We start from the raw sequence: 71877 nt of genomic DNA on the forward strand, positions 1-71877 counted from the left end.
GGAGCAAGTGGATTGCTCTTATCACGCAGCGCGCCCGTATTAGTAAACTGAACCGCCCTGGGATTTTGGAAATAATTACAAACTGGCCTGAAGGTGAAAATTTTGGTCTCACAGATGAAGAACAAGAGGAAGTAACAAGAGCTGAAGAAGCTCCACCATATAACCAGCTTCCAGCAAAAAAAACACGCTATGCTCTTTTCACTGATGGTTCCTGTCGCATCGTAAGGATGAACCGGAAGTAGAAAGCAACTGTATAGAGCCCCACACGACAGGTCGCAGAGGCCACTGAAGGAGAAGGTGAATCAAGTCAACTTGCTGAACTCAAAGCTGTCCAACTGGCCCTGGACATTGCTGAAAGAGAGAAGTGGCCAAAGCTCTACCTCTACACTAATTCATGGATGGTGGCCAATGCTCTGTGGAGATGGCTGGAGAGGTGGAAAGAAGCTGATTGGCAGCGTAGAGGAAAACCAATTTGGGCTGCTAAAGAGTGGAAAGATGTTGCTACCAGGGTAGGGAGACTACCAGTGAAAGTCCACCATGTAGATGCCCATGTCCCCAGGAGTAGAGCTAATGAAGAACACCAAAATAATAAGCAGGTAGATCAGGCTGCAAAAATACAAGTGTCAAAAATAGATTTGGATTGGGAACATAAGGGAGAGTTGTTCCTAGCCCGATGAGCTCATGATGCCTCAGGTCATCAGGGTAGAGATGCCACCTATAAGTGGGCACGAGACCGAGGGGTGGACCTATCCATAGACAGTATTTCTCAGGTTATCCATAACTGTGAGACATGTGCTGCAATCAAACAGGCCAAGCGGTTGAAGCCCCTCTGGTACGGTGGGCAGTAGTCCAGATAGAAGTATGGAGAGGCCTGGCAAATTAACTACATCACACTGCCCCAAACCCGCCAAGGCAAGCGCTACGTGCTCACGATGGTAGAAGCCACCACAGGATGGTTGGAAACCTACCCTGTGCCTCATGCCACTGCCCGGAACACCATCCTGGGACTTGAAAAGCAGGTCCTTTGGAGGCATGGCACCCCTGAGAGGATTGAGTCAGACAATGAGACTCATTTCAAGAACAGCCTTATAAACAGCTGGGCTAGGGAACATGGCATTGAGTGGGTGTACCATATCCCCTACCATGCACCTGCTGCTGGGAAAGTGGAGAGGTACAATGGACTATTAAAAATCACCTTAAAGGCACTGGGTGGAGGATCTTTTAAAAACTGGGAGCAACATCTAGCAAAGGCCACCTGGTTAGTCAACACCAGAGGTTCCACCAACTGGGCAGGTCCTGCCCAGTCTGAGTCTTTGTATGTAGTAGACGGAGACAAAGTCCCAGTGGTACATGTCAGAGGTCTGCTAGGGAAGACAGTTTAGGTCAATTCTACCTCGAGCACAGACAAACCCATTCGTGGGGTTGTCTTTGCTCAAAGACCAAGTTGTACATGGTAGATAATGCAGAGAGAACAACACGATGTGTACCTCAGGGAGACCTGACCATTGAGTAAAAAGTTACTGCCATTGTCTGTACATTAAACCACGCAGACATGAAATAGAAGAAAAGTATGAGCAGGTGAAGATGTGTGCAGAGTTGGAATGTTAGTTTTGGCAGTAAGTTGACGATATGGGGATAAGGGGTGGAATGTCCTGGGTTGATTATGATGTTAAATTGTATCCCCATTCGTCCACCTAACCCAGAGACAAGTTTTATATTCTTAAAATTCCATCTAAGACTAAAAGTGAGTGGAAAAGAAGCACCGAGTCTGTTATCAGAGACTGTACTTGCTCCCCCCGCATCGAGAGTTTTGACTACAGCACAGACAGACAACAAGACACAGATCGCCTTAGCTTTCCAACTAGCTGGAGCAGAGAGGTCTTCCTAGACTGTTTTCTTTCCCTTTTTCTGAAACAAATCGAACCTGCTCTGGACTGGGGACTCGGGGGAGCACCGGGAGCTTGCACCCGTGGACTACCGGGAGCCCAGCCTGGGCAGCGGCATTTTCCAGCACCAGAAGGACTGATAACAGAGCAAACATCCACAAGAAAGAGACCCTCTGAAGTTTGTCATCTCTTCTGAAGGGCGAGAAGTTTTGTAACTTGATATCATTCATTCTTGTGCTGGGTAGTGCTGTGCCTGTGAAATAAACAGGTTTTTTCCACTTCTCTCAGAGAAATCTCTTCCCGAACCGGTTGGGAGGTGGGGGAAAAGGGCCACGTAGGTTTGCTTCCCGGAAGGGAGCCCCACTGGAAGTTTTCTCCTAAATTTACCCTAAACCAAGACACAAGGGTTGCAGCAGCAACAGCTGGGAGCCAGAGGAAAAGGACAATTTGCAAAAGAACAAAATGGCACCAGAGAAATCAAGGCCCACCCAGGCGAGATCAGTGTACTAACGACACAGTGATTCGCACCTGATATCAGACTGATCTGATTCTCCCGGACCATGCATCTCAATACTCAGTTCCCATAACTCCCTCGGAACTTTGTTCACAAACCAAACAGAAAATATCTCCGGATCATGCTTCTCAAAAACTCAGTTCCCATAAAGCCACTCAAACCCTTTCCTCCCTTCTCGGAAATCTAGTTAACAAACTTACAATTGTTGTGAATTCATGTTGTAAATATTGGCTTTTTGCAAGTATTATGATAAATGTTATATGCTATATGCTTTTGCTATATTCTTCTCTCTCTTAGCTAGTTATAGGCTTAGATAGGAATTCTGAATAGTAAGGATATGTTTCATCCGGACAAGGCAAGATAACTCCAACAGGCAGGACAATGGGAGGACCAAGCTGTTTTCCAACAGAAGGACAGTGGAAACCAGGCTGCTATCAGCAGCAGGAAATGGAGGCCAAACTGTTATCAGAAGCCAGGACCAGGCCGTTGGCAACAGGGAAAAGATATGAAGCCCCGCTGCCCTCAAAGGAAGGATGAGGGGCCCGGACTGTTATCAACACTGACCATTTGCAGAAGAAAGGAAACCAAACTCCAAATAATGCTGACCAGCTAGAATAATGCTGACCAGCAAAAAAAAATGCTGACCAGCAGAAATAAAAACCGTACAAGAGCATGTTCTAAGAAGGTGGAACCAGGGAGGGGACATGCTTTGAATATGCATTAAACCCTCACAGCAGGATGGGATAAAAAGGGTATTCCCAAGATACCAGGTGTGCTCTTGACAGCGTGCCAAGGCACCTGGCCGTAACTCTTTGCTTTATTTTATGTCTCTTATTGTCTTTATTAAACCATTTTAAAATTTTACAGGAGTGAACTTCATTTTTCACACAATAAATATGAATATGCAACAGACTCGGAGAGGAAGAACTGTGCAGACTCAGTCTATAGAAACTGTATAAAAACCCACTCCTACAGAAGACTGACGGCGAATTTGGGGGAATCAGGGCAGTAGAGACTGATTCAAAGTTCACCCAGCGTCAACCCTGGGCTCGATGCTTTAACCTTAACTGTGATTGTGGTTGTTCCTTTTTCTGACAAATTTTCACAAATTTTAATAAATTTATTATTAATAAATTTGGCTCTATTTAATTTATAACATTTTGATTATGTTTTCTGTATTGCAATGTTGGTGTATTACCACCACCACCAAGTTAACCTCTCCTGCACCCCAGATAAATGCTGTGGAATTCCCAAATCTTAGAAAACCCCAAACCCCTTCCCCTTCGTTTGAAGAGATAAAACTGAGTTCCCTTCCTTCTTTTAGAAAAAATTAGGGGGAGATGTTACAGTAAGAGTTGTTAGAATATTATTAAGTTAGTTTATTTAGTAGTTGATAGCTTGGAATGTACTCTTCCCCCTCTCCAAGTCGCGGCTTTTCCCTTCCCCCCCCGCCTCTTCTGTGAGCTCACTCCTACACCTCTGTAGGCATCTGAAGAAGTCTGTCTGTTCTTATCTTAGCGTGTTTAACCTTGATTTGTAGAAAGTTTGTAAATGTGCTAGCTGTGAAAAACGAGGTTCACATAATTTTTATAGAATTTAAAAGTTTAATAAAAAAAGACAATTACGAGAAAAAAATAAAGTATACAGATACGGCCAGGTGTCTCTGCATTCAGCCAAGAGAGCACACCTTACTAACAAGGGATTGTCCCTTAAAAACAGAACCCTACTACATATCCATAAATTCTCATACATATTCATACATTCTTCTTAGGATCTCTGGTGTTCTTCTGTTTAGTTTTCTCTTGCCCCCTTCCCAATAGATCAGTCTTCTTGGCGCCATCAAGATTTACATTCCCTGATACCAGAAATGCAATAAATTCCTCCCCCCAGAGTTCTGGTCACTGCTGTCTTCATCTGGATAAGATAGTTTACAAAAGAGAAAAAGGGTCTCCAGTATCTTTTTCAGTCTTTGGGTTATACAGACAAAAGTAGTTTTTGTTTTAATGCTATGTCATAGCTTAACATATATGTATTATACCACTATTTCTAACAGAAATAAAGGAAACTATGTTAATACAACAAAATTTCCCATTATTATACACATAACATTCATTTTAATATTTGCAAAAAGCCAACAATATAATATGTAACTATAACACTAGCTGTGAAAAATAATTGGTTCTCTCTGATGTTCCCTCTCTCCGAAGAAACCCTGTTTAAAAGAAACCCCCAGACCCCAAACCCTTTGTCTTGCTCTCTGGATTTCCCTTCACAGAAATAAACTGTGGAATATAATTCAGCAGAGTTCACCCCTTATTTCTTTACTCGTTTGAGAGACTTGAATTCCAGAAGTGGATCGGTGAGCCCCAAATCCAATCCTCTGCTGGCTTGGAGCCAGAGTGATCACTGAGCTAGCTGAAATACTCTGGGGGTTCGAGTCAGACAATAACAAATATTGTTTAATCTGGTGTGGTCTCTCAAACAAGTCAAATTGCTAATGCAAAACAATAACTCAGAAATTCAGCCAGCTTGTTCAACTTTCTTGTGAAGTTCTTTTGAAGGGTAGACAACCTGGTTATGAGAGCGTAACCCTTTTAAGAGATGACTGACAAGAGACACAACCGGTGTTGTGGGAACAGGATTGGGAGTTTTGAATAGAATTGATTCAGAAGTGCTGCTGAATAAATTGTCTACCACAACTGGGGATTTAACCAAATTGCAGCAACCATTGCAGTCATCCTTATCGGCTTTGTGAACCCAATAGTGGTTGTATCAAACATATTACCAAATTGGGAAAAGGTAAATGCAAATGATCACAAATTAATAATTGACACACTCAGTGCTACACAAAATAACATCTCTCTGGCTCTTAGATGAATTCAGGCTCAATTGTGGATGCAGTCAGTTACTGCCTCAATTATCAGAGAGGGCGAAGAAGGCACCTTTCCCACTGAGATTTTGAAAATAGTTTGGGACAGTGACAATGATTTTGAAAGTGAATTTCAATCTTGGTGGAATTTGGTGAATTTCACCTATGACCCCACCAGAAACACAGCCATAGCTTTTGTGCTGACAATACGTAATGCTTCAGTACATTCAATTTTTCCTATTATTGCATTGGGGCTGAATCATGACGGAGCTATTCTCTATCCTTTAGAGCATAGGGAATCAGCCCGTCAAACCGGTGAGAAATGGCAAACTGTTGGTTTAGAAAATTGTATTGTCCGGGAACAACAAGGGTTTATCTGTGAAAGTAATGTAATCAAAACTCAAGACATTTGTCTAGACACAGAACAAAATATCTGTCATTTTGAAATCCATCCTAATGAGACTTCTGAAACAGTGCTTTTGTATATAGGCAATGGATGTGTATGCTTGAGAACTGCTTGTGATAGTACGCTTGTGGAAAGCATAATAGTAGATACTAAGAATCATTCAAATTTTTGTGTATGCAATTTTACTGAGATTATAGGATGTGATTTTTCTTATTTAGCTCCAGTTACTTCGTACTATTTTTTGCAGTTTAATTATACTTTGATTCATCATTTAGTGCCTGCTCCAATTGGAATGAACCTCACTCTGGTAAGGCAATTGTTGCTTCACCAGGATTTAATCAAAATTTTGGAAAAGATCAAAAAGGATGGACAAAAGACCTTAGTTGCAGTTCATCACAATGTAAAAGAAATACATAGTGTCTTGGAAAGAGTATGGAAAGATGCTGAACATAAGTGGTGGGACACTCTTTTTGGGTGGTCACCGACTGCTACAGGTGTTTTGAACAAATTGTGTCATCCCATCATCGTCCTCTTGGTTTTGGTTTTACTTGGTTTTGTTCTATCAGCAATCTTATACATCATGAATTGGAGGATGATGAGGCGGTTGACACAATTGACTTCCATAATGAGTGCACACATTATGGTTGGTGCTTTACATGTTGTCGATACCCTTAATGTTATTGATACTTGACAAACTACGCAGGCACTACAATAAGTAATTGGCCATTGTGACCATGAAGTTAATAATTTTTATTGTGTTGTATTTTAAAATGAAATTGATTGTTTTATGATAAGAAAACAGTGTGCAAGCCTTAATTGAAAATATATATATTGTTTAGTTTTTCTTTTTAAATTGTTTTGTTTTCTTTTTCTTTTCCCTTTTCCTGTCCCTTATCTTTCCCTACTGCTTCTGTTTTTTCCAGGATATACTACCAACTGTAACAAGTCCTGAAGACTTCAAAAGAATACTGTAGAGGAATTTCGCAGCAGCACTACGACATCGTGCAGAAAGACCTTGCTTGACGATGATCATGAGCCACGGGGTGGTGTAAGAGACGGTCCGAAGATTCCCTCATCTGTCTCATGACCGTCTCAAGGACACTAAGACCTACTATTTTCAGGTCCTTCACTATAACTGGCAGGATAGGAGTGTTATAGGGGGACATACATGGTTTCAAAAGACTCACCTTTAATTCAGCATCAGGCTGCAACCCCTTCCTTCCTTCCTTCCTGCCTTCCTTCCCTTGAAAGAGGGTATTGCTTTTTAAACACCAGTTGTCCAGGTCTCCTCAAAGTAATGTGGAAAGGCTCCATATCCAGTTTTCCATATTCCCCTGGGACTTCCCACACCTCTGGGTTCACTCCAGCATTCACACAGTGTTAGCCTCCCCATTACTCCCACAACAGCAACTTGCATTTTCAACTCCAGCTATCAAATCCCCTCCCAGCAAATCACAGTCACAACTAGGAATAATCAGAAACTCATGCTTTTCAAACCCATCTCACACATTCAGCAAACTCTCATGGGTGTCCCCGTGTTACTTTTATTTGCCGACAAAACTCAACACACACATCTTTCCCACTTATGAAAAGAACATTTGAACAACTGTTCCCCCTTTGGCATAAAATTCAAATTACGATAGCAGATCCCAAAACAATTTGATCTGACTTTGCCACAAGCATGGGATGTAGTGAATACTTGCTCACAATGTGTAGTGGTTTAGATTTGTCAATTCTGTTTCCTGGCCAATGCACCAAATAAATGTCGTGGTTTTAAAGCAGTAACTAAAAAATTACTAGAAAACTTACGTATTTCTTGCTGTGAGATATGGATTAGAACAAGATCAAAACAGGCTTAAAACTTAAAAGGAATAAAGAAAGTTTATTAACAAAACTACAAGAATAAGAACACGAGAATAAACTTCTAGAAAACTTTTTTATTCTCCACTACTCAACTATTCTCTTGTTCACATGACAACATAAAGACAAAAAACTTTGGAACTTTGGTGTTTAAAACAGTCCCAATTCTTGCTAGAGTCTTTTCATCAGTCTTTGTAGAGAAACAGAAGGCTGCTTCTGCTAATCTATGGAGTTTCTCACAAGAAAACTATTTCTGTTATAGCTTTCTATTTCTCTGATGCCAGCTGCCCGGAAATCTGTTGTCAGATTTTCTCTTCCCATTTCACATCACTCTGAGGTGTGTTATGGGCCATGAGTCTAGGGATGTCATTTTTAAGGATGAGTTATTCAAAGGCAAAAGTTCTTTTCATCTGTCTCTGTGAGCTCCCCTGGAAAACAGAAGTTTTCTCTTTGCCTCAAGTGGCCCCAAATCTTCAACTATTACTTCTCTCCTTCTGTTCCAGCACCTCACTGTATCACAATTACTCCACCTTTTGCTCAAAATCCAAACTTTGAACACTCTATTCCTCCCAATATACTCTGTCATGAATTAAAGGAGTTTTTTTCAGAACATTATTGTCCATCTCCATAGCTTTAACAGAAAAATATTTCAGATTAATTAAAGCATCTCCTTATTCTCTACCTTTTCTGAAGCTTAATTCTTTTCTTTACTGTCTCTGATAGTTTATAAAGTCTCCTTACATATTGATTACTCTCTTTTTCTTTCTCTGGAAAAAAGGATTAACCTGCAAGTCTCATCTGGGTAATGAAAGGGTTAAAATCTTGCCCAGGCTTTGTAGATAGTTCTGTGATCTCTGCCGGAGCAGCAGCTGGAGTTGTCTGCGATGGAAGATTGTTCATGGCTGCTCTGGAGAATGTGGCCACTGTCTCAGCCCGCCGCAGGTCAAGAGCTTTTTTTCTTTCCTTACTCGGCAGTCTCTGGTGAATTCAGTCACAGCAAAAACTGCAGCCGAGCCAGGGACTGGCCTGGCCTGGCCAGAGCCCGGGGGAAGCCACGCAGGCCCCATCTCCTGGCCGGGAGCTGCGGCAGGCCCAGCCCAGTCCCTGCCCGGGCCGCATGGCCTGGGCAGGGGACAGGAAGCCAGCTAAAGCTCAGTTACCTTTCACAGCCAGGAAAAAAAGAGACCAAGAAATTCCCAGGCTTAGGTCTTAAGGTGGTGTTCACAGGTTGATCTCACTTTTCAATGGTTAAAACTGCTGTCAATTCTTAGAAATGGCCAGCTGTTGGCTAGGAGAAAAACTCCCATCAGCCTCCAGCGATTTTAACTTCCTTAGGTGTTTCTATTTGTTTTCTTAAATGCCAATCTATCGCACAATGTCAGCAGACTCTTTCTTTGCCACAAACATTAGGTACAAACCCATGAGAACAGGAAAGGCACCCTGTTTGTTCGAAGCCTGAAACCTTGAGGAAACTGACAAACTGTCAGGTTGATGGATTTATTACAGGCCTGCAACCGGGTTGTGTGAGAAGGACTGAACAAAGATTCTCATACTAAGTGTATAAGTACTATCTTAACTCTGCAATAAACAGATTCATTTTGCTCTCAGCTTGTGAGTCTCGCATTCATATGCCACAATCCTTCCTTTGCTTCCAGTGGCTCAACTGCTGCCAGGGAAACTCTTTTCCAACAGAGGAGTTGGAGATCATTAAGAAGAGTGGGGCAGAGGAAAGAGGGGATAATTGGTTCACAAAGGGTGGTAAACAATGTATAGCAAAAGCTTTGGCCTTGTAAATATTAAAACAACTCCATGAAAAGAGTCATTTGGGTTCTCGAGGATTAGCAAAGGCCTTTCTCAAGATATACTTTGCTTTGGGTTTTTGTGTTCTTGTCAGGCAAATGAATCCATTATGTCAGAGGTTTATGTCCAAAACGGAGACAGAGCAGTCCTGTAACTTTATTCGAATAAAGGGAGAGGCCATGGGGCATTTCCCATGGGGGTGTCTCAAATTGCTAGAGGATGCAGCCTCCTTTTTATTCCAATTTCCTGGCTGCATTTCCCTCTCTCTTTCCCCACTGGCTGAGGTACTTGAGAGGTACAGACTCCCCAAATCGCCTAATACAGATCCCCTTCTTATGTGCATCCCCCCCCCCCCCCCCCCCCCCCCCGCTCCTTTCTTTTTCCCTGTGTCTCTGTTCTTTTTCGCTAAATCCAGGAATTTAGCATGGCCGTGGATGAGCAACAATCTGTCAATTAGTGGAATTCCTATGCAATTTATGGTTCCTCTCATTGCTTCTTTCATCTATCAGTATCTGGCTTTATCTACCAGCAGGACCACTGTTTGTAAAGATACTTCCCTTTCATTCTTTCCATTCTGGCAAAACAAGCTGGTGAGGGGTGCCTAGTTTGTGCTAAAGTGAATAGCTGGACTACAGGGGAGATTGCAAGGTGGGAGGGGGCGACCTTGGGCTGCACTTCCTTTCCAACGATGCCAGGTGGATTTTACTGAAATGCCCCAAGCAGGAAGGCTTAAATATATTCTGGTAATAGTATGTCAGTTAACAGGGTGGCGAGAAGCATTCCCGACTGTTTCAGCAACTGCTGGATTGGTTATTAAGGTATTTTTAGAACAAATAATTCCAATATATGGGATTGTGGAAGCAATAGACTCAGGGGAGCTAATTTTACAGGACAGCTCCTTTAAGGGGTTATGGATACTTTAGGAATACAATGTGTGAAAAACGACGTTCACTTTCCTGGTAAATTTTAATAAGTCTAATAAAAAAAAGACAATAGGAGACAAAGACAAAGCAAATGGTTAAAATGGCCGGGTGTTTGGCACTGTGCCAAGAGCACACCTGGTGTTTTGGAAACACCCTTTAGATACCATTTCTATTGCATCAACTTGATGCATATTCATAAGACTTTATGCATATTCAAACTTTTCAATTAACTAGTTTACATTTTCCAGGAACTTTTTAGCATGACCACTCCTTGGGTCCATCTTTTTAGAGCATGCGTGTTTCTTGGCTTCTGGTTTTAATTATCTTCTTATCACCTTTCAATTTGGGCATTGTCTCTTTCTTTCCACAGATGGTGAGTGTTGATAATCAGCAGGGTCCCCATCATCTGTTCATTGAATGTTATCCTAACTAAGCAGACAGTTCAAACATACTATATCGACTATTACAGCAAAGCCACTTTAACATTATACATATAGCATTCATCTTAATACTTGCAAAAAGCCAATATTATACTATGTATCTATGACAAATGTGTGAGGAAAGATGTGTGCTAATGTCTCTACAAACAATTTGATGGGCGTTAACATCTTTGAAATGGGTCTTAATGTCTCTACTGACTTTGGACAGCAGGTTTGTTACAGAGCCCAGATAGCTTGGCTCCTGAAACAGACAGGGATCTGCACAAGCCTGAACTTCTGAACTTTGGGGTAAAATAGTAGGTTCAGAAGGCGGTTCAGAAAGGCTGTACCTTCCTAGTACGTCAGCCAATGGGGAAAGGAAGAGGGCAACATGCGGCCGGGAGTTTAGGATCAAAGGAGGCTGGGTCCTCCAAAACTTCAAGAAAGAAAACCCCTGTGGGCGTGTGCCCCAGTGAACTCTCTCCCTTTATTCGAATAAAGTTGCAAGACTCCTCTGTCTCCTTTATGGACACTGACTTTTCATAGTGTGATTTTCCGTACAACAGTAAGAAAACCAATACTGTGCTGCACATGACATTCCTTTTACCCGTTTCCAGAGCACAGGCGAGATGGCAGCACTTCTCTACCACACTTTTCTTCTACTACCCAGCTGCTACATTGAGACAGGGGCGGCCAAGAGTGCAAGCACCCACAGCTCCAAGAAAGTGGTGGTGGGGTCACTCCCCCAACTACCCCCTGCCCCACAGCCCCTCACATTCCTGCCCTATGTCCATGCTTCTGTCTCATAATCCACACATCCTAACTTCGTGCACCTCGCAACGGCCCCCGTCTTTCTCAGGTTCTCATGTCCCCAGTCTAGTCTAGTTTAGTCTAGTCTAGTTCCACCCCGCCGCTACTCTCCGCCTTTTCCGCCCGGCGAGGGACATTTCAACAGTACATATATATATATATATATATATATATATATATATATAAAAGTATGCATCTGTTCCCCCATGCGCTCAGAGGCGCTGGAGGTGGAAGGCGCCAGGACGCTAAAGAAAACCGGCGGCGCAAGCAATTCCCTTCCCTTCCTATCGCATCGTCCCACCCCGCCCTGCCCTGCCTCCTGGGCGCGGCCTTGTCGTAATAAGAGGTGGAGCGAGCTACCGCCATTTCTGCGAGGTAGTGTTGGGCTGGTATTTGTCGTCTATCTGCTACAGTTTTCTCTGAAGGAGCCGTTGCCGCCATCGTCATGTTCTTCGCCCGCCTGGCTGCCTCTCTCGTCCGCCCTCTGCCACGACAAGCTGGCTTGGTGAGCACGCTCTCCCCTCCCTGCAGCGAGCGGAGGTGGCGGGCGGGAGGTGGCCGCCGCCGCCGCCATCTTGGGGACCGCGGTGACATTGAGAAGCTGAGGCCTCCCGCTCTCGGGAGTTTGAGATGGGGGGCTCACCTTAGCGTCGGGTGTCAGCGGGGCCAGACCTACTGATGAGAGAGTCAGGGTGCCCTCATTTGGTAGGTGGAGGACGGCCTGTCCATCCCCGGTGATGGTGCTTGGCGCTGTTGGGGTTCAGGTTAATGTCTGAAAGCTGCCCGATCCAAATCAAGGTGAGGGATTTGCCCTGCAAAGCTTTGCCAGGTGGTGTTTTCTTTCCCCCCCCCCCCCCCATCTTGGTGAGAAGAGCTGGGGATGTGAAGATCTGTTCCCGCTGGTGTCCCTTGTGAAGGTGAACGGAGGAGAGGCCTGCCCAGGCGTTCAGAGAAATAGCATTAACGGTGCCTGGAGCTGCACTGGGAGCTTTACTTAGGACATAGGAGTATAACATTTTATTGCATTCATTATCACAAATTTTTTTTTGTTGTTGTTTTTGCTCTCGTCTATGTTCTAGCCATACCAGATATTTTGCAGATTTTTTTTTTTAAGAGGGTCATCCCTTAGAATACAACATAATTTCTCCCTTGTGGAGAACCGTGAGGGTTGTGGTGATTTCTTTCTGCCACAAGCATTTGACGTTCAGCACAAAGGTGGCAGGCGAGAGGAGATGTTGCTTTGGGATCTGCTGCGGTACTGTTGTGGTTGACAGCACTGCAACACAGAAAAATGCAGCAAATAATTTTGAGCAATCTCTTTTACCAGCTGTCCTTGTGATTGGAGTGCTGTGGGACTAAACTCAAAACTGAGACACGTTAAATTTATAAATTCATGATCAAAAATATTACTGTTACCTCTCAACCTTTTTTTTTAATGAATGAGGAAATTTCACTGTTACTGAAACAATTACTTGTTCTAGATTTCCAGAAACACCCTGGGTGCAGCGTTTGTTGCTGCAAGAAACCTCCATGCCTCCAAAACATGCTTTCAGAAAACTGGTGAGTCTGAGGAAGGTCTTCATATAACAGTGTGGTCTAAGAACTTATTCTATCAGACAAAAGGGAATTTGAATATGGTGTGTGTATCAGTCGACAGAATGCTTAAGGATGTTTATATAGTGACAGTATTTAACTTAAGTTTTGCACAGTCACATCTAGCAGACTTTGCTTTAATAACTATTCAGATTATGCCCAAACCAAGGAGTGGTCACATCAGTTTATGCAGTTTATCTGCTTTGTGAGGATTCCATTCAGAATTATCTCATTCTGATAGTCAGAACTCTTGCAGTCCCCTCTTATTTTGGGGAAAAAAAAAAGCAGCCTCAAATTCTAATTTTTTATCTTGTTTGTAACAGTATGAAGGAACAGATGACTCCCAGGCCTGCCAGTGTTTTGTCCTTGAGCATAACTTTTTGCTGCCAGCATTTTGGTGTTTAGAGAAAACAGTGTCCCTGCGTAACTGTGTTTTTGATAGTGGTTCATATACAATTTTCAAAGTGGCTTGGGGTTATTAAATGTATTAGAAAATAAAAATTTCACAATTTTATTTACTGTTTCCTGGCTGGGGAAATAAAGGGTTTTTGGAGGTACGCTGCCAAACAAATTTAAGGAATATGGAGTACACATTTTTACGGCTTATATTGAACAACTTCTTAAATGTATCAAGTTTCTTTAAATATATTTGGATCTTGGATTGCAAATCACAGGATGTTTTGATGCCTCCAGTTTAAGTAACCTCTCTGCAAGTGGAGTGAGAATGTCTGTTCTTAGCCTAATTATTTAATCTAATTTTTTTCTAGAGGGAGAGATTGTTAATAGTGTAAGACATAATGAAGGAAACTGGTAACTAAACAGTCATCAATGTTTTAATTGAAGCTGTCTTGTAATGATGTGTTGAATCTGCTTTTCTTAGCTGGGAATACAGAAGCTGTTGTTTATCTTGTGCATCTAGCATGTTGCTTGCTAGACCTCGTGGCATACCAGAGAGGGCACCTTGGCCTGTAAATTCAAGACAAGCTTACTAAATTCATATCTTGTTTTAATGTGCTAAGTCAGGTGTGAAATGTCTCTTTCCAGGTACTGCTGAGGTATCCTCTATTCTTGAGGAACGTATTTTGGGAGCTGATACCTCTGCTGAACTTGAGGAGACTGGTCGTGTGCTCTCAATTGGTGATGGTATTGCCCGTGTGTATGGCCTAAGAAATGTCCAAGCAGAGGAAATGGTTGAATTCTCTTCTGGACTGAAGGTAAACTTTCACTAAAGCAGTTTGTTTAGTCTAGAAATATATTTTTTACAATTAGGACTTTTAAAGGAGAATGAGACTGTTCTTGGTGGTACCTGTGTGAACCTCTTGCAAACTTCATTTCAACTTTAATAAGTATTAGCTAGCTAATATAATACTATAAAAAGCATATATTTGAATTCATAACACTTTGCTTTCAGTGTCTAGTTCTTGGCTAGCATTTGAATTTTGTGTCTTCAACTAGGAGGTAGAAGATCTAATCTGCTATTGGATTTTGTTTTCTTTGGTTTCATGCTGGCTTTTTTGTTTACTGTTGAATCACAGCCTCATTCTACATTAAAATAAAAAAAAGCTGTCTGACTGTTCTGAGAGTACTGCAACAGCTCTTCCAATATTTTTAATAACCTAACTCACCTTGGCCAGAGAATAAGTTAGTGCTTTTTCCTTATACAAATCTTAGGCAAAAGATAAATGTTGTATTTGAATCCTGCTTATTCTTTCTGCTCTTTTTAGAGAGATAAATGGCAATGCTAGACTGCTGCAGTATAATTATGTGGTAAGTTGAAGGCTTAGGCAGGCAGGTTCTCTAACCAATATGGACATAGATGCATTGTTCATAAAAGCAGAACATTGACTATTGTTATAAATAAGATTGAGATAAATTATGTGGCACCTTATACTGTAGAATGATCACATTGGTATTAAACTGTGACAGTTTTTGTAGATGTTGGTATGGGTTTTCTCAGGATAATGTGATCTTTGTCCTAGGGTATGTCCTTGAATTTGGAGCCCGACAATGTTGGTGTTGTTGTGTTTGGTAATGACAGACTGATCAAAGAGGGGGATGTTGTGAAGAGGACTGGTGCAATTGTGGATGTTCCAGTTGGGGAAGAGCTGCTGGGCCGTGTTGTAGATGCCCTGGGTAATCCAATTGATGGGAAGGTAAGTGTAACTTGGTGCTTACTACCTCTGCTTGTATCTATGTGATACAGACTGCAACAGTTTCTTTTCTTTTTTTAAGGGTTCTATTGCATCTAAGACACGTAGGAGAGTTGGCTTAAAGGCCCCTGGGATCATTCCCAGAATCTCTGTGCGCGAACCTATGCAGACTGGGATTAAGGCTGTAGACAGCTTGGTGCCAATTGGTCGTGGCCAGCGTGAACTGATAATTGGTGACCGGCAGACCGGGTAAGTTAATTGCCCAAGCCAAAAATGTTTCCTTTAACAGAGACTTGAGTGCAGTGTGCACCAATGTACAGAACTGAGCACAAAACTGTGTAGAGGTTGGGAGAACTGCAGGCAGCTTAACTTATCAACCTGTGTTACCCAGGAAAACTTCAATTGCAATTGACACAATAATCAACCAGAAACGATTCAATGATGGCACAGATGAGAAGAAGAAGCTGTATTGTATCTATGTTGCAATTGGCCAGAAGAGATCTACTGTTGCTCAGCTGGTGAAGAGGCTCACTGATGCAGGTACAGATTTTTTAAGATGGTTGAGCCTGGTAACTAGTGCCATCCTGTTCTCATAATGCTGAATACTGCTGTGACCTCTCCTAGCTGCAAGTATAGACAGAATTTTTTTTTTTTATTAAATGGATGAACTACTTTTGTGGACAAGAAATCTTTCTAGGTATCTGGGGGAAAACAACCCCTTAATTTTGCTACATTGCATTAGAAGACTCTTTTGAAGTCCCAAAACTGCTGAATTTCTTCTGGAAAAGTCAGCCTATTTTTTTTTTCCTAGCAGAGTTGAGAGGTTCCTCTTGGCAGGCCTGGTGACAAGCTATGGCCTACAAGTATTTATATGGACTTTGTGTTTCATATGCATGTAAGTGTGAATGACCGGTAAAAATTTAAGTGGAGAGTCTTGACTGCCCGAACGTAAGGGATTAAATTATAGCATCTTTTCAGGAACAGTTGACCAAGGCAGCATATGTAACAGAGCTTGCAAGAGAATCAGGTACCTTACCTCTTATCTGCTGGTCAAGCAGTCATAAGTAGCAGGAAAAGAACCCCACATTTTAGGACAGTAATTTGTTTGGGACTGTGAAACAAATGATAGTATTGCCTTGCAACAGCCAGGAAACTATGGACTTTCAGGCTGAGTTACTTCTAGAACAAAAGTGTGTCTTGGTTCAAGTTTAAGTTTAATTTTAAATGAAAAAGAAGCCTGCAAGTGTTAGGTGGCTGTGAACTTGCTCTTGAAACTTGAGCTAGTTGAGCTAACAGACATGTTCATCTAGTACAGTAGGCTTTCCTGTAACAATGTAGTGATGCTGCCTGGGCTTGCTTTAGCAACTTAGTACTTCACATGTGCATTGTATTTGCTGATTACAGGCATGGTGAGGTAATCTACTCAGTGGTGTGTTTCTCCAATTTTTTCCAGATGCCATGAAGTACACTATTGTGGTGTCTGCCACAGCATCTGATGCAGCACCCCTTCAGTATCTGGCTCCCTATTCTGGCTGCTCCATGGGTGAATACTTCAGAGACAATGGAAAACACGCGTTAATCATCTATGATGACTTGTCCAAGCAGGTCAGGAAACGTTGTTTATAGGGCTCATAGTCTAACATTGGTGTTTGTAGCTGTAAGATCACCTCAAGTTTAGAAATCCAAAATGTTAAATGAGCTTCTGAAATCTGAAAGCTTTCTTTATATGATGTAGGCTGTTGCTTATCGTCAGATGTCTCTGCTGCTGCGTCGTCCACCTGGCCGTGAAGCCTACCCAGGTGATGTGTTCTACCTGCACTCTCGCCTGCTGGAGAGAGCAGCCAAAATGAATGACTCCTTTGGAGGTGGCTCTCTGACTGCCTTGCCTGTCATTGAAACTCAGGCTGGTGATGTGTCTGCTTACATTCCAACCAATGTCATCTCCATCACTGATGGACAGGTAGGACTTCACATCCCAGTGTACATCTGTGTTATTTACTGTCAGGTCTCTGAGGAAGCTTTCAAGCTTCTGACCAAGATAATAATTCTCTCTTACAGATTTTCTTGGAAACTGAGTTGTTCTACAAAGGTATCCGTCCAGCCATCAATGTTGGTCTGTCTGTGTCCCGTGTAGGTTCTGCTGCTCAGACCAGGGCTATGAAGCAGGTAAGCATGAAACTGCTGCTCCTCTTGCTAGAGATGAGTAGTGTGTAGGCCTTCCAACCTATTTCACTCGAAAGAGCTGTGAATAGAGAGGGAATAAAGCTTTGGATTTCTTAGTGTTATGAAACTATAAAAGAACAAACTTTTTATATCTCTTTGATATTTTTATTACTTGTTGAGCGAGGCGGGAGAGAAAGGAAAATTGTATCTGCATAAAGATATAAGATTATGTTTCAGTATGCTGAGCTGGGTACTGATCTAACTAGAAATAGAGAATACTCTCTTAACCCTATGCTTTTAGTCCATATATGTAATTAGAGGTTTAATATTAATGATCACTGTTTTAGGGAGGCATGCTTATATTAAAAGGTGGGATATTTAGAAATGCAAATAATCATCTGTCAGGATCTTGGGATTCAGTTTTCTGGTATGGAAAGCAAAGCCGACTTGTGACAGCTGTCATCTGAAGATAACCTGCAAACTCCTAGATACATTTAAAAGGTGATCAAACTCAGTCTGATCTGTATATTGTGTTGTAGGTGGCAGGTACCATGAAGCTGGAATTGGCTCAGTATCGTGAAGTAGCTGCCTTTGCCCAGTTTGGCTCTGATCTGGATGCTGCTACACAACAGCTGCTGAACCGTGGTGTACGTCTGACAGAGCTACTCAAACAAGGACAATATGGTGAGTGTCTTGAACTTAAAAAGTCTGCATTTCACATTAGTCACTTGTGCTAACAAAATTGGTCTTTGTGGCAGCATTTACCATGTCCATTCTGTGCATATGGTAAATGCAGACTTGCTTTTGAACCATGTTGTGTATGTGCAGTTGATCTTCAAAGAAAGGACTGCATAGTACTGATGTGTCCTGATGTGAGAGTTACTGATGCCATGAGTGCTCTCTTCTGCAGTTCCCATGGCTATTGAAGAACAGGTTGCAGTCATCTATGCTGGTGTAAGAGGTCACTTGGACAAGCTGGAGCCCAGCAAAATTACTAAATTTGAGAGTGCTTTCCTAGCTCATGTACTGAGTCAGCACCAGGCTCTCCTCTCCACAATCAGGTATGATGATTTATCCTGCTTCATCCCAAGGGTATTGATTTGATGGCTGGAGTACAGATAATGGTCACTGAACTGTTAATTTAGTGTAGCCCAGAACACCAGGCCTTAAGCTGCCTGTACCAGAACTGGAAATTAAATCAGCCTTCCAGTTGTCCAGAGCTCAGCTTTCATGACTTTAGTTCTTAGGAAATCCAGTTGATGCTTAAAATGGAGAAAGGGGTGTTATGTTAGTAGTACAAATTCATGTATCAAACATAAATGTTTTAATTCATCTACTAATTTTGTTAGAAATGGGAAGGTTTGCTGTGAAGCCTTTGTCTTAGGGATTGACCATCTATCTATTTCTGTGTTGGAAGTTTAACTAAACTCTTTCAACAGGACTGAAGGGAAGATCTCTGACCAGACAGAAGCTAAGTTGAAGGAAATAGTCACAAGTTTCCTGGCTACTTTTGAGGCATAAACTTAAAACTGTTCAAACAGACCAGGCTCTTGTGATCCAGTGCTCCAGTTCCATCAAAGATTTAAAAGTGTGCAACTTGAATGTACAGATCTCAATGAGAATAAAAGTTCCTATGTAAAAAGGCTTGTATATTCTGATTGCCTTCTAGCTAGCTGCTTTCACCTTTAAAACTGTGGAGGAGTCCCTCTGACACGTGCTTGCTTAAAGGAACTCTGAATAATTGGGGGTATCTTAACTCCCCAGCTGGATCAAACTCCACTTACATGAATGAGGAGGTGTAGCAGTTAGTTTCTGGAGCTGTGACCACAGTTCCCATTGTGACAGAGCTGAGTGTTGTTCTTGGAGTCTTCATACTTTTTGCCAGGCAGCTGATATCTGAGAAAAAGGCATTCAGCTGGGGAAACAGTTTATGTTGTCTTGGGTGGTAACTAGTTGGACCTCACAGGAATCTCAAACAGCCTGATACTGTGGCAGAGTATTTCTTAGAATTGCTGTCTAACCTATCCTGGGGCCTGGCTTTTGGAAGATAGGTTCTCTCGGAACTGAGGTCCTTGTGTCTTGGGACAACTGTAGTTGACTAATTCTGTCAATAAACTGTCAGCAATTGTTAGTGGGTGGGATGGAGGAAGGTTATATACCAGAACATTGCTTTCATTTCCCAACTTCTGCATGCCATGTGAGGCGTGAGATCCCAGTGTTAGACCTATCTAGGATGTAGGAAAGTTAAAAGTTGCTCTACTTTGTGTGGTGTATTCAACTTTACCTGGTGCACTGGAGTGTGGACCTGATTTTCTCTGAGCCTGAGGGAATTGCAGGCTGTCAGTGGCAGATCTGTTCCCACGGGAAAGTTTCTTGGGAAATCTCACACTCAAGGACAACATTTGTAAATCATCTTGCTTTCTCAAAACAGTTCTGCATAACTGTCGATAGCATGTTTTTCTCTTGTCCCACCAATGGGACAAGAGGTGGTGTTCCCTTACCCAATCATGTTAACCCTGTAGCCTAAGACCCTATAAAAGCTGAAAAGTTTGGAGAATAAAGGCTCATCTTCCTAGCAACTTGGCTGGTGTGTGCTGTGAACCCGCTCTTCTACATCGTGTCCAACAGTGACACTGGAGCTTGGTCCTTAATCCTTGGTGAGCTATTGTACTGCAGTTACCTGTGATCAGGACTGCTCTTGAGGCTGCTCACTCTGTTCCCAGTTAATTTCCTTCACAGGACTATCTTGCCTCCCAGTTTGAACCTGCTGTGTTACAGGCAGCTAGATGCATTTTGACAGTTCCAGGCTAACAAGCTGCTCTGGTGTACTGGGTCTGATTAAGGTAAAGTTCACAGCCTTCACAGTGCTGTGCTTTACATTAGTAGCTAGAAGGGTGCTTATAATAGACCAGTGTTTTGGCTACTGCTGAGCAGTGCTGTCCCTCTGACATTCCTTCCCCCATCAAAGGGATGGAAGAGGACAGAACCAGGCCAGCTGACCCAAATTAGCCAAAAGGACATTCCATACTGATGCCTTTTGGGACTACCTAAAAACAGGCCAGACAAAATTAAGGGAATAAAAAGCAGTTATTGAAGGGCCTTCAGGTACATTTTGGGCAAATGAAGGCCCCCCCCCCCCCCCCCCCCCCCGGGGCTACACCCAAAAAAATGGATGATGGGTCACAGATTTTCATACTTTTATAAGTTTGGTCCATTTGCATATTGGGGGTTAATCTTCCAATTACAGCTTCAGGTAATGAAGGCATTTACCCCAAGTTTGTTCACCTCTCAACTCACTTTAGTTTACATTTCTTGGGGCCTGAGACAGTAAGGTGTCCTTGATTCCCAGGCCTAGAGAGGAATTGTTTTGTCTGACCAAAATGGGAAAACAGTAGCTAACACTATATGGAGTTCAGTTATACACTAAAGAATTGCAGGATTACAAATATATGAAAAATAGCTAAGATCCTAAGGCATCAATACTATATGATGTCAGCTCAGATATATAAATCTAAGGGAGAGAAAAGAGGGGTGTTTGTGATTCTTCAGTTTTCCTTCCAGAGGAACCATTATGTGTGCTGTGAAAAATGAGATTCACACTTTTTTATATAAAATTGAAAGAGTTTAATAGAAAATTAGGAGACAGAAATAAAGCAAAATGAACAAATATGGCTGGGTGCCTCAGCATTCAGCCAAGAGCATGCCTTGCTAACAAAGGATTGTCCCTTAAAAACACAAATCTATTACATATTCATAAATTATAAATTCTTATACATTATTCAAACATTCCTCTTAAGTTTTAGATGTTCCTTTGTTTAGCTTCAACTCCCCTTCTCTCCAATAGATCAGTCATCTCGGCTCTGTTGAGTCACACTCCCCAATAACAGAGGTTCAGTAAATTCCTCCCTTGGAGCTCTGCTCACTGCTGTCTTCACCTGGATAAGATAATCTAAGAATGCAGGGGGGTTCTGACTATCTTTTCAGTCTCTAGGTTATATGAACAAAAGCAGTCTTTATTTTAATACCATGCTACAGCCTAACATATATATATATGTATTACATGATCATTTCTAAGTTTTATCAATAACAGAAATAAAAGGAATTATATTAGTACAGCAAAGTTTTCCAACATTATACATATAACATTTGTTTTAATATTTGTGAAAAGCCAATAATATAATATGCAATTATATGCTGAAGCCCTACTTCCCAGGAAATGTCTGAACATCGTTGTTAATGGGAAGTAGAGATTGACATTCCTTTTTAGCTTATGCATACACAGAATCTCATTTATTTCTTTCCTTTCACTGTAATAAAACTGCCTTATCTCACCCACTGGTTGTTCTCAATCTTATTCTTGCCCCTGTCCCATTAAGAAAGGCAGTAATAGAGCAGCTTAGTGGGCATTTGGCACCCAGCCAAGGTCAACCTGCTACATTTGTTAATGGCCTGAGTGTTTGGAGTGTGAGCTCTGCAGTACAGGAAACAAATGAACACTTATTTTTAGCCCAAGAGTGTCAGACATCTTTCTTGGGAGAGCTGACATGTTAGAGTAGGGAGGCCTGGGAAAGTCAGCTGTTGTAGCCCCTTTAGGCCATGATAGTGTGGATTTGTAATGATGGCTTGTGCCCTCTTGGGAGTGTGGACAGGGTTTGTCTGGTTTAAGTCAGCCTCAGGTTACAATTAAGCAGACTGGTTTCAGTAAGTGGAATATGCTTTTTTTTTAAACATTACTGTTTTAGCTATCCACATGTTAAAGCAGGCAGCAGGTCAGAGCAGCAGGTGTGATTCAGGCTTTCCAGCAGTGTCCTATCTCAGCTGCTTTCATCTTTAAGCACTGCTCAGAGGTTTGTTTACCTGGCATCTCCTCTTGGTCAGTGGCCCATAATAAGCTATAAATAAGAGTAGGATGTGTATTGTGAAGGAGGGTTGTGTCTTATGAGAAGCAGCTGAGGGTGTTTAACCTGGAGAAAAGGAGGCTCAGTGTCCACCTTTTTGTGTTCTACAACCCCCTGAAAGGAGGTTGTAGCAAGGTGGGAGTTGGTCACTTCTCCTAAGTAACAAGTGATAGGACAAGAGGAAATGGCCTCCAGGTGTACCAGGGAAGGTTTAGATTGTATATTAGAGAAATTTATTCACTGAAAAGATGGTCAGGCATTGGAACGGGCTGCCCAGAGAAGTGGTGGAGTCACCATCCCTGGAGGGATTTAAAAGATGCGTAGATGTGGCACTTGAGGACATGGTTTAGTGGTGGGCTTGGCAATGCTGGTTTAATGGTTAGACTCAATGATCTTGGAGATCTTTTTCAACCTAAGCAATTCTGCAATTCTATGAAACCTTTCCAAAATACTCTGGCAACCCCATGCCAAGCTATCTGGGAAAAGCACTGCAGATTGTATGGGTGTGGCCATGCAGCAGCTGGCTCTGTTGCTCACCCTCTGCTCCACATTTCCTTTGGGAAACCGTGTGGGTTAATTGTGTTTGGCTATCACTAGTGGGTTTTTCCCATGGCATGCCAATGCCGGTACCTCGTGTTCCCTTGATCTCACCCATCTGCAGCAGTGCACCTTGTTCTGTTGCACTATATTAGGAATGGTGAGGAGTACGACACTGACTCCCTTAGCTTCATTGTCCAAGAAAGCAAAGTTTATTATTCTTAATCTTCTTTTATACACGTTTGAGAAGGTCCGAGAGGTAAAACTCTCATTGGTCATTAAAGCAACACATCACCATAAGCGGAACACCACCCCTTGACTAAGCAACACCTGCAGATTGTTGTCCTTTACCAAGGACTGTTTGGATTCTTTCTCATGCTTTCTTAGGCCAGAGTGAGAAGCTTGTGTGACTTAGTTTCACACAGGCTCTGTTCCCTGCTTGCTTTTTGCATGTCCTAGTTTAGGGCAAATTAGGGAGGAAAACTCCAAATGGGGATTTCTCCAGGGAAATGCCCCCTCCCCACCAACTGGTCCAGGAAAGGGAAAAAAAAATTCCTTGGAGAGAAGTGGAAAAAGCTGTTTATTTAACAGAAAATTGAATAATATTAAATAATAAAACCTCTTGCTGTTCGATGGGATGGCAAGTCTAGGAAGAAAAGTCCTTTTCATGTGGTGTAGCTCGGCTCGCTCAGGTTCTTATCAGTCCCTCTGGCGCTGGAAAGTGCCGAGGCCCAGGCCCCGGTGGGCCACAGGCGTGAGCTCCTGGGGTTTGGCTGGGTGTTCAGTCCAGAGCAGGCTTGCACAGATCCAAGAAAAAAGGAAAAAAACAAAGGTCCAGGGAACTCCTCTGCCTCAGCTAGCTAAAACTAACTAAAAACCAGAGAGAAGCTCTGTCCCTCTGTCTGTCAGTGCTGCAGACACCACAGTCCAGGAGCAAGGTGTGGGAGTGATGTTTTTCTTTAACACAAACTGCGCGCTTCTTCTTCCCCCTCTCTTGCTCTCAAAGCCGGTCTTAAAGGTGCAGAACTTAATATATAACATAAACCAGACGATTGGGGATACCAGTATCATAAAGTCACCCCAGGACAAGTATCCACATTGTTCCCCCAACCCATGGAAACCCAGGAACGAACAGTGAAGGCCCACATGGCAAGTGGGGAAAATGTAACCATGTGTGAGTGGGGACACTGTGCCCCAGAGTTGGACTTGCTGGGCAAGCTGATGGTGGAGTGCAGTGGCAGGATGTGGGAGGCATGGTTCAGGGCCCACTTCTGAGTGAGTGGGTGTACAGTGGGATGAGGGTAGTGGGATTAGAGCTAGCAAGAGATGGGGGTCACCCCTCTCTGCTCAGAGCTGGCTCCAAAGTTGCCTACAATTGTGGTCCTGGGGTGCCATTGCTGAACTCTCTAAGCATCCTGTGATGGTGAAATGCTGGCACAAAGTTGCTCAGAGAGGTGGTGGATGTTCCATCCCTGGAAATATTCAAGATTGGGTTGGGCAGGGCTCTGAGCAAACTGATCTAGTTGAAGATGTCCCTGCTCATTGCAGGGGAGTTGGACTAGATGGTGTTTCAAGGTCTTTTCCAACTCAAATCCTTCTATGATTCTATGATGCCCTGGCAGGCACTACCCCTCCACACATCTTGAGAGCTGTGACTTTACAACCTGCCCTATGCAGCCAAAATACATTCTAGCAAGTGACTGCTGCTGTGCTGGAGAAAGTGCCAGGTTGAAGGTTTAATAATATTAATTGACCACTGGTGAACTACTTGGAGATACCATGGCCAAAAGGGTCTTTTGATGTTGTTACGAATGGGTTAAAAGAGAAGAACAAGGAAAGTTAAGTCTCTGTGAATAAAATGGATCAAATCGAGAAAGGTTTGAAATATACCCCTGAAAGGAATGAGGAACTTGTCTTTACAAACAAACTGTGGATTTGCTGGTAAATAAATCTAGATACTGAGAGATAAACAAAACAATGGGAAGGATTCCACTGATTGATAAATGGAATGAGAGATTTGTCTTTATAAACAAACTGTAGGTCTGATGATAAATAAAATTGAATACTGAGAGATGAAAGAAACAATTGGAAGAACTACAAATTCCATAAGGAATTCCACTAATTGACACTGTGAAAAACGATGTTCACTGTTCTGGCAAATTTTAAAAGGTTTAATAAAATGAAGACAATAGGAGACAAAGACAATAAAGCAGAGGGTTAAAATGGCTGGGTGCTTGGCACTCTGCCAAGAGCACACCTGATGTTTTGGAAACACCCTTTAGATACCATTTCTATCGCATCAACTTGATGCATATTCATAGAGTTTATGCATATTCAGACTTTTCTATTAACTAGTTTACATTTTCCAGGAACTATTTTGCATGGCCACTCCTTGGATCCACCTTTTTAGAGCATGCGTGTTTCTTGGCTTGTGGTTTTAATCCTCTTCTTATCAACTTTTAATTTGGGCTTTAGCTCCTTCTTTCCACAGATGGTGAGTGTTGATAGCAGCCAGGTCCCCATCATCTGTTCACTGGATGTTATTCTAACCAGGCAGGCAGTTCAAACATACTATATCAACTATTACCTAAATTTTACTAATAGCAGGAGAAAAAACTACATTCACACAGCAAAGACATTTTAATGTTATACATATAACATTCATCTTAATACTTGCAAAAAGCCAATATTATAATATGCATTTACAAGAAAAGGAAAAGACAAAGGGGTGGGTTATACAGTAGAAGGGGGTTTTGGTATTAGGTGTTTCAGAAAGTCTGTATCTCTCAAGTACCTCAGCCAATGGGGAAAGAGAGAGGGACATGCAGTTGGGAAATTAGGATAAAAAGGAGGCTGTGTCCTCCAAAAAATTGAGAGACCCCAGGGAAATGCCCCATGGCCTCTCCCTTTATTCGAATAAAGTTACGTGACTCCTCTGTCTTCCTTTTTGGACATAAACCTCTGGTGTTTGTGGATTAATTTTCCTGACATCCCAAACTTGATTAAAACCAAATGAGGTTAGATGTTGTGCCAAAAAAGTTGATATATTTTACTTAATAGTAAAGGAAGCAAAGAGAAAGAAAGAGAGAGGGAAAGGAAAGGAAAGGAAAGGAAAGGAAAGGAAAGGAAAGGAAAGGAAAGGAAAGGAAAGGAAAGGAAAGGAAAGGAAAGGAAAGGAAAGGAAAGGAAAGGAAAGGAAAGGAAAGGAAAGGAAAGGAAAGGAAAGGAAAGGAAAGGAAAGGAAAGGGAGACGGAAGGAAGGAAGGAAGGAAGGAAGGAAGGAAGGAAGGAAGGAAGGGAAGGAAGGAAGGAAGGAAGGAAGGAAGGAAGGAAGGAAGGAAGGAAGGAAGGAAGGAAGGAAGGAAGGAAGGAAGGAAGGAAGGAAGGAAGGAAGGAAGGAAGGAAGGAAGGAAGGAAGGAAGGAAGGAAGGAAGGAAGAAAACAAGGAGTTGGGGGGGACAGGGAGAGAGTGACAGGAGTTAGGTAGAAACATATCACCCTTCCAAGGAGGGTCCCAACAACATCTCACTGCTCCCCTCCTGTTGCCGCTGAAGATGAATAGATCACACGGACACAGGTCGAGGTGTGGTGAAAAGAAGAGAGAGTTTATTTTTCCTCCCAGGATTTATAGGCTTCTGACCATGGCCAGGGATTGGATGGTCAGGATAACACTTTCTCACTGCACTGGCCATGAGAGATGCCCATCACAAGACGTGTAACAGAAAGAATGTACACATATCTATGTTTACAGTTACTGTCCTGGGAAAGTCTTTAGAAAACTATGTTAGCAAGCTCAGAAGCTGAGTTTTCAGGGCGACACCCTCCATCTAGTCTTCTTGGTGGTGAGGATCCTCCACCACGGAAATGTATAGAATCTAATGGATTAATATATGTTCGAGCCAGGTGGGAATACCCACATGCCTCCCCTGGGGAGGGCTAGTTTGATACTATCCCTTGCAACACTGTGGTTTTGTTGCATCATGTTGCAGTGCTCTGGTGCAGGGTCTGGGGACTCCTTTGGGGTTGGGGCCTTTGATCAGCCATGACATCCCCTCTGCTGTCCTTCATGTAGATGCAGCTTTTCCCAGGGTGAAGGGGCCCCTGCAGCTGGGCCAGTCTGCACAGTGGAGGATGGGCATTTACTGCCTTGAACCAGAGGCTTTTCACTACACACCTAAAACCTCTCTTTTTCCTCCTCCCCTTTGGTGTAGGGGTCTGTTCGAACCTGACAAAAGATAAGTCTGGGGCTGTGGTCTCCACTCTGAAGTGCTAGGCTTGATCCTCCTGTGAATTTAGTCTTCTCCCCCAGCCCAGACCTGAGTCATTTTGTCTTGTCTCTATCAACTTGCATTCCAGGGCCTCAGTCAGGAGGCCCATCCAGGGTGTGGTGGTCTTCCATGCAGCTTTTATTATACAGTTTTACTATAATAGGCAAAAATCTTTCATTAAGATGTTTAAGCTGTAATAGACAGAAACTCTTTTGTTCGCCTAAATATATAGATATGATATGATGCTTTGCAAAATTGTGCTTTGTGTGTAAAATCGGGAGGAGGTTGAAGGCCGCTAAATCGCTGAGGCTCGCATAATAATTAACAGCCTGGCAGAGATTTCTGGAATGCCAGGACAAGATAAGCCTTAAAGGGAAAACAGTGAGAAAAGGTCAGCAGAGTAAGATTGAGGAAGACTTGGAGCCTTCGTCCCACGACCACCAGAGAGCAGAAAAGACCCCCTAGTAACTAGAGACGCATGCGCAGAGACGCCGGAGAAAGGACACGTAACCCGGAAGCCGAGTCATTTAAAAGGAGAAACACGGAAGCAGAAAATTTTTCTTCTCTCCTGTCGCCCGGCGCTGACTTTTGCTTATTGCTGGATTGCTGTAATTAATAAAACCTTTCTTAGATTAAACCGTATATCTCTCTCTCGAGTGCATTCATAACATAAGCCGTAAACTATAACATTTCAGTCTCCAACACATACGTCTCAATAAGCAGAGTCAGAGCATTTTTGCCTTCGAATGGGAAAATCCCCTAACTGGCTGGAAGACAGCTTACCTGTACTGTATTACAAGGATTTAAAAAAAGTCCAAGAATTTTTGGGAATCAACTGGCAAAATAATTAAAGAATTGGAAAAAGAGAGAATCCTGAAGGGCTGGTCCTGCAGTATGTTGATGACCTCTTACTAGCAATTGAAACCAATGAAAAGTGCATGGAATAGACTATAAGCCTTCTAAATTTCCTAGGCCAAGGAGGCTACAAAATATCTTGGGAAAAAGCTCAAATCATGAAGCAGCAAGTTACCTACTGTGAAAAACAAGGATCACTCTCCTGGTAAAATTTAAAAGTTTAATAGAAGACAATAAGAGACAAAGATAATAAAGCAAAGATTAACGGCTGGGTGCTTGGTGTTCTGCCAAGAGCACACCTGCCATTTTGGAAACACCCTTTATGTACCATTTCCATATGCCTGTTGCATATTTGTAAACAACTACACATATTCAAACTTTTCGAAGAACCGTTTTGCATGGCCACTCCTTGGGTCCACCTTTTTAGAGCATGCATGTTTCTTGGCTGTGGTTTTAATCTATCTTCATTATCACCTTCAGTTTGGGCCTTCATCCATTCTCTCCAAAGATGGTAGGTGTTGATAATTGGCATGTCAGCAGCAGGGTCCCCATCATATGTTCACTGGATGTTTTCTCAGCCAAGCAGACAGTTCAAGCATAACTATCAGCTATTCCACTGTCGCACTACATTAAGAATGGCAAAAGTATGACACAGACTCTCCGGCTGGGTTGCACAAGAGAGCAAGTTTTATTCTTCCATATCTTCTTTTATAGACAGTTACGAGGTCTGAAAAGGTAAAACTTTCATTGGTCATTAAACCAACACATCACCATCACTGGACAATTAGGCACACCACCCCTTGACCGTTTCTTGCAAGAAAACAACAAGGATCCAAACAACACCTGCAAAGGTTGTCTTCCTTCTCTAAGGACTGTTTGGATTCCTCCTTATGATTTCTCAGGCTCAGGCCAGAGTGAGAAAGTTTTGTGACTTAGTTTCACACAGGCTCAAGCTAATGACTGAAGCCTAAAAATCTCCTATTTGACCATTGTCAGTTCCCACAATTTCACTACTATGCCTAAGTTTAGTTAAAATAAAAACTATTGTAAAACTACTTTAACTATATAAATATATATATATATATATATAACATTCATTCCAATATTTTGCAAAAACCCAACATTATAGTATGTATTTATAACACCTACCTAAGGTTTGAAATAATTCCAGGACAGTGGAAATTAGGAATGGACAGAAAAGAGGCCATCTGCCAGGTTTCCCAAGATGCAACTGCCCGAGATTTAAGAGCATTCTTGTGAGGGATGGTGTAGATTGTGGGTCTTGAATTATGGACTTTTAGTTAAACCATTATATGAGCTTTTAAAGGAAGCCCTGGAAGGACCTTTGATTTGGACTCCTGAGAGTGAACATGCGTTCTGTAAATTAAAGATAGCCCTGATGTCTGCCCCTGCCATAGGACTTCCATATTTAACAAAGCCCTTTGAACTTTTTGTGCACGAACAACCAGCACCCCGCCCTTGGAGTTCTGGCTCAGAAGGCAGGAGACTTTGAGAGTCCTTGAGGCACTTTTCAGAACAACTTGACAGTGTCAGCCAAGGATAGCCTGGATGCCTGCGAGCTGTAGCAGCAACTGTTCTCCTCATCCAAGAAGCCATGAAATTGACTTTGGGTCAAAAGATAGTAGTGTGCACTCCACATACTGTAACCACTGTACTAGGCCAAAAGCTGGGGCGGGGGGGGGGGGGGGGTGGGGGTGGGCGGGCATTGGCTTTCCCTGAGCTGTATGCTGAAATTTCAGACTGTTCTAATGGAGCAAGAAGATGTAGAGTTGAAAGTAACCACAGCAGTAAATCTGGCTCAATTTCAGAATACCCTGATGCAAGAAGAGTAGTTAACCCATGATTGCTTACAGATGATTGAGCAAGTATATGCAAGCCGAACAGACCTACATGATGCACCCACTGAAGATCCAGAGATAGAGTTCTTTACAAACAGAATAGCTTGGTGCAAGATGGAAAATAAAGAACTGGGTATGACATAGTCACAACAATCAAGGTAATAGAAGCTGCACTGCTACCCACAGACACCTCAGAAGAAAGGGAAGAGCTCATGGAGCTTTTAAAAGCCATGGAACTGCCAGCAGGAAAAAGAGCAAACATATGTGTTAGAATCCTCATAATTATGGAGGAGTAAAGAGAGCTCTTTGTGAATTGCGGAAAGAACTTCAGGTTCAAATATTCCCCGAAACAAGTTTAAAACTCAAACAAAGTTATATGTTGATACAAAAAAACTGGTATTTTCATTTTATTAACTCTATAAGAGGCAAAGAGAAAGAAAGGGAAGTTGGGAAAAGCTAAGATTAATGCATGCGATAGTTTATCACCACACTGCTACTTTTCCTCTGAGATGGGGGGAGGGGCGTGAAGTAGTTTTTGCCTTTTTTTTCTCTGCTTCTTGAAGTAGCTTATCTGTGTTTTCCAGTCTTGGAGGTTAACAGCTTAGCTGGAATGCAGATGCAGTGTGTGGTTCCTGCAGCTGACTCCGGTCCACTTGCGTTGATCACACCAGAGGATGCAAGAGTGGGGTGGGGTGGGTTTCCACAACTCACACATGTATCACAGTAGGTTTCTGTTTTTGCCAGTGTGCTGGTTTAAAAGTAAACCAGCGGGAGAAATTAACCCCACACAAATACCTTGCGAGAGATTTCAAGTCAGAGTTACAATTTAATAGAAAGATTACAATAAATGATACAGAAAAACTGGCTTAAAACCACAAAGTCAGAGTACAACTTGACACCCTGTTGGTTAGGGGGTTGGTCGCAGTCCAATTAAGCAGTGGTTGCAGTGCTGTTGAAATTATGGTTGCGTTCTTGTCAAAAACGGTGATCCTGTAGAAGGTCTGGTCCCCCTCCAGATGTCCAGTGGTGGTGTCCCAAGCCCCAGGTTATATACAGGTAGGAATGTTTAGTACCTCTGCCAGGGTGGGGAGTTTCACAATGGAATGATGTAATCCTTTGAGTCACAGGATATTTTGGGGATTCCTTGATGGCCCATTGTCAGACATGATCCCTCTTAGGCTGGGTGTAGTTATCACATGAAGACAAAAAAAACACTACACCCAGCTCATAGGTGGGGTATGCACTGGACAGCTGTTGAAAATGACCCACTATTACCAGTTCATCAGGAATAATGTAGATGGGTGTGGAATACATAGTTTGGCTACACCCATGTTGACACTCTTTCTTCTGTAACCATGACACCCAGGCTGGTGTCATCTCAGCTCCTGGAGACTTCAGGTTGTTTTCGTAGCTGTAAAAGGCTTAGCAGGCCACAGTGAGGTGGAGGGGAGGTGAAGGCTAGAGTTTTCGTCCTTCATTCTCCCTCCTCCTAATTTCACAGTCCTTTTTATGGACCTCAAGGCGGATGCTCATGGTCCATCCCGCATGTAGTGTTCAAGTGTTCAAAGAGATTATGATAAGTAGACAAAATGACAAAGCAATTTTTTAGGCATTTTTCTTATTATCAGGTCCTAACAATATGGACTGACTTGAAATATGCTTTTAGCATTGTTCATGCCCATGGAGCTATATGGAAAGAGAGAAGTCTATTAAGAGCACAGGGATCTCTGATTAAATACAAACAAAAAATACTCTCCCTCCTTGACGCTATCCAACTGCCCAAAGAAGTGGCTATGCTACACTGCAAAACATACCACTGTGGGGATTCCCAAATTCATGTAGGAAATAAACTTGCAGATAAAGATGCACAGAGGTTGCTCAAGCAGGCATCTTATTGTTAATACCTGAAAAAGCTATTTCACTTCCAGAAGTTAGTCCTGGATATAGTCAAGCAGATTTAAATTTAGCTACTTACCTAAAAGCCCAGAATAAAGAGGGTGAATGGCTAGTAACTCCCAACAAGTAGGTCATAGTCTCACCACAGGTGATATTACAAACTGTAAAAGACAAACACCAGCAAACATACTGGGAAATCAATGCTACAGTGATGAGTCTATGGGCTCAGATATTTAGTGTCTGTATGACAGAACTGGTCAATTCTGCTACAGAAAAATGTCTTAAAAATAATCATTTGAATTATAAAAGCTAGCTGTTGCATTGTGTTAAGATACATGGTGTTGCCCTGAGAATCAAGCCTTCAATATGGTTTTTCTACAAGTTCTAGTCACTTTCCCAGGAAAGTAACTATAAACATAGGTGTTAATACATTCCATTAAAGATATGCCTTTTGATGGACATCTCTCACGGCCAGTGCGGTTGGGAAGGTGTTAACCTGACTATCCAATCCCTGGTCGTGGTCAGAAACCTATAAATACTGAAAGAATAAATAAACGATTCTCTTTCTTTCACCACACCTTGAGCTGCATCCGTGGGACTCATTTCGTGTCCAACAGTGACATCTGGTGATCGTGACGTGTATTGCAGGTGATGGTTGCAGGGCCCATGGCTGCCTTTGGGTTTTCTCCTACAGAAGACTTGGTTGTGGGGGTTTGGCGTGCTATTTTTGATCAGAAACAGATTGATGTTTCAGATGGTGACTTTGAGAGGTTGTATGCTTATGGGAGAGCTGAAGGTTTTTTTCTTGTGGTTGAGGTGGTTTTTTCGAAGCCGGCTTGGGATGCGTTAGGCAATTCCCTGATCTGGGCGATGTCTGTAGCATACGATCCCCACCTGGCCCAGCTTCTGCTGATCTAGCAGCAGTGTGACTGCGCTCTGAACAGCTGCGTGTCCTCTTCTGCCAAATCAGTAGCCACTTTCTCTGACCTGGATAAGAGGGACGGCTCTGACTCCAGTTGTGGGAGCAGGGCGGAGCTCTCCCTCTCCCCCGGTAACACGGAGCCAGGGGGCAGCTCCCCCGGGGTTGCTGAGGCCCCCGGCGGGTTGGGTCCCAGCCAGCAGGCCATCAGGGGTGCCGCAGAGCTGGTGGGCATGACCCTGCCTCTCCCGGCACCCCGGCGGCATAAGCATGGGGCGGCGTTGCCTCCTTAGTGTGTCTTCCCAGTGCAGGCCGATGGAGAGCTACCTGAACGGGGGGCGGCGTCGAGGATAGTCCTATGTCCCCGTTGCAGCTTGGCTGTGCCCTACCTCGCGGTGGGAGACGGGACAGGCCCAGGCTTCGCGCTGGCGGCAGCGCATGCACACCCTGTTCCAATGGAAAAGGGCCCAGCGCCGCTCTGCATGGAGCAGCTGGCACCGATCCTTGGGTTTTGCGCCCCTGAGGAGACGCTGTTAGGGGTGATTCCAAGAGCTGCTCCTCCCGCGCCGGATTTGTGGGGCGTGGGGATGGGTCCTGCGGGTGATGCGGACGCCAGGCCGGCTTCTGCCTGCTCCGTGGTGCAAGTTTCCCCTCCTGCGAGCCCGGGACGCCCCCTGGCAGTGGAGCGGGATGGTGCCACTGCTCCACGGGCCGTGCCTCTCTCTGTGCCTCGGCCCTCTCCCGCACTGGAGGCGGGCCGTGCCGAGCTGGCTCCACCCTGCCCCGCCTCAGGTTCCTCAGCCTCGCCCGAGCCTGCGGCTGGAGAGGGAATGCCCCTGCCACCTCCTGCGGCCGCGACGGATCGGGGTCCTGCGTTGTTTACTATTGGCTCAGGTAGTGATGCCGCGGGGGCTAAGCCAGTGGCCCCCACGGGCAAAGGGTCCCAGGCTGCTGGAATTCTTAGGCTGGACTGTGGACTTTGCCCCCCTGCCAGATGACTGTGCGGCCGCGGAATCAGGCACGATTTTGGGGCACTGTGAAGGCTAAGGTTGATGAGGTCGCTGGCTGTGATTCTAAACGCAGCCCCCTAGACTGCAGGAATGGCTCCTCCGGTTCTGCTGGTGTTACAACGGCTGTGGCACGAGACTCTGTTGTGGTGTTTTCCGGCCAGGTGCCTGGCCCTGTCTTGGGGAACTCTGTGAAACAGGATGTAGCAGGCGAGGCTGCTCCTCCGGATGGGTATCAGGCATTCCCTGTGCTTCATGATGCGGCTCAGAGGACGCATCACCCGTTATCCTGGAAGACCTTGGCAGATCTCTGGAAGATAGCTGAAAAACATGGGTTAGGGCTGAATGAGGTTATGCAGGCTCTTTGGGGCCTTGTGGGTGGTGTCCTGGTACCTTATGATATCCAGAGTATAGCCCGTGTTCTTTTTCAGCTGGTGGAGAACGGCATTTTTGAGGTAGAATGGGCTCAGATAGCCTGTCAAGTGGTGCAGCAGAATACTGCCTTGGGTCAGTGGGATCCCAGGCGGGTGATCGGCTCTGATGCTCTGCTGGGTAAGAACGGCTTTGCTGACATTGGTAGGCAGGTTGGCCTTGACCGTATTGTGCTTGAGCAATGCAAGGAGACGGGCATGGAAGTGTTAGTGTGGGCCATAAAATAGGACGCCCCAAAAGAGTCTTTTGCAACTGTTGTCCAGTGAGCTGACGAGTCTTTTCTGCGATTTTCGAATCGGCTGACTGCTTCTGTGGAGCGGCAGCTGCAAGATAGTGTGGCGAGGCAGCTTGTGCTCAAGAACCTCATGAGGTCTAATTGTAATGTCATGTGTCGGAGGGTCATTGGGCTGCTTCCTGGTGATCCCTCACTGCCGCAGATGGCACAGGCTTGTGTAGAGGCAGGTGTCACTGCTGAGGGACTGCCTACCATGGCTGCCGTTCTGCGGCCGACTTGGGTGAAGTCGCATGGTGGGCAGCAGCAACAGGGGACTGTTCAGGTCAGCGAGAACAGAAAAAGAAAGTGCAGGGGGTCTCGACTCCCTTGTTTTTCTGCGCCCGGTGTGGTAGGCCGAATCGTGGGGCGAATGTGTGCAAGGCGGCAGTCCTTGCCAATGGTCAGCCTCTGTCGGGCTCGGGAAATGAGAAGCTGAGCGCTACGGGGAGACAAGCTTCTCTTCACACCCCAGAGCCGATGGAGGTCTGCTCGGCCAGCTCATAGCCAGCACCTGCAGCTCAGCAGGCCTTGATGTCTGCACAGTGGACATGATTGTCTTGGACTCTTGCAGGATGTACAGGGTTCCTTTGGATGCTTTTGGTCCGGTGGGTGAGGGCATGAGTGCTCTTCTTGTGGGGAGGTCAAGTACCACTGCTCAGGGCATCGTTGTGCACCTAGGAATCTAGGAATCATTGATTCGGGCTTTCATGGGGTGGATTTATGCCATGGTTTCCATGCTCACCCCCCCCCGTTACTATCCCTGAGGGAACCAGGCTTGCTCAACTTGTGCCTTTTAAGTCTTGTGTTTCCAGAGCTGAGGACCGGCTGCAAGGAGATGGTGGCTTCAAGTCCACTGGGCCGCCTCAGGTTCACTGGACTGCTGTTCTGACGGCCAAGGTTAGTCCTGAACGGGTCTGCACCCTGTCCATCCCACTGCCAGAGGTTAGTCTCCACGGGCTTCTTGACACTGGCGTGGATGTCATAATAGTCAGGTTTGCCGACTGCCCCCCCCCGAATGGCCCTTGGGACCGGTGAGGATGTCTGTCACGGGGTTGGCAGGAGCAGCGCAGTGCTATGTGAGCCAGAGGCCCGTGTTCGTGACGACCCCTGAGGGAGACACAGCCATGGTTTGGCCGTACGTTAGGATGGACTCACGGATAACTCTCTGGGGGAGGGATGTTCTGGCTGCATGGGGTGTGCGTATTGGGATGGATTTTTGATAGGGGCCGTTGTGTTGGAGGGTGCAGACTGTCCTATGCCTCGCACACACTGGCTGGTGGAAAAACTCATTTAGAAGAATCAGTGGCCCCTCCCTCATGATAAACTAGTCGCCCTCCGTGAAATGGTGCAAGAACAGTTGGACTAGGGTCATCTGGAGCCTTCAACCATCCCTGGGCCACTCCTGTTTTCTGTATCAAGAAAAAGTCTGGGAAGTGGAGGTTGCTGCAAGACCTCTGGAAGGTTAACGCTGTGATGGAAAGCATGGGGACGTTGCAGGTTGGCATGCTGTCACCCACCATGCTTCCCGCTGATTGGCCAGTTCTCATCATGGATCTGAAGGATTGTTTCTTTACAATTCCTTTGCATCCCAATGACAGACCAAAATTTGCCTTCTCAGTGCCACCTGTCAATAATGCTGAGCCCGCACAGAGATATCAATGGAAGGTTTTGCCACAAGGCATGCGGAATTTGCCTGCCATTTCCCAGTGGTATGTGGCTCGAGCCCTGTCTGGAGTTCACAAGCAGTTTCCTGATGCTCATCTCTATCCTTATATGGATGACATCTTGGTGTCTGCGCCCACCCAGGATGAACTGCAGTGGATACAGCTTCAGCTGCTCACTGCCTTGCACTCTCATGGGCTGCAAGTGGCTCCAGAAAAGGTTTAGCGCCAGCCTCCTTGGAAGTATTTGGGGGTCAAAATTTTGGAGCCAACAGTCCAACATCAAGAGGTGCAGCTTATGCTTTCAGTGAGGACACTGAATGATGTCCAAAAATTGGTGGGTGTCATCACTTGGTTGCATCCCTATTTGGGACTGACCACAGCACAGCTGTCTCCCTTTATTCTGTTGATGGGGGACTCTGATTTGAAGTTGCCTCAGACACCGGCACTGAAGGCACAGCAGGTGCTGGAGGAGATTCAGCGGGCAGTTTCTGCTCGTCAGGTTTATCGCATTGATCCTTCCATTGATGTCACTGTTTTCATTACGACTCCAGATTTGCATCTCACAGGTATCTTTGGCCACTGGAATGATGAATGGTCCAATCCCTTGCATGTCCTGGAATGGGTCTTTCTGTCCCATCAGCCGCAGAAAACGGCAACTGCATTGTTTGAGCTGATAGCTCGCTTGATTGTCAAACGCCGGCAACGGTGTTTGCAATTGATGGGTGCGGATCCTGCAAAGATTGTTCTCCCGGTACCATGGCAGGACTTTGACTGGGGCTTTGTGAACAGTATTTCTCTGTAGAGTGCTCTGGAGAACTTTTCCGGACAGATCACTTATCATCTGCCCAGCCATCAGCTTCTGCAGGTGGCAAACTTCACTGAACTTTCTTTGCAGCCCAAGAATAGTCAGGAGCCTGTGCAAGGCCCCACCGTCTTTACTGATGGTTCGGGGAGGACTGGGAAGGCCTGGAGAGATGGATCTGAGTGGCAGGTTCTGGAGAGTCATGAGGATGGGTCGGCCCAACTGGTGGAATTATGGGCTGCCGTCATGGCATTTCAGAAGTTTTCCCAGGAACCTTTCAATCTGGTCACGGATTTCACCTATGTGGCTGACATAGCCCAGCAGTTGGGTCATTCAATCTTGAAGGAGGTCAGTAATCCTGCCTTGTTTCATTTACTGAAGGCCCTGTGGTGTGCCATTCGCTCCCAGGTGCATCCGTACTACGTCCTGCATGTGAGGAGTCATACCAATTTACCAAGGTTCATTGCAGAAGGTAACGCGAGGGCTAACAAGTTAGCTAACCCTGCGTGGGTTGTACCTCAGCATTACATGCTTCAGCAGGCTAAAGCATTGCATGGGTTTTTCCACCAGAATGCACATACTTTGGGGAAGCAATTCCAGTTGACATCTGCTGAGGCCCATGACATTGTTGAGTCTTGTGACAACTGTCACACGCTTGCTGGGCCTTTCCTGGCAGGGGTAAACCCCAGAGGCCTTAGGGCCTTGGCGCTTTGGCAGACAGATGTCACCCAAGTTGCCGAGTTCGGTCGGCTTCCGTATGTGCACGTCAGTGTGGACACTTTCTCCTCTGCCATGTGGGCTTGTGCTCACACAGGAGAAAAGACCCGCAATGTCATTGCCCATTGGAGGCAAGCCTTTGCTGTTTTAGGCATACCTTCTGCTGTGAAGACTGATTATGTTCTTGCTTACGCCTCTCAGAAGGTGCAGCAGTTCCTGCAGTTGTTGGGTGTGTCACACAAGTTTGGTATCCCTCATTCTCCGACAGGTCAGGCTATTGTGGAACGTGCTCATGGTACGCTAAAGCGAGTTCTACAGAAGCAGAAACAGGGAATTCAGGGTGAGACCCCACACAGTTGGTTGGAAAAAGCTTTGTATACCCTCAATCACCTCACGGTTCCGCAGGATTCTGATAACTTGGTCATGTTGAATCATCACCTTTCCTTGTTGGCTTTGGATGAGCCGCATCAGCCTCGAGTGAAGGTTTGAGTGAGGAATTTAGTCATCAAGCAGTGGGAAGGTCTTTTTAACCTTATTGTTTTGGGGCGAGGCTATGCATGTGTATCCACAGATTCTGGGGTATGCTGGGTACCTGTGAAATGTGTTCGTCCTGACCTGCAACCACAAAGGCAGCATCTGGCCAACGAGCAGGTTGGAGACCATGACCAGATTGAAAGCCATCTAATGGATGGGCCATCGGATGATGACTCAGATGCAGATGATATGAGTGATCACCCTGATGGCCTGTTTATGAGCAGACATTGATGCCGGAAACATTTTCATTTTTTTTAATGAGAGGGGTGAGATATCACCCTGAATTTAAAAGCCTTCTGATATTGTTTGGAACAGTGTTTGTCTTTTTCTGTTAATTTTCTTTGAGTGTTTAAGATATTGTTGGTTTTCTCTGTTCATTTTTCTTTTCTTTTTTCTTTTTTAAAAAGACAGACAGCGTCATATGTCGCCCTGAGAATCAGACCTTTCGATATTGTTTTTCTACAAGTTCTAGCCACTTTTCCAGGAAAGTAACTCTAAACATAGGTGTTTATGCATTCCATTAATGATAGGCCTTTTGATGGAGGTCTCTCACGGCCAGTGCGGTTGGGAAGGTGTTAACCTGACTATCCAATCCCTGGTCGTGGTCGGAAACCTATAAATACTGAAAGAATAAACAAACTATTCTCTTTCTTTCACCACACCTCGAGCTGCATTTGTGTGACTCATTTAGTGCCCAGCAGTGACACATAGTATATTCCTGGGGTTCTCCCCCTGATCTATAGTGTGTTAGTTCCTTCCCCCCATCTCCTCCTTTGTAGTTATTTCCTATTAGTTGTAACTTGTTCTCCCTACCCTCTTCTCCCTCAGTTCAAAAGCCAGCGTGGGACATGATTCTTCCTCTTTTCCTCTTTTCTTGCCCTGGACATCTTCTGATTAAAGCCGGGACTCCATCCCACCAGAAAAGAGCCCGCAAGCGCCAGCATGGCGGTGAGTGCCGTATGACCTGGCGGCGGCGGCACAGACATCCCGGGAGCCACGGGTTTCCTGGTGCGGCAGCCACTGGAGAAACCTGGCCAGGTGCAGGGGAGGATTGGGCCCCCCGTCCCTCCCACACAGCTGACAGCCGAAATTTAAAGGGAGCATGGGTTCCTAGCAGGCAGTTAAGCCTGCTGCTGCTGGCTGTCCCCCTTTTTCATGGTGAAAGAAGATAAATGAGTTAACAGCTTTTTTAACATCAAAAATGGGCTCACAGATGTCAGCACCCCACAGGAATCTTAAATCAAAATTCCAGAACCTTTTAAGCACTACAAATGTTAAGATTTCTAAAAAAAAGTTGAAGCAGTTTGTCTCCTGGCTGTCTCATCACCTACCACAGCTTGACATGCTAGATGTAGATTCTGTCCCTGCATGGGACAGAATCAGAAACCTGTTAACCCTTAAAGTAGAGCAGGGAGACAAATCTGCTTTAAAATATCTCCCGTTGTTCCTTTTAATTCAGAAAGAACTGGTTAACAGGGAAAATGAAGTGAAGGGACAGCCACTGCAGTTTCCATTGGTTTCCCCTAACCCTTCTTCCAAATCCTCTGCTCCTGAGCTGAAAAAGATACATGGAACAGCCCAAGAAACGCAGGAAACGTAGCTTGACAATGCCATTCCTGGTTCCATGTGTCTTCTTCAGCCCCCCATTTCTGATAGTTTCTGTGCAGGCTTGGCATAGATCTTTCCCTGCACCTTCCTACCCCGGCTGTTAAAAGTAATGACCCCCCCCATCCCCACATGGCTGGAGTCCAAGATGGTGCTGGCCATGTGCCAGCAGGCCACATGGTGGGACCCCCATTGTACTCCCCTTCTCTTTCCCATATCCCCTTCCATCCACCTGTCCCTGCCCACAACCATTACCCTGCCCACAACCCCTTCCTTCCCTTGGACATTCCTCCCCCCTCCACTATGCTCTTGCCCTGCATGATGTCACCCTGAGACCCCACCTCCAGATGTTGCAATCCTGGTTCCCATGCCCCCTCCCCCTGTCTCCACGGGGGGGCTGGGGGTGGAAGAGATGGCTCTGTCCCCTGCTCCCGCAAGGGGACAGAGGGAGGGGTGTCCCGAATCTTCTCCCCGGCGGGGGAAAATGGGTCCCTGCCCAGCTCCCACGGGAGTGGGGATGGGCCCCTCCCCTGACCTGGTGGTGGGGCAGGGCCCCCTGGCCCTGGCGGGGGTGGGGGTGGGCGGGGAAACCCAGGAGATACAGGCCCTGGGGAGGATGAAGATATGCTTTCAGCTGCTCCTGTAATATATATTGGTAAAAGAAGAATTAATAGACATTACCAACCCTTCTCTTACCAAAATATAAAAGAAATTTGCAAAGCCCAAAGAGAAATTGGTAGAGATAGTGAAGTACTGAAAGGAATAGTAAGGGCTACATTAAAATCTCATGAGTTAGTTCCTGCTGAACTCAAAGACCTCTTCCGGTGTCTCCTAACCCCCTCAGAGTTTGATCTTTGGGAAAGCTCATGGAAAAGGTCCTTAAAAAACCTCCTGGTGGAGCTCAAGCAAAGCACTCAGGATGCAGAAGATGCAGAGGACAATGAAATCACTTTGGAACATGTATATGGAGAGGGGGTGTGGGCTAAATGTGAAGATGAGGCACGGGTACTAACAAAACCTCTTTTAGATAAGATCTGTGGTGCAGGAGAAAAGGTTTTTAACCAATTACCAACAGTTGAAACCCAAGTCAGCTATGTTAATATTAAACAGTTTCCATCAGAAAGTTTTTTGCAGTTTGTCGACCGACTTGAAGTGAAAATACAAATGCAGGTGGAAGGACCAGTGGCGCAGGCCGAACTGATTAAGGAGATGGCTCAGATAAATGCCAACGAGGCCTGCCACAGAGTGATCCTGGGACTGCCTATTAATCCTCCACCCACTATAGCAGAGATGATAGAAGCATGTCCCAAGAAGGCAGACGTGTATGGTGCACAAGACAGGAGTCCGGGACTGACAAACCCAAGGACTGTGGCAGCAGCAACACTAGGAATGAAAAAGCCACAGATGTCATCGGAACAGCTCCAGCATATCATCTGCTTCCAGTGCAAAAGGCGAGGACACTTTGCCAGAAACTGTCCTCAAAGCCAGCACCAAAAGAAACACCAAAAAGAAGCAGTAGTCAACCAACAAAAAAAATAGAACTAGAGCGCAGCCCTGCCCAGCACAATGATATAAATGTAGCGGGCTCTAGAATGAAAAAAGCCTCTATTTTAATTGAAAAGGGGGAGGAAGGGAAGCGGGGTGTGGGAGTGCAAAAAAATAATTGTGGGGAACGCGTGCCTAACAAAGTTTGGCAGCCTCAAAAACGATCTAGACTTGTAACTGCTGAAGCTTTCCTTTTCAGGTCTACTCATTGGACAGTCATTGGAGTGGACCTGCAGGACAATTCATGAGATATGTCAGGACTGGATAGTAGGTATTTTGTTATTGGGGACACAGCACACACATCCATGGAGATTGAGGTGGCTCCCATGACAATTAAGAGAGACCTAACACACCTCACTCTCTTGGTGCATTTTTCTCAGCCACCCTTCTATTTGATCAAGGGGTAAATCATAGCCCAGGTGATCCCTGTTCCAGCAGAGGTCCCAGTAGATGACAAAGCACCGGGAGTCTACTGGGCAGAAGTGGTTGGTGAGGATAAACCCATAATAGGATGCAACCTAACCCAAGGATCACATCATCTCCATGTGGAAGGGTTGACTGACACTGGGGCAGATGCGACTATCATACCTGAAAGGGTGTGGCCTTCACATTGGAACTTGCAACCCATGGCGAGCAAGATAAAAGGAGTGGGAGGGGTAAAATTGGCAAAAGTCTCTAAGAGCACTGTTCAGATCGAAGGCCCGGACAGAAGATTGGCCAGTGTCCGTCCATTTGTCACTGACTACAACTTCCCCCTGTGGGGGAAAGACACCAGGTCCCAGTGGGGAGTCAAACTATCCCTGAGACTCCCCAGGATTTTTAGAAGTGACCACTGTAGAACGTTCTACCCAAACGTTAATGTGGCTGGATGATAATCCGGTCTGGGTAAATCAGTGGCCACTCAGTAAAGAAAAGTTCAGGGCACTCGAAGAGCTTGTCCAGGAACAATTAGCCAAAGGCCACATAGAAGAAACAACCGGCCCTTGGAATTCCCCGGTCTTTGTAATAAAGAAGCCGGGGAAAGATAAGTGGCGTCTCCTTCAGGATTTGAGGGAGATAAAGTAATTGAGGACATGGGGTCACTCCAACCTAGGATGCCCTCTCCGACAATGCTCCCACAAAATTAGCAATTGGTGGTCCTAGACATGAAAGACTGTTTCTTCCTAATTCCGTACACCCAGCAGATGCACCACAGTTTGCTTTCTTGGTCCCCACGGTCAACCGAGAAGCCCCAATGAGACGGTACCATTGGACGGTACTACCTCAGGGGATAAAATGCAGTCCTTCTACCTGCCAGTGGTATGTAGCTTCATTGCTGTCCCCTGTACAGGCTGAAAAAAGAGAAGACATCATCTTACATTACATGGATGATGTGCTTGTGTGCTGCCCCAATGACACTATACTGCAACACACACTTGGCCTAGTGGTTAAAGTTTTAACCTCTGCTGGATTCCAACTGCAAGAGGACAAAGTTCAAAGGATGCCACCTTGGAAATACCTGGACCTGGAGATCACTGCGAGGACTGTTGTCCTGCAGAAATTGGAAATCATTAGCAATCCCCAAACCCTAGCAGATCTCCATTCCCTATGCGGGTCACTAAACTGGGTAAGACCTGGGCTGGGTCTCAGTAATGAGGACCTAGGCCCCCTGCTCAATTTATTGAAAGGGGAGAGAGAGCTGCTTTCTCCCAGGGAACTGATTCCAGAGGCAAAAACCACAACTGAAAAAGCAAAAAGGGTTTTAACTGAAAGACAGGTGCACTGCTATTAGCCTTAGCTGCCTTTCAAATACATTGTCCTAGGGAAAGCTACCACACTTACATGGGTTGATATTCCAATGGGCCGAAGGGCAGAGAGATGCACTCTTAATCATAGAGTGGGTCTTCCTCTCCCATCAACGACCCAAAACCATCACCAAGCCACATGAGCTGATGGCTCAGCTGATCCAAAAGGCCAGGGTGAGGCTGTGGGAAGTGGATGGTTGTGACTTTGTGTGTATTCACCTCCCAGTCAAACTTTCTGACGAGGGAAAGCACTCTCCTGAGAAACTGACCAAAGAGATGTTTGAGCACCTGCTGCAGAGCAATGCTAACCTCCAGTTAGCTCTGGACAGCTACAGTGGAAAAATATCAGTCCATGCACCATCACACAAATTGTTTCATGAAGAATTCCACCTCATTCCTCATGAGAAAAGGATCAGTAGGCCGATCAAAGCTCTTACAGTGTTCACTGATGCATCTGGGGTGTCCCACAAGTCGGTGATGACTTGGAGAGATCCCCAGACTCAGCATTAGGAAGCTGATTTTTAGTCTGTGGAGGGGTCACCCCAGGTAGCCAAACTGGCTGCAGCTGTGAGAGCATTTGAGAAGTTTTTGGAGCCAATAAATTTGGTTACCGACTCAGCCTACATAGCAGGGGTGGTGTCCAGAGCAGAACAGGCAGTTCTCAAGGACATTGAGAACAAACATCTCTTTAGGTTGCTTTCAAAACTAATTTATTTGGTTTCAACTCGAGAGCATCCTTTCTATGTGATGCATGTGAGGTTACATACTGATTTGCCAGGCGAAATCACAGAAGGGAACTGCAAAGCAGATCCCCTGGACGCTCCAGCCAAAAAGGTATGTCTTCCAGATGTATTCTAGCAGGCTAAGCTGAGCCACCAGCAATACCATCAAAATGTGCCAAGACTGATGCGTCGGTTCCAGCTAACATGGGGTCAGGCTAAGGCCATTGTGGCCACCTGTCCCAGTTGCCAGCTCCAGGCAGTGCCATTGCTGGGTATCAGAGTTAGCCCCCAAGGCCTTGGGAGCTTTGAAGTGTGGCAGACAGACATCACACACATTCCCAGTTTTAGTCGCCTTAAGTATGTACATGTGAGCATTGACACATACTCATGGGCTGTTTATGCTTCTGCTCATGCAGGAGAAAAATCTGTACATGCCAAACAACACTTGGTAGAAGCCTTTTCAGTGCTGGGGATGCCTAGGGAAATTAAAACTGATAATGGCCCAGCGTATATATCCAAGGAGTTCCTAGAATTTGTTCAGCAGTGGGGAGTGGAACACAAAACTGGCATCCCCCACTCCCCCACAGGTCAAGCTGTGATTGAGCGTACTCACCATACGCTCAAACAAGTCCTAGCCAGGCAAGGTAGTGAAGCAGTGTGGATGTCGCCACAACTAAAGCTCTGCAAAGCCATGTTTACCATCAATTTTCTGAATTGTTCTTTTGAAAACATGAGTCCCTCGGTGGCTCAGCATTTTAACAGTGGTGATCAGTTCAAGTTGTCACAGCGACCACCAGTCTTAATCAGGGACCCAGAAACCTGGCAGACCAAAGCCCCCTATGAACTTGTCACCTGGGGGTGTGGTTACACGTGTGTCCACCCCTGCAGGCCCACAATGGATACCTCAGAAGTGGGTAAAGCCTTTTGTTCCCAAAAACCCAGCCCCAGCAGAAGAAGTAGAGAGACAAGTGGCAGTTGCTTCCAAAAGAAGACGCCGCCAGGAAAAACAAGAAGAAACCTTCCTAACCTCTGGCTATTCTCTGACCTGCTTACATTGACTGTGAATGTGTTTTAAAAATGTTTGTTTCTTTTCTTTTAGAAAAAACCTACCTCACACTCAAACCCATGATGAGCCTTACCTCAGCAATCCTTCTGCTCACTCTGAGCAGCCTGACCACTGCCTGGATCATCCCTCAGCCACGACAGAACATCTGGGTGACCCTGGCACACACACTTCAACAAGACAATATCTGCCTGTCCACTGCAGCAACAAAAGACCCTATGTCTACCTGTCTGGTAGGAATCCCCCTGCAGGCTGAAGAATCTTCAGCCAGCTTTAGTGATCCCAAGTTTAATACAGATCCCAAAACACATAGCACCCAGCCACTTGAAAACCGCAAGCGGAGAACAGTAACAATTAAAAACCCTGTAGAAGAGTGGATACCAAAATTGTCCAGAGCAGAAAAAGAACCCCAAGAATTAGAGCTATTAGGTTCTGGTCCTGCACCCTTTTGTATCCACCTTATGTATAACACACTGACAGACCCTAAATTATATCACCACGTAGTACAATATCGAAATGAATTCAAAGCAAGACAATGGTGTAGTGTGCGGTCATGTCACAGCAGATGATTCTCTCCCATAACATCCAAGAACCCTCCCTAAAAGCATATTTCTGATTTGCGGAGATAGAGCATGAGCAGGGATCCCATCTTGCCTCCGAGGAGGACCATGTACCTTTGGGAGGCTGTCCCTGTTGGCACCTAACCAAAGCCAAATTAAAAAATGGATTCAAAAAGAAAATTCAACCCACAAAATTTACAAAAGGAACACTGACATTTTAGATCCAAATTGTGATTCTGACATTTTTCATTGGGCAGAATCAAAAAGAATTGCTGCATCCATATTTCTTCCATGGGTTGCAGCTGCCCAGGCATTAGGTGAATTAGGACAGTTAGAATGCTGGGTAGTGAAACAGGCCAACTTAACATCCACTGCCCTCAGCTCCCTCCTCAAAGACGAAGAAATTACCAGACAAGCTACCCTCCAGAACAGGGCGGCTATAGATGTCCTTTTGCTTCTGCATGGACACGAATGCCAGGAATTTGAAGGACTTTGCTGTTTGAACTTGACCTCGAAAACTCCCAACGTCCACGGAGCCATCCGAGAGATGAAGATCTTGATCAGACAAGCGAAGCAAGAAGCTGAGGACTGGTTTAGTGAGCTGTTTAAAGGCTGGGGACTCACAGGATGGTGGACCTCGATAATCAAAACAATCTTGTTGTTTTTTGTTGTTCTGTTTCTAATCGTGCTAGCCTTTGGGATTGTCCGTTGTTTAATTTTAAAAGCTCTCAAGAAATTAGTATCTGCTACCTCAGAGATCAACCACATTGAGCTAGCGGACCGGAAGGAACTGGACTGGCCCGTCAATCACGAGTGGTAGACAAACTCGTGATCGGTATCAAAATGATCTCACAACCCTTCAACAAAAATTTTATATAATAAGAAAGAGTGAGATGTTGTAATGCAGTTAGGAAAAATGGTATGACCCAAAGAATGTACCCCCGAAAATGTAGACATGTAAGCTTCTTTCCCTTATCTTGTTCTCCCCAGTTCCCCTTATTGGTTGTGTAAATTCCCACACACCCCTTCCCCTGCCTTGAAAAAGAGCTGCTTATCGATACCTCTTCCTCTTTCCCTCCTGCCATCTCACCCCAAAGGATCTCAAGAAATAAAGCTGCAACTGCCATCTCAGCAAAGGGAAAGAGCCTCATTTTTAGGGCCTCATCTCGCAAGCTAAAACTACCTCCCCAGCCTCCCTGCCCGCTGCGGGGTGGACAGTGGTAACAGCGGGGCTGGGGACGAAGTTATAATAGCACTCAAGGACCTGGTTACACTTGGTGGGTAATGCAGAGGGATGGGGAAACATGTGTGCCTCAGGGGGATTTGACTTTGGTTGAGAACAGTCTGTAATGTTGAATTGCATATTGCACTGGTTGCTAAATGGCACTGCCACTGTATATTGTAACTACCATGGAAAATGAGCATGGATTACTCCATTTATATCCGTCATGTACCAAAATTAATCCAACAAACCTCTTGGGGGAATATTCAGTGACCACTTATGTCACCCTGAAAACTCAGCTTCTGAGCTTGCTGACATGGTTTTCTAAAGACCTTCCCAGGACAGTAACTGTAAACATAGATATGTGTACATTCTTTCTGTTACACGTCTTGTGATGGGCATCTCTCATGGCCAGTGCAGTGAGAAAGTGTTATCCTGGCCATCCAATCCCTGGCCGTGGTCAGAAGCCTATAAATCTTGGGGGGAAAAATAAACTTTCTCTTTCTCTCACCACACCTCGACCTGTGTCCGTGTGATCTGTTCATCATCAGCGGCAACATCTGGTGAACCCCTACGTGTCTTGCACGTGTGTTACAGGGTACTGTCTAGCCTGTGGCTATGGATGGTTTTGGGCTTTCTCCTACGGAGTGCCTGGTTTTAGAAATACGGCGTGCAGTGCTTGATCAGAGAGGGATTGATATTTCGTATGCTGACTTTTGGCAATTGTGTGAGTATGGGAGAATTGAGGGGTTTTTCCCTGTGGTTGAAGTGATTTTTTCGCAGTCAGCTTGGGACACTTTAGGCGATTCCCTGATTGAGGCTCTGCTGGTCGATTACGAGCCCCGGCTGTTCTGGCTGCTTGGGATCTGGCGAAGGTGCGGCTTTCTGAGGTCGGGTCCCGAGGTCGGGTCCCCCGGGATCGCCGGGGCCCTCGGCGGGTTGAACGGGGCTGCCGCAGGCCCGGTGGGCGTGACCCCGCCTCGGCCCGCGCCCCGGCGGTGTAACCCTGAGCCTTGCCAAAGGGCCGTCGGGGGCGCTGCGGACCCGGGGGGTGTAGCCCCGCCTTGGCCCGCGCCCCAGCGGTGGAAGCCCGGGGCGGGGTTGCTGCCTCCACATGCCCTCCTGGCACAGACCGATGGGGGGGTGCCTGAACGGGGAGTGGCGCCGGCCCTGGGGGATGCCTCAGGGTCCGTCCCATGTCCGTGCTGCGGTGGGGTTGTGCCCTGCCCTGCGGTGGGGGACGGGCCGGATTCGTGGGGCGTGGGGACGAGTGCTGCGGACGCCGGGCCGGGTTGTGCCGGCCCCATGCTGCCGGATTCCCGTCCTGCGAGCCCAGGTTGCTCCCTAGCAGCAGAGCAGGACGGTGCCGCGGCTTCCCCGGCTGTGCCTCTACCAGCGCCCCGGTTCCCCCCCGCGCCGGGAGCGGGCTCTGCTGAGCTGCCTTCAACCCCCCCCGCCTCAGGTTCCCGGGCATCGCCCGAGCCTGCGGCTAGAGCCGGCCTTTCCCCGTCGCCTCCTGCGGCTGTGGCAGACCAAGGTCCTGAGCTGTTTACCACTGGCTCCGGTGGTGCTGCCGCGGGGGAGAAGCCGGTGGCCTTGACAGACCAGGGGTCCCAGGCTGCTGGAGCTTCTTCAGCTGGCCTGTGGACTTTGTCCTCCTGTAAAATGACTGTGCAGCTGAGCTTATCAGGCATTCCATGTGCTTCCGAATGCTTTGGTCCAGTGGGTGAGGGCATGAGTGCTCTTCTTGTGGCGTGGTTGAATACCACTGCTCAGGGCATCATTGTTCACCTAGGGGACATTGATTCGGATTTCCTGGGGTGCATTTCTGCCATGGGTTTCACATTCACCCCTCCTGTTCCTAGATTTGCTCACCTTGTGCCTTTTGAGTTTTATGTTCGCAGCGCTGAGAACCAGCTGCGAGGAGATGGTGGCTTCGGGTTTCCTGGACCTCCCTGCGTCACTGGACTGCTGTTCTGACAGCCAGGGATCATCCTGAATGGGTCTGCACCCTGTCCATCCTTGGTGAGATGCTGTCAGAGATTAGCTTCTGCGGGTTTTGACACTGGCATGGACATCACGATTGTCTGGTTTGCTGATGGACCCTTGGACCCGATGCTGACACATTCAACACAAAGAAGAACTTGAGACTGACTCTTTGTTCAGCAGATTCTGTTGTCTTTTCTCATTATAGACTAGTCGCCCTCTGTGAATTGGTGCAGGAACAGTTGGATCACAGTGATCTGGAGTTTCAACCAGTCCCTGGGACATTCCTGTTTTCTGTATCAAGAAGAAGTCTGGGAAATGGAGGTTGCTACAACACCTCCAGAAAGTTCATGCTATGATGGAAAGCATGGGGATGTTGCAGGCTAGCATGCCTTCATCTGCCATGCTTCCTGCTGATTGGCTAGTCCTCATCATAGATCTGAAGGATTGTTTTTTACAATTCCTTTGCATCCCGATGACAGACCGAAATTTGTCTTTCTGGTGCCAGCTATCATTAATGCTTAGCCCACACAGAGATATCAATGGAGATTTTGCCATAAGGCATGCAAAATTTGCCGGCATTTGCCGATGATATGGGGCTCTAGCCCTCTCTGGAGTTTGCAAGCAGTTTCCTGCTGCTTGTCTCTACAACCTCCCTGAAATTATTTGAGGGTCAAAAATAATTTTGGGACAAACAGTCCCACATTTGGAGGTGCAATTATTTTTTTTTGCATTCAGTGCAGACACTGCATGAATGATGTCCAAATATTAATGGACTTTCACATGGTTGTGTCCCTATATGGGACTGACCACAACACAACTGTCTCCCTTGGTTGGTCTATTAAAGGGGGACTCTGATTTAAAGTCACCTCTGACACTGACCCCAGAGGCATAGTAGATGCTGGAGGAGGTTCTGCGAGCAGTTTCTGCTCCTCAAGTTTATTACATTAATCTTTCCATTGATGTCGCTGTTTTGTTTTTAGGTTTTTTTTAGAGAGTCATGAGGTTAGATCAGCCCAATTGATGGAATTACAGGCTGCTGTCATAGCATTTCATACGTTTTCCCAGGCACCTTTCAGTTTGGCCGTGGATTTTGCTTCTGTGACCAAATTGAGAGCCATCCACAAGCAGGTGGTGATGTTGGACATTTGTTTCATTTATTTTTTTTTAATTTTGTTGTTTTTGTGTTTTTTTAAAAAAAAAAAAACAAAAAAAAGGTTTTTTTTGTAATAACAAAAGGGTGAGATATCACCCTGAAATTACAGCCTTCTGATTGTATGGAGTATTGTATTTTTCTATTATTTATTTTTTGATTGTTTATAATGTTGCTAGTTTCTTTGTTCATTTTTCTTTTTTTCTTTTCTTTTTCTTGAACCAAAAAGGGTGAGATGTCACCCTGAAAATTCAGCTTCTGAGCTTGCTGACATGGTTTTCTAAAGACCTTCCCAGGACAGTAACTGTAAACATAGATATGTGTACATTCTTTCTGTTACACGTCTTGTGATGGGCATCTCTCATGGCCAGTGCAGTGAGAAAGTGTTATCCTGGCCATTCAATCCCTGGCCGTGGTCAGAAGCCTATAAATCCTGGGGGGAAAAATAAACTTTCTCTTTCTCTCACCACACCTTGACCTGTGTCCATGTGATCTGTTCATCATCAGCGGCAACACACTTAAATAAGACCTGTATTTGTATATATGTAGAGTTAGAAAAGGTATTAATTTGGGCATGAGGCAGATGATACGGAATAAGGGGTATATAATGTCCTGGGTGATCCAAAAATCATCGGGTGTTCCATATCTTCTCTATGTCAACTTGCCCAAGATTACTACTGTCCTGTCTTTTTAAGACTTGACAACCTGGTAAACACAAGTTGTGTGTTTTGACTTGGGTTAATGCAGGGAAGGCATGTTGGGTACTTTTAAACAGAGGAAATGCACATGCACAAGCTCTCTTTTGTTCCTTTCCAGGCTCCAGAGAGGGTTGCCTGGCACAAGTCTCTGAGTAACAACCCAAAAAGCTGCATTTTGCAATCCAGAAGTGTCTCAGAACAAATTTCATACTACCTTTTTGGAGTTACTGCACTAAGCTGGGACCAATGGGGACCAAAGCCACCATTCTTTGGTGATCAGTGGGACCATTTCTTCCCTTCCCATCAGCAACATGAGATAGCAGCACCAATGCCGCGGCGGCGGAAAGCCCGGAGCACTGCGACTTCTCCAGAAGCAGCCTTGAGAAAGGCTGGCCCGAAGCACATGTGAGCAGCTTCGAGCAGTCGAGTGATTCCAGCTCAGCTCAGTAATAGTATAGTGATTTCAGCTCAGCTCAGCTCAGTTCAGCAGCGGCGGCGGCAGGCAACACAGGAAGCAGGGACGAGATAGCTGGTCCAGCGTTCCACCAAGGCACAAGCCTTTATTCAGGCAAAGCTTCGGCAAAGGGTGCCGGTAACAGCGAATCTCCCGAACAGAGGAAAACCCGGGATATTTATGGGGAAGGAGAGGGGCGGGGGGAAGCCCGAGATACCTGTATCGGGGTGGGACAGCAGGGGAGAACACCAATGAAACACAACAGTTTAACATATCTAACTCAAAGACCCCTGGGAGCGACACATTGTGTCGCTCTTACAGAGAAGTATCTCCTCTCCAGGGGAGAGCCAGTATCTCGGGCCCAGCAGGCTCCTCCGTACCCACAACTCCCACTTCTTTATTTATTAAAAAGGCATCTCCTAGAGAGTTAGCTGATAGCTTCTTAAAACATGAAAACATACTTAGGAAGATAATAACAATCAAGAAAACCCAACAAATGTTCTTGAGAACGGAGGCAACCCATCTCTCGAGTCCCCAGCTCACAAAAAGGTCTTCAAGCCACTGGGTCTCCTTTTCAGCCTGGAGTTTTTGGACTGCATGTTGGAGTCTCTGGATGCGGGTGTGGATGCCTTCACTGGGGCAGGCAGGATGACAGAGGGTTGGTGGCGCTGCCCATGGACAAGCACATGTGGTCTTGTTGGAGTGTCTTTGCGAGGGTGATCCACACGTTCTCCTGGGGCTGTGCTACTAGCCAGGCATCCACAGCTGATGTTTTCAGGAGCATCCAGATAATCAGGGACATCAGGAACTCAAGGGTGGTTTTGCTCTCTATTTTCTACAACAGGACATAAAAGATTAGCTCTAATTTTTGGAGGGGGGGGGAGTTATTTTCTTTCTCCTTTTCCTCTCCCGTCTCCCCCCTCTTTAAAAAAAAAAACAAAAACAAAACAAAAAAACCCCAAACAATTATAAGCAAGGTTATTCTGTGTATTGGGGACACAAGACTCGACACCAACAGCAGCACAGAGGTGCACTTGGATGTAAACTAGCAATTTGGGCTAGGCAACGAGGGCAAGAAGGGGAAGGGGGAGGGAGTTAAGAAGACTTGTGTACTGTCACGGTGTCAGGCGTGACGTTGGCAGTCGTCTCGTTGCAGCTCTGGTAGCAGGACGGTTTGGCCTCTGTCTGGTTGTTGGTCTGGTGGCAGGTCGGTTCTGTGGATTCCGACGACGTCTCCACTTCCAGGCTGCAGTGGGCTGCTGTTTTTCTGGACCTGTGTGGGTCTCAGGAGACTTTGAAAGTTCTGAATCTGGTGCAGGGTTTGTAGGACTTAAATAAGGTTTCACATTTTTCCCTGGGAGCCACTTAGGTCCTGATGGTGTGGACACACACGCATACCCTCTCCCCCAGGTAATCAGTGGGAAGGGTCCTGATGTCCGTTGTGATTCAGGATCCTTGATCAGCACTGCCAGCTTCTCTGTGAGTTTGGCATGAGTTGAATTAGAGAAGTACCGTATTACAGGGGGGTCAGGCTCTGTAGGTGAGCAATTTAGAAAGTTCATGACATATAGAGCCTTACAGAGCCTCTCAATAGGGGGAATGATTTCTGTTCCTCCCCGCTGGTGATCAAGGACTCTTTTTAGGTTTTGGTGGGTTCTTTCTGCTATTGATTGCCCTGTAGGGGAATGAGGAATGCCCGTGGTGTGCTTCACCCCCCACTCATTGAAAAAGTCTCTTAATTTGTGAGAGGTGTAAGCAGGTCCATTGTCTGTTTTAATTTGTTCTGGGACTCCCAGGGTAGCAAAAGCAAGGAGAAAATGTTGGATGGTGTGCTTTGCATTTTCTCCTGCATGGGCTGAGGCAAACACTGCACCAGAGAAGGTGTCTACGGAGACATGTACGTATTTGACTCTCCCGAAGGATGGGACATGAGTCACATCAGTCTGCCATATCTGGCAGCTGTTAAGTCCTCGGGGGTTAACCCCGGAGTTAAGGACAGATATTTGGAACGATTGGCAATTAGGACAGGTGGCAACTATTGCTCTAGCCTGGTCTCTGGGTAGTCTGAACATTCTCATCAGTGCAGGCACGTTTTGGTGGAAGAACTGGTGGGACAATTTCGCTTGTGCGAAAATGTCAGGGACATTGGCTGCTGCAGCAGGCATGGCTAAGGCGTCTGCCCTCCTGTTTCCTTCGGCAATGGCACCTGGGAGGTCAGTGTGCGCCCTCACATGCATGACATAGTAAGGTTGCTTTCTGTGGGAGATAAGATATACTAATTCAGAAAGCAATTTGTATAAATTTGGGTTAGAGACCTCTTTTAGAAATGCATGTTCTGCTCTCATAGCTATTCCAGCCACATAAGCCGAATCAGTCACCAGATTGAAAGGTTCTTGGAATTTCTCAAAAGCTCTGACAACGGCTGCTAATTCAGCAATTTGTGGTGATCCCTCGACCACTTGGACATCAGACTCCCGTTTCTGTGTCCTGGGGTCCTTCCAAGTCATGACTGACTTGTGGGATTTCCCTGAGCCATATGTGAAAACCGTCAGGGCCTGGAGCGGTGTTTTGCTCTGTAATGATTTGGGGACTAAATTAAATGTGGTTTTGAAAAGTCTGTGGCCAGGTGGGTGTATAGAAATTTTGGCCTGAATAGCTATCAAGAGCGAACTGAAGCTCTTATTGGTTTGGAGCAAAGGCTCCAAACTTCCAGTTGCCAATGGGAGGAAGATGCATGTGAACTCACAGGCTGCAAGAGTGCGGAGACAGACACTAGCTCTTTTAATGAGTTCAGTCATGATTTCCTGTGGAGTGGTGATAGTCTTAGTGGGCTGGTTATGTGTAATGATCCACTCGATGATAAGGAGAGGATCCTTCAATGCAGTGTCCCATTGGAAAATGAGTGCGTGTAAGCGGGGGGCCTTACCCAGGACAACCAGTTGGAAGGGCAGGCTGGGCTCATACCGGTGGGCTTGCCGCGAAGACAGGGCCTCCTGGACCTTGGTGATGGATTCCCGAGCGTCCGGCGTGAGGGAGCGTGGTGAATCAAGGGCCTCGCTGCCACGGAGCAGGTTGAAGAGGGGTGCAAGGACTTCTGTTGTTACCTCAAGCAGAGGGTGTATCCAGTTGATGGACCCACAGAGCTGATGCAAGTCCCGCAGGGTCTTGGGGTCGTCTTTGATGGTCAGCTGCTGGGGCACGATGGTCCGCTCACGGATCTGGAGTCCTAGGTAGGTCCACGGGCAGGTGTGCTGGATCTTGTCCTCACGGATCTCAAATCCAGCGTCCTCAATTGTCTGGATAGTTTTTTGTAAGGTCCGGTGCAGATAGTCATCGTCAGCAGCACAAACCAGGATGTCATCCATGTAGTGGAGGATGACGGCATCTGGGAACAGGGTTCTCACAGGTGACAGGATGCGGGCCACGTACCATTGGCAGATGGTAGGAGAATTTTTCATCCCTTGGGGAAGGACCAGCCAATGGTATCTTTTTAAAGGTGCTTGTCTGTTTGGAGAGGGAACCGAGAATGCAAATCTGGGGGCGTCCTGAGGATAGAGGGGTATGTTGAAAAAACAGTCCTTTATGTCAATGACAGCCAGCTTCCAATCCCAGGGGAGCATTGAAGGGGAGGGCATGCCAGGCTGGAGGGGGCCCATGTCCTCAATTACATCGTTGATCTTCCGGAGGTCCTGAAGGAGTCTCCACCTGTCTTTGCCTGGTTTGCGTAGGACAAAGACAGGGGAGTTCCAAGGGCTATTGGTCTAAGTGATGTGGCCCTTGGCAAGCTGCTCTTCTATGAGAGCTTCCAGTGCTCGCAGTTTGGTCTCAGATAGGGGCCACTGATCAACTCACACTGGATGGTGCTTGTGATAGACAGAAACTCTTTTGTTCGCCTAAACATATAGATATGATGCTTTGCAAAATTGTGCTTTGTAAAATCGGGAGGAGGTTGAAGGTTGTTGAACTGCTGAGGCTCGTATAATAATTAACGGCCTGGCGAGATTTCTGGAATTCCAGAACAAGATAAGCCTTAAAGGGAAAACAGTGAGAAAAGGTCAGCAGAGTAAAAGTGAGGAAGACTCTGAATCTTCATCTCACGACCACCAGAGAGCAGAATACGACCCCCTAGTAACTAGAGACGCATGCGCAGAAACACCGGAGAAAGGACACGTAACCCGGAAGCCGAATCACTTAAAAGGAGGAACACGGAAGCTAGAAGCGCGGCAGTTTCGTGGAGAAGGGACCCCCCTTCTTCCCTGTCGCCCAGCGCTGATCTTTTGCTTATTGCTTACTTGCTGTAATTAATAAAACTTTTCTTTGATTGAACCATATCACTCTCTTGAGTGCATTCATAACAGTGCTGTTTCCAGGTGAGTTGGGGGACAGTAGGCGTGGCGCGCTTCTCAGTGACCCCCACTAAAAATCCCTGCTGGGAATCCTCAGAGAAGCCCCCCATTGGGACAGGAGATCCCGTCCCCAGAGGGTGATTGGTGCTCTCACCACAAATGGCCTGATGGTTGCCTTTTGTCCCTCAGGTCCTTCGATAACAATATTCCGTTTGCTCCTCATGGAGACTGTCATCCCTCCAATTCCTGAAATCATGCCTGCTACAGGCTGTAATTCCCAATTGTCTGGCCACTCGGAGCGGGCGATGATGGTAACATCTGCTCCAGTGTCTAGCATTCCTGGGTGCTGAATCCTTTCCCCATAACAAAACAGGCTACAGTCCACAATGGGTTTGCAGGAGCCCACAACCTGTGTCCACATAGCACTGGGGTTGAGGGGAACATGATCTGGGCAGTCACTAGGAAGTAAAAAGGCCTGTGCCACAGGAGTCTGTTCCTTTAAATAATAAGGAGGGTCTATGCAGGTCAAAGAGATGAAAATTTCATCTCCAGGGTATATAGTCTGGACTTCAGGAACAGTATGAATTTGTCCTGGACAGCTAGTTGGATCCCCAAGTATTAAGATGTTAGAGGGACCGCCTGGTGGTCCACGTTTCCCTGTGGGGATTTTGTAAACACAGTCACCCTTCATATGTAAAGAGAGTCTATTTACCAGTTGACACCGGGTTCCCATCTGAAGCGCTCCACCTGCTGGGCTTAATATCGGGGTCCCCGTGGAGGCAGGATGGTGGGTTTGGCAGGAGGGGTGGAGCGGTGCCGCATTTGATTTGATGTCGAAGCGCGGGGCCGTTCCGCGCTCTGCTTGAAGTTTCCCAAATGCCAGTTCTGTCTGGGGAACCGTTGGTGGGCTGGCAGTTGTATAGAATGTCTCTCCGGACAGTCTTTGAAAAAATGTCCAGGCTCACCACAATTAAAACAATTTCTATTGGGGTCTGCAGTATAAGCTCCAGATATCGCCTCTGCCACTCCTTTAGCCACTGCAAGTGCCACTGTATTCTCACTTGAGGCAGAGGAGTGTTTGGTGCAGGCTTCAACCATCTGATCTATGGTTGGTTCTGGGTCCAGAGGGAGGGCTCGCAAAACTGCTTTGCACTCCTGATTAGCATTGGCCATTGCTATTTTTACTAATAATTCTTTTTGTGCCTGAGAGCTCTCTATCTGCTTTTCAATGGCTATTTTTAACTTATCAATATACTTAATAAAAGACTCAGTTGCCCCTTGCTTAATATTGGTGAAGCACTGTGTTGGCACTTTATCATCAGGGGTGGTAAAAAGAGATATCTTGGCAGCATTAGCTATATCCTGTAAAGCTGCTTCAGGCAGATCTGGGGCCTGATCTCGGGGCTTTTGGAAGTCTCCTTCTCCTGCTAATTGCTCTAAAGTAAAATTGGGTCTGTTAGCATCTCTTGCATAAACATCTGCCAATTGCTTTAAATGTTTTTTCCACTGCCTCTCCCACAACATGTATTCTGCTGGAGAGAGAAGGCAGTTCATAATATTTTTGATGTCATGCGGGACCATGATGTGGGCAGAGAAGGAGGCTTCCAGCAAGTGTTTAAAAAAATGTGAACTCCTGCCATGTTCCTCTGCAGCTTTGCAAAGTTCCTGCAGTTCCCTATAGTGAAGGGACTCCCATGCAGCAACCTGTGCCCCTGTCCTGTCTCTCCTCATCATTACAGGAAAGGCAAGTATTTTCTGGGACAGAGCTGAGTTCCCCGCCCGTGTGGCTTCCCTCTGCACCTCAGCCCAGGGGTCTTCATACTCAGAATCTGAATAAGAAGATTCACTGCTCTCATCTCCTAGTGGAGATGGGGCGTGCTTGGTGGCAGCGCGGGGCTGGCTCGGGTGTCTAGAGCTGGCCCTTTTGTGGCTGCGTGGGGAAGCCAGGGTGGCCCCGCTCCGGCCGGAGCCGTCCCGACCTCTGGGGCACTGGGACCCTGGAGCGGGAGCGCCGCTGGGGATGGAGCCCCGGCACAAAGGGACAGGAGCGGGGCCCGCGACGGGGAGGGATTTCCCGATGGATGGGGGAGGGCCCGACACGGTTACACCCAACGACGCAGTGGGGGGGAGGAGGAACAGGACGCGGCAGGAAGAGAAGGGGTGAAGGCGGGAAAGTGGCCATTTTGGGCATCGAGGGCGGGAAAACCGGGGTGGGAGTGGGACAAAATGGCGGGGCTGGCCACACTGCCAGCACCATCTGTGCTAACGCTAGGAACTGGGGGGGACACAACTGGGTGTGAGGGCATAGGAGAGAGGGTAGAGGAAAGACCCAGAGCGGCATGGCCATTGCCACCCTGGTACAGGTAGAGAGACGGTGGGGGGGTGTCAGGGAGACGGCAGTAGCCCTGTGCCCGGGGGCAATGTCCACCGGCCCACTGGCTCTCAGATAGGGAAAGGGGTTCGGGGACACCTGGAGGGGCTGACGGGGTTGGGGGGTTTAACTGGGGACCCAAAACTCCCTCTTCTTTTTTTCCCTCTTTTTCCAATGAGAAAATAATATTTTGAAACACAGGAAAAAACTTTGCAACAGAAAAATCCCCTTTAGCTTGAACTGTATTTAACTTTCTCCCCACATTATCCCAAAAAATTCCTGATTTAGCAGAGTCCGAATTAATCTTAAAATGCTTAAAAACCCAATGAATAAATCTTTTTAAATCCTCTTTAGAAAACTTAAAATTCCCCGCTTTTAAGATAGTTACAACTTGGATATAAAAGTCCCTCTCAGGTGGGGTCAGCCTCGAAATGGAGGGCTGGTTCCCCATCCTTTTTCACTCCCCACCCAGCAGTAAAACAGCAAAAAAAAGAAAAAAGCCCGAAAAAAAAAACCTTTCACGGGATACACTTACAATTTCTCTTCGGCAGATGCCGGCGGGCGAAAACAAAGCTGCTGGGTGTGTGGTCACCTGGCGGCCGGTCCTCAGGGGCTTTCCCTTGCCCCAGATGGTCAGCGAGGGTCCCGGTCTCAGCCTCTTGGATCGCTTCTTGCTAGAACGCAAGCAAGCTTCCTCGAGGGGCGGCGGCTACAACGGCAGCTCGCCTCACAGCTAAAGGTGCGGGCGAACACTTCTTCAGGGCTTCTTCAAAGCCCCACGGTTGGGTCGCCAGTTGCCGCGGCGGCGGAAAGCCCGGAGCACCGCGACTTCTCCAGAAGCAGCCTTGAGAAAGGCTGGCCCGAAGCGCATGTTAGCAGCTTCGAGCAGTCGAGTGATTCCAGCTCAGCTCAGTAATAGCATAGTGATTTCAGCTCAGCTCAGCTCAGTTCGGCAGCAGCGGCGGCAGGCAACACAGGAAGCAGGGACGAGATAGCTGGTCCAGCGTTCCACCGAGGCACAAGCCTTTATTCAGGCAAAGCTTCGGCAAAGGGTGCCGGTAACAGCGAATCTCCCGAACAGAGGAAAACCCGGGATATTTATGGGGAAGGAGAGGGGCGGGGGGAAGCCCGAGATACCTGTATCGGGGTGGGACAGCAGGGGAGAACACCAATGAAACACAACAGTTTAACATAACTAACTCAAAGACCCCTGGGAGCGACACATTGTGTCGCTCTTACAGAGAAGTATCTCCTCTCCAGGGGAGAGCCAGTATCTCAGGCCCAGCGGGCTCCTCCATACCCACACACCAATACCACCTGTGTCCAGCCCGGCTGAAAGGGAGCAGGGAGCCTGACAACGCAGGGCTGGAGCTGCCCCAGACAACACCAACACCTCCCAGTTGCTGCCAAAAATGCTTCCTAAGCTCCTACCTTCCTATTTTTTGTTCCGGGGAAAGGTTGAGCCAAGAGGAACTTCTCTACCATATTGTCTTTGTCTGCATTCTTGTTTTCTGTTGCATTCCACAGCTGCAGGATCATGTCCAGAGAAGCTACAATTACCAGGAACCGGCATGGGACACCAATGAGACGGGCTTCTGCTCAGGAAACCATTTATTCACCACAGGAACAAACTCAGATCCAGAGACAGAGCCCTGCACAGAGGCAGAGTGATGGGTTTTGAGGGACAGAACCAGGGTGGAGTTCAAGGTCAGGGACCACTAGGAACACAGCAAGGGAGAAACCCCAGGGGCTCAAACCCAATCAGAACTGCCTGGGTTAACACCTCACAAGGGCTCCAGGGTGAAGTTCTTTCCTGGGCTCACAGGGCACATCCCCTGAGGCAGAGGATGGAATCCCCTCTTGCTGGGCTTAATGCCACGCCTCTCACTTTAACAATGTTTATCTGAAACTAAATCTTTGCCTCCCTGGGCAGGGGGTGCCTCACAGTTTTCTTTGTTCCCAGGGAGTCCATGGGATTCAGCACCTTTGTATCTAGTGGGTATTGCTGTTATTTGGGTTGTTGCTGTTTTTCTTTTTAGTAAACTGTTAATTTTTCGCTCATATTTTCTTGCATTTGTCTCTCCTCATCAGTGAAAGGGGTGGTTAAAACTAAAGGGGAGGCAGAGTATCTGCTTTGTATAATTGTCTTAAACTGACAGATGGTAACAGAAGCTGACCTGAGATGGTCTTCCAAATGGTTGGCTTTTCCAGCTCTATGGATACTTTATAACATTGGGCAGGGTATACTCACTTTTTCCTCAGTCTTCCAGTATGAGGCGATGAGTGCAATGCAGGGAAGAGAATAGGAACAAAATTGGTAAGGAAATAGCCAGGCTCTGGCTGCTAGGGTAAGACCTCGCCAAGTCCCAGGCCCCCCACTTTGTCCCTGCAGCACAGGATATGTGCAGGCAGCAAAAAGGCAAGCTGGGGTTGACACCAAAACTGGGGGAAAACCAAAAACTCTCCAGCAACATTTTTAGTGTTAGAGAATCAAGGCATTACTTTATTCTGGCCAGGATGTGCAACAGAAATAATTTCATCCACATATAACCTGGGTGTGCAGAAAAAATCATTCAATGACACATGAATTATACCAGATTTTCAGATACTTATACAGTCAAAACCCATAGAAATTAATTGGTTCAATGTTCATTGGTTCTAAGTTACGTAGTTCTTAGTATTTGGTTTCCTATTGGTTACAGACCTCTTTGCCTCCAATGCTAATTAGATTCTCATTCTTATCTTTCTCATTCTTCTCTGTTTTCCCAGTCCAGGTGTCTCAAATCATGCCAGAGCTGTTCTTTGGACTTGGTCTGTTAACGGTCGTTGATTGTGGAGGTTGTGATGGTTTGGCATTTAAGAAAAAAAGTGGGAAATATCCACAGAAGTGACTCCCCTGAGAGAGGCTGCTGGGAGTTTCTTCTCTGCTTGAGACCTGGCCAAGAGCTAGCCATTTCTGAGAACTGACAGCATTTTTCACCACTGAAAAGTGAGATCACCTTTGTGAATACCACCTTTTAAACCTAAGCCCGGGAGCTTTTGGCTCTCTTTGTTTCCAACCGTGAAAGGTAACAGAGCTCTAGTGTGGCTGCCCCCCACCCCCCCACCCCCACCCTCATGGCCGGTGTGGCCTGGGGGGAGGGGGCTGAGCCAGACTCCAGCAGCTCCTGGGCAGGGGATGGAGACTGCAGGAATTCCTCCAGCTCCAGGCTGGGCCGGCATCTGCCGTGGCCCCTGGCTCTGGGCTGGGGCAGGCCATGGCTGCTGACATCTCGCCCCCACGGCCGGCACAGCTCCAGGCCAAAAACTGTCCACTGCTTTTCCAACGCTGAAATCTGACACCATGAATACCTGCCTTGGTTTGGGCCAGATTTTAACCCTTTCACTACCCAGATGAGACCTGTAGACTTAATCCCCTCTCCAGAGAGAGAAAAGTGGGAGCGATCGACATATAGAGATGAAACAAAGAAATTAAGAATTAAAAAAAATGCTTAATGTAATAAATTATTGTTTGTATTAAAAATTCGAAGGTTATAGCTAAGACAAATGTGTTTGCAATGACATAAAAAGATGAAATGTAAAAAGCCTCTCCTTGCTGGGGGGGGGGAACGGGATTCTCTCCGGAAAACCACTGATTGCCACCAACACCCAGATAACGAACTCAGGCAGGCCCATCAACTCGGACAAACAGACAGGACACGGATCATCAAGACGACAATGGAGCTGGCTCGGGGAAATTACCTGCCTCCGGACCCGAGCAACGCCCTGCAGATTCCTGTAGGGAACAATCTGATCGACGAAAGAAAGACAAGCTCCAAAAGATAGGCCTTGCCAGACCTGAACATCCCGGTGTTGCAAAAGCAATCATTGGAAACAAAGGGGAAGACTCCGCCGAGATTTCCATCGGCACCAACCCCGGATCACATCACTTCATCATTGATAACACAGAATTAAAATACATACAGTCTCTTTGCATATGAGGAGACTCTGTCCGGACACAAGTTAGGTCTATTCTTCCAAGCCAGGAAATCTATTCACCAAACAATCAGAAACACTTGGTGAATGGAGCCTGCTCGGAATTTTAGCCTGAGGACTTAAAAATCCTATAAAACCCCAAGCCTGAGAGCGCTCAGACGTGGATTTGGGAAACCTACACCTCGGGTGTAGGCCCTGTCCACCCAGCGCTGCGCTGACCATTTTTATTGTGGTTTTTCTCTCTGTTTTTTTTTTTTTCTATGTTGTTTATTAATAAATTTCTCTTTGATTTTATCCCAAATTTGCCTTTGCATTTATAACACTTAACTAAAAGGGGTGTCTGACAAAAACCAGACCCTGACACCCTAATCCACAAGAACAGGAAAAAGAGTCAGACTGCAAGATGAGATAAGGAGCTGGAATACACAAACAAGATGCAAAGACAAAGGCACCACAAGATAAAGGAGATTCCTCGAACCCTAAGCCGGAAGAAAGGGGCACGGGGCTAATTGTAATATGAAGTGAAGACAGGCGGGGTTAGGAAATTAATATGTATTAGGCGTATTGTGTAAACCTGGTCTGTAAAGGATAAAAAGGGAAAACCCAATCAAAAAGGGGTGCATGCTTTTTGGAGGAGATATCCCCCATGCACCTCAGCGCTGAATAAATTCATACCTGCTCTTATAACTACTCTGCGAGTTATAGGGTTCCTTTTATTCCGCACTTCATTTTGGCGAGCCAGCCAGGAGGGTCTCTGTCTGGCTGCGGGAGCGGCCGAGGAACGGATTCCCTGGCGCGCCCCCAGGACTTTCCGGGAGGGACCCTGAACCTCGATTCGCTCACCACAGGGACAGACAACAACCTGCCGGCCTGCAGATAAAGGTATGAATTAAATATCAAGGGGAGAGCTGCTGGTAAACCGAACAGAGACGTCTGTCGTACAGCACAGTCCCGGTGGGCTTGCAAGCACACGGCCAGGAGGGGCCGGGGACAGAGGGAAAGGGGTCGATCCTGGCCGATAGAGGGGCCGACAAGGGGGGGTTCTCGCTGAGCTGATAGGGCAGCCCGCTAGCCACTCTGGGGGTGAGTCGAGCGAACCCTTGTTTTGTGTGAATGCTAAGTCCGGACACGTTGAGTCACTGAGTGTGTTTGGTGTGTGAATGAGTGAGTGAGATGCACCGGAGGTGCGGAGCGAGTGTGGAGCCCTATCCGCGGTTCCGACCTCGGGCGACTGGGGCGGCCGGAAAAAGGCGAAGCGACTGGAGTCAGTGTGGGGCAAACCCAAATGTAAATGAGGAGTGTTGTGCTTGAGTGTGAAGTGATTAATATTTGTTTTAACCGTGGGTAGACGCTGGTATTGTTGCTTTAATAACCATCAGGGCATATGCTTCATGTGTAAAGTGAAAACTTTGAAGTTTGTGTGTGAAAAGTCACATTGGGTGCCCACTAATTGCAATTGCGTGTGAGGAAAAGTTTGGGTGGAAACGGGACAGGACAAGAAAGGGAAATAATGGGCACTGGACAAAGTAAAGAAATCCCTAAAGCAAGTCCGCTAGGTTGTATTCTTGCACATTAGAAAAATATTGCTGGACGTGGAGGAACTGAGAACAAGAAGGATTTAATCAAATTCTGTAAGGACTGGTGGCCACTATATAAATTAGATGAGGGAGCGAAGTGGCCACCTAGTGGAACTTTGGACTATAACACGCTATTGCAACTCATGCTCTTTCTCAGGAGGGAAGGGAAATGGGCAGAGGTAACATATGCTGATATGTTTTTCTCCCTTCAAAATCACCCCGAATGGCAGAGGGACTGTGGGATCAGGGCTCCCTCTGACCCTCTGGTATTGGCCCTGGAGAAGGAGAATAAGACTAAGAGGGGGAGGCTTAAGCGGTGTTGTTCAGCGTGTAGCATAGGGCAAAGATGCACAAAATCAGATCAGGTTTACCAGACTGTGGCCCAAGAACAAGATCTGGCAGATGATTTGCTTAAGCCTCCCCACATAAGACCAGAAAGGGAGGAGGATGAGGATGTGGACTCAGGGGATGTAGACACCCCTCCGGTTGCACACCGGACTAGACAACAGACACACATATTACAGGCACCGCTGCGAGAGGCAGTGGCACCAGAGGGAGGAGTGGTATTGGTTAAGGTTCCCTTCTCCACAATCGATTTGGAGGCATGGGAGAAGGTTGCTAAAAATTGCCGCAATGATCCAGTTAACACAGCTAAACGTCTGCGATATATAATAAAACAACACAATCCAGACTGGAGTGATATGCAATTATTATTGGATGCACTGACTGAGACAGAAAAACAATTAATTATAAAAATGGCAGGGGATCTGGCAGAAGATTATTATAAAACCCTACAATTTGATGTGAAAGATTATTTCCCACTCCAAAACCCACAGTGGGATCCAAACAGATTAGCAGAATTAAAAAAACTAGAAAGCTATCAGGAGTGGATTGCAAAGGGGATGGAAAGAGCCATCCCCAAAACTATAAATTGGTCAGCCTTATATGCAATCAGACCGGGGCCCTCGCAAATCCATACACTCTACTAACGTGCCTGACACCCGAGCTAAATTGGTTTACTGTTTCAGACTTTAAAGATGCCTTCTTTTGCCACCCTATCCATGAGGACAGCCAGAAAATTTTTGCATTTGAATGGGAAAACCCCAAAAGTGGGAGCAAATCCCAGCTCACCTGGACTGTGTTGCCTCAAGGATTTAAAAACTCTCCTACTCTGTTTGGAGAGCAATTTGCCAAGGATCTGGAATCCTGGGAGGCTCCCCCAGAAGAAGGAAAGATATTGCAGTACGTGGATGACATCCTCATAGCCACCCGGACAAAAGAGGCATGCATAGCCTGGACTGTAAGCCTGCTAAACTTTCTGGGACTTCATGGATGCAGGGTATCAAAGAAAAAGGCCCAGGTAGTGAAGCCAAAGGTAATTTATCTGCGTTATGAGATCAGTGCTGGACAACAGACTCTAGGGCAAGATCGCAAAGAAGCGATATGCCAAACCCCAAAACCTCAAACAGTGAAGGAGCTGCGAACATTCTTAGGAATGACAGGATGGTGCAGACTATGGATACACAGCTACGAGTTGCTTGTGAAACCTCTGTATGCGCTCATTACAAGCGGGAACAGAGACCTCCAGTGGACAAAAGAGGCCACACAAGCCTTCCACCAGCTGAAGAATGCCCTAATGTCGGCTCCAGCGCTTGGACTCCCGGATGTAAGTAAACCATTCTTCCTGTTTTCCCATGAGAAGCAAGGAATTGCCCTGGGAATACTGGCCCGGGACTTGGGTCCGTACCGAAGAGCAGTTGCTTACTTCTCCAAACAACTAGATGCAACAGCCAAGGGATGGCCAGGATGCCTTGGAGCTGTTGCTGCAGTGGTGCTGAATATTCAAGAAGCACACAAATTCACCCTGGGACAGAAAATGACTGTATTGGTGTCTCACACAGTGTCTGCAGTCCTAGAAGTAAAGGGCAGGCACTGGCTTTCCCCACAAAGGTTCCTGAAATACCAAGCCATCATGGTAGAACAAGATGATGTAGAGATAGTTGTAACTAACCTTATCAACCCAGCTTCTTTTCTCAGTGGGAATCAAGGGGAGCCGGTGCACCATGACTGCCTGGAGACCATCGAAGCTTCCTACTCCAGCTGCCCAGACCTGAAAGACACCCCGCTGGATGATGCAGAAACCTGGTTCACTGATGGGAGCAGCTACATCATCAGTGGAAAGCGACACGCCGGGTATGCAGTTACCACCTGCAAAGAGGTAATAGAATCTGGACCCTTGCCAACAGATACCTCTGCACAAAAGGCAGAGATCATCGCTCTAACCCGTGCCCTGGAGATTGCAAAGGGAAGGAAAATAAACATCTATACAGACTCGAGATATGCATTTGGGGTTGTACATGCACATGGGGCCATCTGGAAAGAAAGAGGACTGTCAAACTCACAAGGGAAAAACATCAAACATGCGCAGGAGATATTGCGGCTACTGGAAGCAGTCCAGCTACCTGAGCAGGTAGCAATTATGCACATTAAGGCACACCAGAAGGTGAGCTCAGAATTGGAGGAAGAGAACGAGCTGGCAGACAGAGAGGCAAAAGAAGCAGCAAAAAGTGAGATAACAATTGAGGGAGCCTTAATTCCTGATGGACAGGTCTCCCTTGAAGGTAAGCCAGTATATACTAGAAAAGATAGAAAACTAATTCAAGATCAAGGGGGAAAATATAGCCCAGAGGGATGGGCTATTACTGCAGAAGGGACAATAGTCATCCCTTCTCATTTGTTATGGTCACTAGTAAGAGAAGAGCACCAGAAAACACACTGGGGAATAGATCCCCTGTATAGCTATCTAATTGAAAAGATTACTGCCAGAAATTTATACTCTACTGTCATTCAGGTAACTCGGCAGTGTGACATTTGCCTCCAGACTAAACCTAAGAATACCCCCAAACCAAAACTCGGTGTCCTGGGGTGACTTTATGATACTGGTATCCCCAATTGTCTGGTTTATGTTATATATTAAGTTCTGCACCTTTAAGACTGGCTTTGAGAGCAAGACAGGGGGAAGAAGAAGTGCGCAGTTTGTGTTAAAAAAAAACATCACTCCCCCACATCCCGCTCCTGGACTGTGGTGTCTGCAGCACGGACAGACAGAGGGACAGAGCTTCTCTCTGGCTTTTAGTCAGTTTTAGCTAGCTGAGGCAGACGAGTTCCCTGGACCTTTGTTTTTTTTCAATTTTGTTGGATCTGTGAAAGCCTGCTCTGGACTGAACACCCAGCCAAACCCCGGGAGCTCATGCCTGTGGCCCACCGGGGCCTGGGCTTCGGCACTTTCCAGCGCCAGAGGGACTGATAAGAACCTGAGCGAGCCGAGCTACACCACATGAAAAGGACTTTTCTTCCTAGATTTGCCATCCAATCAAACAGCAAGAGGTTTAATTATTTAATATTACTCAATTTCTGTTAAATAAACAGCTTTTTCCACTTCTCTCCAAGGAATTTTTTTTTTTCCTTTTCCGGGACCAGTTGGTGGGGAGGGGCATTTCCCTGGGGAAATCCCCATTTGGAGTTTTCCTTCCAAATTTGCCCTAAACTAGGACACTCCGTCAAATTGGAAAAGGCCATGGGCCTGGACAACAATGGCAAATTGAGTTCTCAGAACTCCCAAGAAAAGGGGGGTATCAATATTTGCTAGTTTTAACAGATACCTTTTCAGGGTGGCCAGAGGCTTTTCCCACCAGGACTGCCAAAGCCCGGGAGGTAACCAAGGTATTGTTACAAGAGGTAATACCACGCTTCGGGGTTCCAGCCACAATATCTTCAGATAGGGGGCCACATTTTATCTCAAAAATAGTACAACAAATCAGTCGACATCTGGGGACAGATTGGGAGCTCCATACCCCTTATCGCCCCCAGTCAAGTGGCCAAGTAGAAAAAATGAATCATTTAATTAAACAGCAAATTGTGAGGCTGGGACAAGAAGCTAATTTACCTTGGCCCCAATCTCTCCCACTGGCATTGATGTGGATCCGAACCAAGCCCAGAGCCAAAGAAAAACTAAGTCCCTTTGAAATACTTTATGGGAGACCATACAGTGTGCAAAAGGGATTGTCTACCCAAGTGGGGGAGGAGAGGCTGACCGCCTATATGATAGCCCTAGGCAAACAGCTCAAAGCAATTGAGAAACATGTGGCTAGAACCCGGAGCAGAGGGCTGGATGGGCCAGTGCATGACATACAGCCTGGAGATTATGTGTATGTTAAGTCTCTTACAGAAAAAACTTTAGAACCACAGTGGGAAGGACCGTTCCAGGTGATCCTCACCACCTTCACTGCAGTTAAGATCAAGGAACAGAGCGCCTGGATTCACCATTCTCGAGTGAAGAAGGCTCCAGAAGCCCCTTGGAAAGTAACACTGGGTGACAATGAACTGAAACTAAAACTTACTAGAGCAAAATGAGTACATTGCAGTTGGGAGCATTCCATGATTTAGCTTGCAAAAACCTGGTCAATAAAGTCAGTCTGTTTGTTTTACTTGTAACCACAAGTGTAATTCAAGAATTGGAAAGCACCTCTAGCCAGAAAAATGCTGAATGGCCTTGGTCCCAAGCATTCATTCAATCCACTGGATTCATGGGAAAACACTCTGATATAAGAGATTTAAACCTATCAACTGTAGTTATGTATGAAAACCAGATATATAAAAAGCGAGAATGGCAAAAAAAAAGGTTACGGACCCTTCAAGGGACTATTGGAGAAGTAATCAGGGTAGGATGCCGGATGATTAATGGGACTAACTATGAAAAGGCAGTCCAAATTAGTGTTTCAGCTTCTCCTACGGGCAAGCACTGGGAAGTTTGTGACCGTTTAAGTAAATTGGATTGTTGGTATAATTTTACATTAGTACAAACAGTGGATGTGGTCTGCCTCTGGGGTCGTGGGGATAAAGGGCTAACATCCAAATTTAGAATGAAAGCCATGCCTATTGCAACGACCAAATCAACTGTAACCCAAGGTCAGACCACACCATCTAAAGTTAAACCTAAGATTGAACCTAAAATTTATGAAGTTGGTCCATATGTAATAAAGAATACAGGACAACAACAACTGTTATTTAATCCAGAGTGGTCTCTCAAGTGTATTAAATTACTAATGCAAACTAACATCTCTGAGATTCAGCCAGCCTGCTCCTCTTTCCTAAAGACATCATGTGAGGGCTGGGCAACATGGTTACAAAAGCAGATACACTTCAAGGGCAGAATGAGAAGAGACAACTGGAATATTAAGAACAGGGTTAGGAGTATTAAATGGAATTGATTCAGAAATATTAATGAATAAATTAGCTGCTGCAACAAGTGATTTGACGAAACTAAAACAGCCCATACAATCCTCTTTATTAGCACTAGGAACTAACCAATGGGAAGTTTCTAAAATATTACCAAGGTGGAAAAAGGCTGGGGACCAAGACCACAAGCTAATAATAAAAGCACTAAATATTGCCCAAAATAATGTGTCATTAGCCCTCAGCTGCGTACAGGCACAATTATGGATGCAATCAATAGTTGCTTCAGTAATAAGAGAAGGAAGTGAAGGTGCTTTTCCAAATGAAATTAGGAAAATTGTCTGGGACAATGCAAACAATTTAGAAAGAAAACTTCAGTCTTGGTAAACTCTGGTAAATTTTACTTATGACCCTACCACCAAAATAGCTACTGCCTTTGTGCTGACTATACGTAATGCCACAATTTACAATATCGACCCTATTATTGCATTAGGACTGAATCATGAAGGGGCAGTTCTCTACCCCTCGGAGCATAGAGCATGGGCCCAGATGATGAATGGGAAGTGGCAAACTGAATTTGGAATCTTGTGTTACCCGAGAACAACAAGGGTTTATCAGTGAGGCTAACACAATTGATGCACAGGACATATGTTTAGACACTGAGCAAAGCATCTGCCACTTTGAGATTCATCCTGATACTAGTCAGAAGAGTGTGCTTGTATATATTGGCCTAGGCTGTGTATGTCTAAGAACTGTGTGTGTTTCTGTAGAAATAGATGATAACAATGTAAATTTGCCTATTAAGAACCATTCTAACTTTTGTATTTGTAATTTTGTTAAAATTGTAGGGTGTGATTTTTTATATTCAGCACCGGTTACATCCCACCAGTTGATAAGATCTAACTATACAATATACCATAAATTATCACCTACACCCATTGGAATGAACCTGACATTAGTAAGACAGCTAATGAACCACCAAGATTTGGCAAAAATCCTGGAAGAGGTCCAGGAAAACGGGCAAAAGACTCTGATTACTGCCTATCATGATACAAAGGAAATAAGCAAAGTATTACAAAGAGTAAACCAAGACACAAATCATCACTGGTGGGATGCACTCTTTGGATGGTCACCAACTGCAACTGGAATTTTGAACACACTTTGCCACCCTATCATTATAATACTGGCATGAGTAGGTATAAGTCTGGTGCTATCAATTGCAATGCTTGTTTGGAACTGGAAGATGTTAAAACGGATAGCAGTACTGACTTTCCTAGCAGCAGCATATGGTAATGCAATGAGGGATACATACCGAGGAGAGCAAGCTGTAAAAGTAGACTGAAAAATAAAAGGTATTGGTATTGCTAAGTAAAAGAATTTACTAATTTTCTAGAAAAGGGGGGACTGAAACGAAGAAATTAAGAATTTAAAAAAAATGCTTAACTAAAAGGGGTGTCTGACAAAAACCAGACCCTGACACCCTAATCCACAAGAACAGGAAAAAGAGTCAGACTGCAAGATGAGATAAGGAGCTGGAATACACAAACAAGATGCAAAGACAAAGGCACCACAAGATAAAGGAGATTCCTCGAACCCTAAGCCAGAAGAAACGGATTTAAAGTCCCGAAAAAAAAAAAAAAAAGCGACCAAAGGACTGAAAGGGGCACGGGGCTAATTGTAATATGAAGACAGGCGGGGCTAGGAAATTAATATGTATTAGGCGTATTGTGTAAACCTGGTCTGTAAAGGATAAAAAGGGAAAACCCAATCAAAAAGGTGTGCATGCTTTTTGGAGGAGATATCCCCCATGCACCTCAGCGCTGAATAAATTCATACCTGCTCTTATAACTACTCTGCGAGTTATAGGGTTCCTTTTATTCCGCACTTCAACGGGATGGAGGAGAGGCTTTGTTTCACATACCTCCTCGGGCGGGCAGTCCCGGTGCTCCTGCAGGGCTCTGAGGAACAGTCGGCTGGAACAGCAGGGATGAGCAGAGATCCTGGTCCGGTGGCTGAGGTGTATCAGTAGCTCCGTGGCGGTGGCTGGCACTGCCACACGTCCTGGCAGGACAGGGGGTGCGAGGCCACCAACAAAGAGGGAAGAAGAAGAAGCAGCAGCTCCGTCTGGGTGATGGCGAAATTCCCTTCTCTCCACCGCAACAGCTCTGCACCCCATGTGTCTTTCTCCGAAGCTGAACAAAGCCTGCCAAACTGTCCCCACCCTCCTTTTTTTCCTGCCCCCTTCCCCCCCTGGGCCCGGCTGAACTCTTTGTCTTTTGTCAAGCACCCACCAAGTACCCACAGTTAGGTTGTTCCGGCAACTAATGGGTAAAAATTCCACGGGCAAGCCAGAACTAAAAAAAAAAAGACACCTAACCCCCAACACTGCATATAATCAATCTGTGATTTTGTGTGTTCCTGAACACTAACTGCCAGTTCATGAGCTAAAATCCTTCTGCCCTTAACAGAGAGATGGAGCTCATTCAGTTCCAGCAGGCCAGGTGCCGAAAAAGTTGCCCCATGATCAAAGGTATTTCCAAGGTAGCATCCTTTGAACCTCATCTTCTTGCAATTGGAATCCAGCAGAGGTTAAAACTTTAACCACTAGGTCAAGTGTGTGTTGGAGTATAGTGTCATTGGGCCAGCACACTAACACATCATCCATATAGTGCAATATGATGGCTTCCTTTTTTTTAGCAGGTACTGGGGACAGTAAAAGACCCCACATACCACTGGGAAATGAAAGGACTTGCTTTCATTTCGAGGTAGTACTGTCCAATGGTATCGTTTCATTGGAGCTTCCCGGTTAATTGTGGGAATGGAAAAGGCAAACCATGGTGCATCCTCTGGGTGCAGGGGAATTTGAAAAAACAGTCTTTAATATCTAGCACTGCCAATTGCCAATTTTGTGGTAACATTGTCCGTGTTGGCATCCCTGGTTGGAGAGACCCCATGTCCTCTATTTTTTGTTTATTTCTTTCAAATCCTGAAGGAGGCGCCACTTATCCTTCCCTGGCTTTTTCATCACAAACACTGGGGAATTCCAAGGGCTGGATGTTTCTACTATGTGTCCTTCGGCCAATTCTTCTTCCACCAATTTTTCTCGCCCCCCGAGTTTCTGTTTGCTGAGGCCACTGGTTCACCCAAATTGTATTGTTATCCAGCCAAGTTAACTTTTGGGAAGGACGCTCTACAGTGGCCTCTTCTAAAAATCCTGGGGAGTCTCAGGAATTGTTAATTTCACTCCCCACTGGGACATGGTGTCTCTACCCCACAGCAGGCACTTGTAATCACTAACAAACAGACAGATACTGGCCAATCTTCCATCCGGGCCTTCAATCTGAACAATAGCTTTAGAGATTTTTGCCAGTTTCACCCCTCTGATACCCTGCATTTTGCCTGCCATGGGTTGCAGTTCCCAATGTGAAGGCCACACCTTTTCAGGTATGATAGTCACATCTGCCCCAGTGTCAATCAACCCTCCTATGTGGAGATGTTCTGATTTATGTGTTAGGTTATACCCCAT

General features: G+C 46.0%; 1 protein-coding gene across 1 annotated transcript; it reads left to right on the forward strand.

Moving 5' to 3' along the window:
• Positions 1 to 11823: 11823 nt before the first annotated feature.
• Positions 11824 to 19036, forward strand: LOC131591463 (ATP synthase subunit alpha, mitochondrial-like). Its single transcript, XM_058862194.1, has 12 exons — positions 11824 to 11992; positions 12969 to 13047; positions 14125 to 14294; positions 15060 to 15233; positions 15313 to 15479; positions 15622 to 15770; positions 16684 to 16835; positions 16966 to 17190; positions 17289 to 17396; positions 17933 to 18077; positions 18304 to 18454; positions 18833 to 19036. Exons 1-12 carry the CDS (start codon positions 11933 to 11935, stop codon positions 18912 to 18914), a joined length of 1662 nt encoding a protein of 553 aa, XP_058718177.1. The 5' UTR covers positions 11824 to 11932; the 3' UTR covers positions 18915 to 19036.
• The last annotated feature ends 52841 nt before the right edge of the window (positions 19037 to 71877 follow it).

This window comes from Poecile atricapillus, chromosome W (assembly GCF_030490865.1).
Source record: "Poecile atricapillus isolate bPoeAtr1 chromosome W, bPoeAtr1.hap1, whole genome shotgun sequence".
In the NCBI taxonomy this organism is placed as follows: Eukaryota; Metazoa; Chordata; class Aves; order Passeriformes; family Paridae; genus Poecile; species Poecile atricapillus.

Excerpts from the sequence above, each read along its gene's own strand:
- LOC131591463 (XM_058862194.1), top strand. The coding sequence starts at position 11,933 with ATGTTCTTCGCCCGCCTGGCTGCCTCTCTCGTCCGCCCTCTGCCACGA. Across the intron at positions 15,771-16,683 it reads GAAGAGGCTCACTGATGCAG|ATGCCATGAAGTACACTATT; the intron begins GTACAGATTTTT and ends AATTTTTTCCAG. Across the intron at positions 17,191-17,288 it reads TCTCCATCACTGATGGACAG|ATTTTCTTGGAAACTGAGTT; the intron begins GTAGGACTTCAC and ends TCTCTCTTACAG.